This window comes from Rhamphochromis longiceps, linkage group LG15 (genome assembly GCF_057381845.1).
Source record: "Rhamphochromis longiceps isolate RC_006_pf linkage group LG15, R_longiceps_female_GT1.1, whole genome shotgun sequence".
Taxonomy (NCBI): Eukaryota; Metazoa; Chordata; class Actinopteri; order Cichliformes; family Cichlidae; genus Rhamphochromis; species Rhamphochromis longiceps.
Window position 1 is genome coordinate 1,792,635 of NC_140571.1, and position 72,089 is coordinate 1,864,723.

A 72,089-nucleotide genomic window follows, 5' to 3' on the forward strand; every position below is an offset into this window, starting at 1 on the left:
TTCTCAGGTGATTAACTCATGGTTGGTACTTGAAAGCTAATATTAGCTACTTTAGTGAGTAAGGGTAAAATCCACTCTGGCTCTGTTGTACATCAGGCAGCCAAAAGATTAAAACCACTGCTATTAATCATTTTGTTACCTTGAAAAGCACTTTGGCTCCTGGCATGTGAAAGCTACACAGATACCTAAACACTGATGCAGACCTAATACAGCCACAATAGGATAAGACCCCTCGGACGCTAAGTCTCACCCCCAACCAGCCACTGCAGATGGCAGGAAGTTTCTTCCTGTTAAAAGGGAGTTTTTCCTTCCCACTGTCACCAAGTGCTTCGTGCCCTTTTCTCTGTATTATTGTAGGGTCTGACTGCTGCTGTGAGTTGGTGCTATATAATTTAAATCGGTTTGAATCTTTCCTGGCATCGATGTAATATTTGACAGGTGGTCTTAATGTTGTGGCTGATTGCTGTCTACTACTGTGACTAGTTTTTGTCACAGCTGCTTTTACATGGAGGAAAAAAGCCACTAAGTCAGAGTAAATAGTGGCTGTTGGCTTCTAGAAAATACATACCTGTTTCAGTTCCTGCCATAATGTATCCTGTATGAACCCTTTAAATTGCTCCTGAAAGCGGTGACTAAAAACATAAATGTGAAAGGTATTTTTCACAATATGCGTCAAACAGATTTCCCTCCATCCTGCTATCACATTCAAAGTCCAATTTTATGATGATTCACCGTGATTAGCCTGCATTTCCACAGGGTTAGATGAACACTGCTGCCATATCCTTATTTGACCCACTATACACCTCCTCCGGTACACCCGAGGTGTGCCAATGAATATTTCAGCAAGTCAAAATGGATATTACTCCTGAGTCAGACCTGCTGGCACAGACTGCAGCGCTACAGGTGGGGCATTATGGTGCCAGGCACGCTCAGAGTGCAGGGCTAATGTATCAAGACATTATGGGCCTGGGTCACTGCAGTTTCTCTTTTATTCACCACACTTGGAGACTTGAGAAAGATTAGGAATTGCTGTCAGAAGCATATTCAGTTCTAATGGATGCAGCAACATACGTTTGGACTTCCATCACTTGGAACGCAAACATCCTGCTAATCTTCGCCTAACATAAGCACATGCTGCTCTGCATTTCCAAGCATGTGCGTGTCCCTCTCGATGACTTTACAAATCGTAGTTGCTTTGCTCAATGTTTATTTAATTGTGTTGTTTTACTCGTTCGACAAAACACTGAAAAGCACATCCATGCATCCACCTGCTTATGTGTGATTAAAATGCGATACAACGGGCATGTTAATGCTAGATTTCAGGTTACTCGGATTCTGGCTTTCAGCTTCATTTATGTGTCATCCAGATGGTTTTGGGCAATAGAGTTCTCACATGGCTCATCAAAAGATAAGCTCCTCTTACAATTGTTGCATTTCAGCTGAGAGCGCGCTTCCCACTGCACAGGAATTGCCTTAAACCAGTCACTGTACAAATACTTTGACGTAAACCATCCATGAAAGAGCCTCATTCGCCCAGCAGCGTTTAAAGAAAGAGAATGCACGAGGAGGAAACATGACACTTTGCTTTTATATAAAACCATATGAAATGTATGCAGGTTTAACAGGCGATAACATTGGACTTGGTGAAACGTGTAGTCAGATTCTTATAAGGAAAGCAAAGCACGGCAGCCATTATTTGGACACGAGAAGCACATTATCATCGGCTCTGAATTTGCAAGAGGCACTTTGACTGCAGCTACAAAGGGGCTACGAGCCCTATTCAGGGTTTTGCTCTCATTCATGACAATACATCTTATCGTCGAGTATCCATCTCCTTTCATGTCTCTCCTCGGGGACCAAACCGGCACCATAAGCGCTGTGCCATGATTCAAGTGTGCTTCTGCCAATTTATTTTTCCATAAGACTATGTCAGTCAGGCTCAAAAGTAATAAACCAGCGCCTCTGGTAAAGACATTTGCAAAGTAAATAGGGCCTCCTTTCTGACAGCAAATGTGTGCCTATAACTGCCGTCGCCATGGTACCGACTGTCAGCATCACTGTCGTCATGGCGCTATGGGCTGATGTTAATCTTTTCTGCGGGTGTGACACTTTGCGTGGTCAGAGAGGGAGCTCCAGAAGCAGGGATGTGGTAAATGTGTCAGCTACTGTCCAGGCAAAGGACCAAGACAAAGCTGAGGGGGAAGCATGTTTACAAAAAACACTTTTAATGATGCTAAAATGTCAACAACACTGTACTCATGCTCCACAGAGGGTAAATCTTCCTTTAGCACCAGCCAGAGCTGATCCACACGTTCAGAAAGCCGTTCATGGTTGCCTGAGGATACGTCCAGACTCTTCCTGTATTGATTATGTCAACGCACAGAGTGTGCGCTCAACCCACCAATCAGCCAAAGCGTCAAAAGGTAACAAAAGCGGAGACGAACAGGTTCCCCTCACAGCCCAGCTGGCTGAGGCTGGTTCAGATTTCTTCCTGTTAAAAGGGAGTTTTTCCTTCCCACTATCACCAAGTGCTTGCTCATAAGGGCCATCTGATTGGTTGGATTTTTGCTCTATAGTTGTAGGGTCTTTACAAAATAAAGAGGCTGTGCTGTTGTTGTGATTTATTTAAAAATATATGTAATATATATATATAAAACCTGAACTAAACTCATTGTTACAGTCACACTGCTGTCACCGCAGCTTTTGTGCTTTATGGTCTTTCAGTTTTGTGGTAATACACTGTGTGTACAAAGGTACTGGGCCATCTACACCTTACACCTATGGGAGCTGCTGCCATGGAAACTCACGCCAAAAAGCATGAGACTGCAAACACCTGCATTCAAAGTTTAAGTTTGGCCCTGAGGTTTTGTCCATACGATGTACTTTAGCAGGCTATAAATAAACGCTCTTGTAAGTGTGCTTTTTAGAAAAGGGTGCAGACACAACGAGTTTATTGCTCTATTTTTACCCGGCAATCACACAGGCCATGATGGCATGTAACACAAAAGTAAAGAGTAGTGTATTACTTTGTTCAGGGAGTAGATAAAACTAACAACTCTAAAAATGGTGCCGAGCAGCCAAAGTTAGCATGCTCCAATGTTCACAGTAAGAGTATGTCAGACAGCTTGTAGCTGCAAACCACAGCAAACGCCCAAAGCCCCGAGCACGGTGTGGTTGTGGACTGCAGATAAAAGCATGGCTTGTGTAACGATGAAAGAGCCTTGAAATAATTCTGTTCATCTAAAGAGGTGACAAGGTTTATAAGACAAGAGTCCCTTGTAAAGCACCGAGTGTGGTCTGTTCTGGTCTGGAGGAGCGGCGGTGGAATATGAAAGACATTTTTCTTTTCTCCACCTCTCTGTTTGTTCAGTTTCGCTCTCGTGGGGGAAACAGATCAGAGCATGAAACACATCTGGGACTGGCCTGGTGCAGACTGTGTGTGTGTTGGATGGAGGTACCTACTGTAGACTGGGTGCTGGAGAGAATCACCACTGTTTTCTTTCTCAGTAGCGTGCCCCACGCAGATTTACACTGTAGCCCTGCCATACGCTCTACCCAGGAAATGGACTTTATTAATACATTTAAAAGCACGTCAGGCTTTGGTGACTTATGGTCTATATAAGCCAATGTGAAGGTGCATTGTCGGCACCTTTTCACCAATAACGACAGCGTGAGAGACGGAAAGAAAAACATTCTCTGGGGGCCCGACCGGTTTGGGCCTTGCATGGGGGGAGGAGGCTGTTTTAGCTGAGTGTTCCAGGTGTTGCTTTTTAATTGGCAATTCCACAAGCAATAAAGCATTTCACTTACTTTCGCTTGTAAAGTGCTTTCATTCCATCTCCAAATGATGTAATTACCCAGCCGTCCCAGGCGAGAGGGAGGAAGGAGAGGAGAGGAAGGTCTGCTGGCCTCTGTGCCGCTCGCTCTCTCAGCGAGAACCCTGGCGAAGAGTTTCTGGGAGAATGTTTTCATTTAGGAATCCAAATACCGTAGAGCGAGGTAGTCATTTGCACAATAAACATACGGCGCTTTAATTTCATTTCAAGCTCAGTGTGGGTCTTCTATTAAAGAAAACACATCAAAACAAAAGCAAAAAAAGCCTGAGTATAGGTTTGCAGTTGTGTTTGATGTATGAAGGTCAGCGGGGGATGCTTGTTCTTTGTTCCTGGACACAGATGGCGAGTGATTTTTCTGTGTAGCCAACACTGATTTCTTTTTATTGCTGTTCATAAACCTACAGAAGCGTTTTTTCCCATCACAGTTACAGTTTGACTTCTTAAGTCGGTACGTGGGCACCGCCACGCTCGCCAAATTCAGTGCTGAGATGCAAATGAGTTTTAAACCTGTCCACTTCTTCACCCTTTTTCTTCTGCTTCTTCCTGAAAAGGCTTCAGATTACAAATATGCTAATGAAGTCAGCTAACCCATGCGGCGATGTTATCGTTTGAAATTTTATGTGATTTTTAAAAAAAACCCAAAACACATTTTCCTGTTCAGCTTGTGTGGAATTCCCTCCGAGACACAGAAAGGTCAGAAGCGAAGCCAAGTGTCTGTCGGCCAAGCGTGCAGAGACGTGTAACACTAACCTGAAGTCATTTGACTAAAACCGATCTCGCATCCACCTTGAGGGGGGGATTGTGAACCCTCAACAACAAGTTCAGTCTGTCAGCTTGTGGCGTGGAGCGAGCTCTGAAACACAAGCGCCGTTTGATCAACGATAGGTGGAAGGAAAAAAAACAAGGAAAAAAGTGGAATTCCACCGAAGCCGTGTGACCGAATAGCTCAGCGTGGCTTTAGAAACACAGAGGAGAAAGTCAAAGAGAAAACATTCTTTTCACATAAAGCCTACCTGGCAGAGATTTTGCATATCAGACCTCCCCAGCGCCTGTCAGTATTCCAGCAGTGGCAACACTGCCAAAAACCACAAAAACAAGCTGTTCGCTATCACTGCTGTTCCCATGGGAACAGGCCCGCAGAGGGTGTGCCCGCTCCGACACTCATCTGCACAAACAGTATATGAGCTCAGTCCTCAGCATGTTACACAGACCGGGAGGGGTGTGTGTGTGTCCCGTCAGCCTGTTTCTCTGAGACGCGGGGCCTCACACGCAAACTTGCTATCAGTATAAGCGATTAGCTGGACCCCGCTTGTGAAAAGTGCCACAAGGGGGAAAAGGATCAAGACTCCTGAGATTTTGGGCCCGCGGTGCTCATTCGCACACTTCCTCTCCTTAATAAAGACCACACATTCCCGGCGACTGGAGCGGCTTCCAGGGCTGCAGTTCAAAGTTAGCTGGGCCGGCAGAAGAGGGGGGAAAGAGTAAACAGCAGGAAAAACACGCCAGGCTGCATCTGTGATTCACCGTCATTATGATTGTTTTTGTTTTACACAGGAATATAGTTTGATCCTCTCTGAGAGAATTACTTTGCTCTCTCTCTCTCTTTTTTTTTCTGGTGTGTTGTCCATTTAGCTATCAGTGCAACCCCTGCTCACACCTCTGCAGCATCACCGCAGGTGCAGCAAACTGCATGTAATTAGCACAAAGTGTAACGTGCCACCAAACAGGTGCCGGTGATCGTCAGCAGCTCTGCATTTGCATATGAAACTGCACCAATATGGCCAAAGCTTTCACCCTCAAGTTGGCCACAAGCTAAAAGTGGCCTTTTTGTTTTTTATGGCAGCCGAAGAATATGAAATCCTGACAACAGAAAAATCTATTCATTGGCATATTATTGGCATTTACTTACAATATGAGAGAGTTTAAACAGAACATTTCAATTCAGTTCTATTTATATAGCAGCAAATCACAACAACAGTTACCTCAAAGTGCTTTACAATATGATATCAGGGGGTCCTTTATTTGTTAAGAAAGAATAAAAAAAGGTTAAAAATAGAGTTTTTATGATCATTATGCGAGAGGTGAAAATCAATTCAGGCTCTGTAATTACAAGACAGATTTCATCCACTTGCTAAATATTTCTCACTTTGATTACAGCTTTAATAATTTATTCCCCATTAATTTATTAATGTACCCGGGCACAATATCAGGGACCTCACAGGATGTCAGCTCAGAGGCTTTCACAGAGACGTACACGACTGCATGGCAGCAGCACAGCCAAGAAATCAGGATTATACGTGTGCTTCCTGTAGGAATGGGCAGGGCAGTGGTCCACCTCAGCTGCCTTGTGGATCACCTTAATGTGGCGAGATTCATACCTGCAGCCACGACAGTTCTATCAAAGCTGCAGGTGGATCGATACTCTGGACACATGTGGGTAAGATTTCTCAAACACACGACCGAGTGCACTCTGAACGTGTCAAGGGGGAATTTCAGCCTCCAGGGGTTTGTAAATTAGTTCCATTATGGAGTTTGAAAATAGGGTTTGACCTGATTTCTTACCACGCTCTTAAGTACTCATCAAGACCCAGTGGTTGCATATTTTCAGAAACAAAGTGAATTATTGAGTCTGTAACAATCCCACACCTGACTGTTGTAAAGCCATGTGTGAAAAACAGCATTAACGGGGTTTAGTTCACATCTGGTTAAGAAAATCCAGGGCAGGGACAGAACTGCTTTCTATTTAACCGCACAACATCATTGTGAATTATGGTGGAGTCTTTACAAGCACTGATATGCATTTTGGGCTTATTGGCTAAGCCACGGTGATATTTTACCTGTTCTTCTTAATCTTCGGTGTAGCTGCCTGATCTAGGGGGCACTAGGCGCCATTAAACAAATCCCTGCTCCTCATAATCCTTGCTAAAGTTGCACTATGCAAATGACCGTATTATTCTCCTGATTGTGGTCACACTCGTGCCTCTGACCCAAATCAAAATATGAAAACAGCAGAAGAAACAAAGTGTTTGTCCCGGAGGAAAACACCCGACCCCCTAAGTGAGCAATAAATCTGGCACTTAGACACGAATATGTGTGTATGTGAGTGTGTAAATGTACTCGGTGTTCCTGAAGTCTGTAGCCTCCAGAGATGTCAAATGTTTCAACATCCGTAACCCGTGACCCCTGAGACTCCTGTTTTGTTCTCGGCTCTCCGGGGCCCCCCTCTCGAGATATCCATCCGCTGGAACTCCCCTGTCATCCCCATTCCTCCGCACTGCAGCCCGGTAGCCTTTGACCTCCCCGCCACCTCTCGCCTCTTCCAGACTGCCCTCGCATTCCAGCAAAAGGCGCTGAAACCTGAGCCCGCGGTGAGCTCATCGAAAATCAAGAGTTAAATGATACCAAAAAACCCTGAGAAATGTGAGAGGGAGAAAAGGGGAGAGGCACGCAGCCGGAGCAGGACAGGTCTGGAACTGGTTGTGTGTGTCTGCTCGCCGGAGCTCCTCGGGGGGGTTAAGTTACAGCAGAGAAAGCGAGGAAGAAGAAACTGCTGGCGTCTTTGAATTCTCTCCGCTTTGTGTCTGCCTCGTTTGCCTGCTCCTCGCCGGCCTGACTGACTTGTGCCTGCAGTTTCCTCTTGACACACTTCAGCGAGCTCTCAAGTTAACGAGCCCGTCGGTGTCTGTGAGCCGGGCTGACATGAGAGCGTAACGCCGTGAGGGCTCCTCGCCTCTGTTCTCCTTTGACCCCGCTACGACCACCGAGTGCTTAGAGACGGTAAGTGTGTGTGTGTGTGTGTGTGTGTGTGTGTGTGTGTGTGTGTGTGTGTGTGTGTGTGTGTGTGTGTGTGTGTGTGTGTGTGTGTGTGTGTGTTTTAAATTGCCCGCTGTGTTCGGATGTGTTTTAGTGTCTGTAAACAAAAAAGAAAAGAAGAAAAATAGCAGATTTCTTCGCAAAGCTTTATCGCAAATGTCACAGCTCTAAATCATTGTAAGTCATGTCTCATATTGGGATGAGTACCATTAAGATGCCTAATCACGGCACACATAATTAAACTAATCAGTGTCTATCTCAAGCTGAGCTCGGAGTACGACTGCATAGAAGTTGGCAAAAAGGCGCTTTTTTCCTTTCATGTGAGAGCATCTTCAGCTGAAAGCAAAATGAACTTTCAGAAGTTGTTGTTGTTTTTTCCACTCATGCATTATTCACGGCTGCCTGTTTCTCACTGGCCGTTGTTCACTGTGCTTCTTCCTGACCTGCTGCACTTGTCTTGTCAACCTTTGGGATGACGAATGGTTTCTGAAGCAAAGTTTTAAACAGGGCTGATGAATGTAATGGGTGGCCTACAGGAGACGCTAAATAAAAGGTTGAGTACACGTTATTGTTATTACTGTCTTTAAAGAGCGTGATGAAAAGAGTGCACCCACAGCCTCTGCAGGGGTGGCTGAAAAAGAAGAAAGCATTCAGAACAGGGTAAGGGCCGGTTTACGTTGTGTAACCTCACCAGCTCTTCTTCCTTTTCCAGCAGAAAGCGATTGAAAATAATTGTGAGCATACCAGCAATAACTTTTAAAATGTCTGAGGTGAAATAGAAACAATTATCTCTAACATCTTTCGCGATGGTCTCATTATTTAAATGGGTGTGAAGTCCTCCTCTGCCTCCACGCCTAAACACTCCACGCTTCTTTGGAAATAATGACATCTCTATGATCAAAAGCTTTTCTCCTCTTCTTTACTGGGGAAAGCTGCCCTGATTACACTCCATTTACAAAGCTGTTTTATTCACCGGCTTTTACTTAACAAACCTCCAGAACGCCAAGTCCCAGACCACACCTGCCAATGAACGTGATTAATGAGGAAACATAAGGCTACAGCATACAGAGAGTAGTGACACACACCTCTCCAGCATCCACATATGACCTCTAATATTTCATTTTCCTAACATGTTCACAGTTGTTCCATATTGTGTAGCAGTAGCCTGGATATGTCTGCTGTTTTTGTCCCTGTAGATTTTATTTTCAGAATCATATTGTTCATACAGAGTCATCAAACAGCTCGCAGGAAACACTCCACATATATGCATTTTAACTCACTGCAAAGTAATGCTTTAAAGACAGTCACTGGGTCAAGTTTGCTGCTGAGAGGCTGCGTCTGATTTGGAGCTTTTATTCATCACGCTACTTTTTGCTGTTTTAACTTTTTATCTGTTGGGTTTAAGTGACTATTTTAGAAAGTGTCTGTTTAAAATGCAAATCCTCTCTTAACTGTTTGAACTTGGAGTCTTTACCGGCTCTGATCTGTTATTTTGGGTTAACCATTTAAAACGTCATGTATTACACCAAGTGTTTGAAACGTGAATGCTTTCTTAGCTTACCATTTCAATTATTGTATTTAGCCTATTTTTAGCTAATTATTTGAACTAAATATGAGCTTTAGTGCTCTGTTTATTTTTACAGTTCTATTTAAATTTTTAACTACTTTTACATAAACAATTAAAATTCTTTGCTAATTATTTCAGCAGTTTTTATATATTACCTCTTGTTGTTACATTTAGCTAACGTTTTGTTTCTGGTTTACTAACAATCTTTGAGCCAAACAAAGACGGCACATCTGAAAATACATTTCAGAGAAATCTTATTTCTTTATGATTTAAGACGTTTTAACAGTACATGGAGAAAAAAAATCCCTCGAAAAACAAAAATCAAGTAAATAGAATCAAACTTCAAGAAGACAGTTGAGTGTTGAGTATTTTATACAGAGAATCAGCTATAACAGAATTGTCTGTCCTTCTGTAGTTTATACAGATTATTATTGAGTTATTACAGATGGCTTCACATGTAACCATGAGTTTCATATTTTAGTGGTCAAGGTGGTGTTAGTTCAACATTTTTTCCTTTTTTTTTTTTTTTTTTTACAAAACATCATTTTTGAGGCTCCATCATTTTTCCATATCATCTTTACACTGTAAAATAACTTGTACGTGATGTCTTTGTTAAATGCAATGAAGCGCAAGTGTAAAGTGTCCGTCTAAAGCAGGGGTGTCAAACTCAAATACACAGTGGGCCAAAATTCAAAACTGGAACAAAGTCGCGGGCTAACATTAATATTTATTGAAATATATTTATTCCTCCAGATATGAGAATGAATCTTTTCTTATGGACTCAAACACGTTTTGCTGAAAAACTGGATATGGAACAAGCAAAGCTTAATACTAAACAATATATATATTAGCTGTATAATACCAGTAGGCCAGCTCTAATAATAATTTGGGAAGGCTTCGCGGGCCAAATGTAATTAGGCTGCGGGCCAAATTTGGCCCACGGGCCAGAGTTTGACACCTATGGTCTAAAGGCTCATTTCTGCATCAGTTCTTTAAAGTATGCATTGTGTAATGTGTCAGTTGACAGCTCAGCAGGCACCTTTCTGGAGCTCAGGTTAAAGTGAGAGCTTTCACCTCCACCTATCATTGCTTTGGGGCACAGGCAGAAGGGTTTTACACACCAGTATAGAAATGAACACATTCGACAGCTGCAGTGTGTTTTCTACAACATGGGGGATAAAAGACGCATAGATTCAACCTTTTTTATTTTATTTCTTTAAACATTTTGATACAATTAGTTGCAAAAAAAATAATTTCACATGACTTTGGCATTAGGAATGTCTCACCGTGTCTGAGACTGTTAGAAATGACAGTGAAGAAAAACAGTTTGATCTTTTTTTTGTCTTGAATTACTTTATTTAGACTCTCGTTTATTAACATCCTGACAGAAGACTGAATCCTATACAAGCCCAAACCTGTAGCACTGAAGAGTCAGCTGACGGCAGCGGCCGACTGCTGGACGCAGCCTGAGGGCAGAGCTCAGATATGCAGTGATGGAAGAGCAGGAAAGGACGAAGACGAGAGCGAGAAAGAGAGGGAGGGAGAAGGAAGACCGTAGGCTGCTTCTATGGCCGACTGGGAGATCGGACACAAGGAGAAGCTTGTTCTCGCTCCGTCTCACTGTTCTGGGCATGTAGCAGGAGGACATGGCCTCTCCTGAACGAAAGGAAAATAGAGTCAAATACCAGAGGATAATGTGATTATAGGCAAATAGGAGAACGAAGGTTAATTAGAGTTAAGTGTCTATAAAAAACGTCTCTGTGTATACATCTGCATTTCAGCCTCCGTCCCATCGACGGGCTCGAATTCTTTCTGCCTCCATTAAAACAAACATAACTCGGTAGTTCAGAAAGAATGTTGTGAATGTATATTTTTGGAAGATAATACCTGCGCGCAGTCATTAGGTTATAGTCGACGGCTTAGACATTAACATACCATAAAGACCGATGTACCTGAAAAAAGCCCCAAAAACACAAAGCTGCAACAGTGACCTCACGCGCACGTCTGGAGGTCGAACTGAGTCAACATCAGCCATGATGAATCCCACCAATAGCTGTTTTCATCAAACACTCATAATCTCCCACTTGTGACCGCTGGCGCCCCATTAATGTGGGACCTGTCGTTCAGAGAGAGACGCGCTGCAGCCGTGACCTCTGAAAGATTCGACCAGAACTGAACCAATCAGGGAACAGCAGCTGATTTTCTTTTCTTTCTTTGGTGGTGGGGGGCGCTAACATTCGCCATGTTGCATCAAATGTATCTGACGATTAGAGGTGACCAACGTGGGTTGTTTTCTTCACAAAGTGAGCGACTCAACATTTAGCTGCACCTTTGATTGTTCTTTACGGAGCAGTTTAAAGGGAAAATCACAGCTTTGCTTGCTGCAGTAACAATGTCCTGAAAAACAACTCAAACCACTTACGGACAAAGAAACCCCGTAAACACCCAGAAGAGTCAGTTCAGTCTGGCCCTTCTTCCTTCTCTCTCTGTGGCTGAGACCCAGGAGCCGCCACGCTGTAAAAGGCATTTTGAATATTAGTTGTGGAAAATGTGACCATGGATTCTGGATTAAAGCTGATTGGTCACACGCTGTAGTTAGCAAGGAAAAGAAAGACTTGTTTTTGTAAGTCCTTCGTTCTATAACCGGCTTTGTTAGTTTTCTTCAAGAGCTGCGATTTTTGGTTGTTGGCTCGTTACCGCCCCTGATGTCTTAATGTGTCTGAGGATACATGTGCCATGCTTAGCGTAGCCCTGAGGGACTGTGGGCTTCCTCGTGCCTTCTTCTTGGACCTAAATCCATCCACCAGCTGACTGTTATTACTGCATAAATCTAATTCTGATGAGTCAGTTTTGGTGGTTTGAACTGAAAAATGTAATTACCATTATACATCCTCACAATGACTTTTTGCGTACATCGTGTAATGCATAACTAGAGTTCAGCCAGAATATGAAAACCTCCCGAGGACTCAGCAAATGCTGCTTTGTCTAAAGCTGGAACCTTCGAGCGTATAGACCAAAGCAGCTTGGACACATCAGGACATCAGGACGGGCCCTTTGGGGGTATCGTGTGGTGGCAATGATACACTGGCAGCAGATCCTGTGGGGCTACAGACCTCTGAGGTGAGACCTCCATTTATTCTGTGTTTTGTGCATCGTGCTGCCAATAGAAACCCAGCAATCTTTAAATGAACGGAGTAACAGAGTGAATGACAAGGCACGCATGTTGCAGCTGACGGCTGTAAGAAAAGCACAACATCTAACTGCAGTCATGGCGACCTTAAGCAAGATAAGCTAATGCTCCGTCTTTCTGAGTACAAACTAGTCTCATAGTTGTTGGAGCGACTCGTATATTTTGAGAGTGAAGTTGTTCACCACAAAATAAGTTTTGATCGGAAAAATTGGACGTTACATCAGTTTTTTCTTGTTCCTTTGCTTCCTTTGTAAAACACTTAACGATGGTTCTAAACTGCAGTATGAGTACAGAGAGTTGGCAGGAAGTCTTCAGACACTTGAAGCTATTATTTCAGCAAGTGATGGGACAACATGTGTGCCAGTGCATTCGGTACTTTTGTGGTGCTTACTGCTATATTGGCTTCTGAACAGGCAGTATAGCTATTATGGTATTATGCCACAGACATAAACAGCACAGATCGTATCCCCTGTCTTAACAACAATCTAGTATATTTGGTGCTACCATACCTGATGAATTTATTTTTAAATCACAGATAATGTATAATAATAATAATAATGATAATAATAATATATACAGCATTCGGAGTATTGCCTAAACCAGCATCATGATACCTCGTTATGGGCCAAAACAGATACTCCACATTTAAATGTAACTGATAGATTTTCAGCGTATTTGGAAGTTACTGAAGTACTTTGAACATTTTCTTACCCTGTGAGTACAGCGCTGCCTATAATTGAGGACAGGTTTTATGGCGCGTAAGCAGAGCCGTTCCTATTTGCTTTGGAAACCTCTGAAAGTGGCCAAAAAAGCGCCGGCGAATGCCAGCCAGAAGGGCTGCCAGCAGGCGTACATAACACAACTCGGAGCTGCACTCCTTGATTTTCTGTTCCAGTCACACTGAACTTTTAACAGGCTTCGTGCTGCTGGCGCATTCAGGACTCAGCCGCCCCCCCTCCACCCTCATGTCCCCCCCTTATCTTAGATTTTATGTTCACACCTCATAAAAACTCAATTTATTCCTCAAAGTTGAGCTTTAGTTGTGAAATCCTTGTTGTCATTTACAAGCGATGTTGCATTTGGTGTTCAGGCATCGCAGAGCTATCAGCATTATTTTTGTGGCAGCAGTGCTGCTACACACACACACACACACACACACACACACACACACACACACACACACACACACACTGAACAAGTGTGAGAGTAGGGTATTTCTCTCAAATGTAACCAAAACAGAAGGCTGCAGATTAGATGAATACGGGCGATGAATCGTCTCACACCACAGTAGTCGTGGTGATGCGGGTCGTATCAGACACCAGGAATGTTTGTCTCCGTTTCTGCTTCTTTCAACGCCGAGTTCATTTGATTCCATGAAATCTTTTTGTTCAGCTTCATGCAATGGCGTTGGTTCTTTTTCACATTTACTGGGTTGTTTCAGCAGACCTCTTCCCAGAAGGCTTTAAAAATAACTGTTTACATTAGACTCCAAAAATGGACTCACATTTATGCGGCAAAACTTCCTTTTTTGATGACAAAAAATAAAAAATGTTTATATTTCCAAAGAATGTGGTTAAAATCGTCATTCTCCTTCATTCAAACCTCTCTCCTCTGATCTAACAGCAGTGATCCTGCTACAGCTCAAGGCTTTATATTTAAAGTTGTAATAACAAGTTTCAACTGAAACTCGCAAAATGTAGGTTCGTGCTTTGTGGAGAAACTGTTGTTGGCAAGTACAGCAGCAAGATGTTTCTTGTACCTGGTCGACAGTTTTGCACACATATTATGAAGGTTTGGTTCACTAATCTTTACAAACTCTCTAAAGTCTCCAGCTTAAACTCTCTACACAGGTTTTCTACAGCAGCGGTCTCCAACCTTTTTTGCACCTCGGACCGGTTTATGCCCGACAATATTTTCACGGACCGGCCTTTAAGGTATCATGGATAAATACAACAAAATAAAACTAGTACCGGTACTGAAAAAAAGAAGATTTATTCATAACACACGTGAAAAGACCCAGGAAAACAGAGTAAACGATAAAAACGATAACAAAATAACGCTGAAAACCGATAAAAACCCTGAAAACCACACATTTCACACCTGAGCCTCAACTCTCGCGGCCCGGTACCAAACGACTCACGGACCGGTACCGGTCCGAGGCCCGGGGGTTGGGGACCGCTGTTCTATAGGATTAAGGTCTGGAGACTTGTTGGGCCGCTCTATGAGCTCAATGTTCTTCTTCTTTAGCCACTTCATTTTTGCCTGGGCCTCATGATTCGGGTCTTGATGGAAGATCCATCCATGACCCATCTTCATTGCTCTGTCCAAGATTTTACGGTTCATGGCCTCCTTGTTGTGTTTAAGTTGTCCTGTGCCCTCAGTCCCGAAGCATAATAGTTCCACCTTCATGCTTGATTGTGTGGACGTTTGGGCGGGGCCAGTCTCTAACTGGTACTAATGCCATACCAGTTAGAGGCTGTTCATTTCTTTGTAAGTCAGCAAACTTACAAATTCACTCCCAAAATCTCATCGACATCCCATCAGCTCTGGTCGCCACATCGCCGTTTGGCGTTGACGCCTCTTTATCAAAGATAAAGTTGCCCCAAAGTCGATGCCATTGTAACTTTGAGGCTGTTTAGCATCGGCTGAAACCAATTGCATTTCTGGCAGCGTTTTCCAGGGTGTATCCTGTTGATAACCTAAAGACTATTTGCCACTTCACTGCATCATTTGTTTAAAGCTGTTCAAATTGGCTCCATTTCCACCAGTAACATGCTAACGGTAACACTGAGGCACCACTAATAACAATAACACAGGCCCCACTCTGCTTTTTCCTCGATCAAGGAGGCGATTTTACAGGGCAGGGATATCTCAGTAGGTAGAGTGGTTGCCCCATGATCGGAAGGTCGGGGGTTCGATTCCCCTTAACAGCTACCCTGAGGTACCCCTGAGCAAGGTACCGTCCCTACACACTGCTCCCCGGGCGCCCAATGGCTGCCCACTGCTTCACTGAGTGAATGGGTTAAATGCAGAGAGCAATTTCCCCACGGGGCTCAATAAAGTACAATAATGTACACACTTTATTCTTCTTCTTACCTGAAGCTGCATGAGCGGGCGAGAACTATAGTGCGCCGTATATCTTAACATCTGGCCAAAACATCACCGCGTCCAAAAAGCTCAACATCTCAGCACAGCAGGGGTCTATTTTGTTGTGTGTATGGACACAGTACACCAAAGGCAGTAGGTGGTTTCCAAGACTTATAGAGATGTATTTTTACTTAAATAAAAGACTCACAGACCTCCTTGGTCTCCAGCAGTTGCAGCCAGGTGTGATGTTACCGTCATGTGTTCTGTGTTAGGCGCTGGCAGTGACGTAAAGGACAGTTGGAAATGTGATTTGAGTGGCTCTGGGCACGATGTCGTTTAAAATTTGATTTGAATCAGATTCCTAACCACCGACAGCGTGACTTTTACAATCTGCAATCTGATTCCAATTTGGATATGCCAAAAAACAAACATAACCAAATCCACGTCTTCACCCGTTTTCTTCACCTCCCACATTTTTATCACCTCTGCCCCCCCTCCCCCTCATTCTTCCTCCTTACCAGTCAACATGACATCATGTTGTTGTTGCAGCACCCAAACCCTCGACTGGGCGATGCGGGTGAGAACAAAGGTCCAGTTGACACAATACGCCGTCTATCTTTCCAAACTCAACAGCTCACAGGCGTCGCGTCACCACCTTTCTGTTATTACTCACCTTAAAGTTTTGTCTTTATTAAACTTTGTGACCTATGACGACGCTGCAACTTAACACGGCAAACTGAAGCAACCCTGTCGTGTGGGAAAAACACTGAATCATTTTCTTTATATGCAGGAATCACTCTCAATGAAACCAAACCTAGTCTGAGACGCCCCCACCTCCAGCCCTGCTTTCAGTCATGTTCACTTCTCTTTAGATGTGTCTCGATGTTTGCACGTGCGTCTACATAAATTGCTTTTTCCTGTTCGTGTGCAGCCTTCATGTCTGCCGTGTGTCTCTGCGTTGGACCGACGCTCTTCACTTCTGGCACTCTACGCCATTATTTTCCTATTTTGCATGTCGCTTGCTGAGTTAGCGCACGCTGTCAGCTGCCTGCTGAGCGATGCATTCCTCTCTATCTCAAAAGCTTCGCAGTAATTGCTAGGTAATTGTTTGTCCAGTTATGCAGCGTGCAAAAGCCCAGCCTCACATTATGTCAGTTAAACTCTGTCGAAACAATGCACTGCCAAATAAAAAAACCAAACAAAGCATAAAACACTGAGATCTTTGCCCCGTGGCGATGTAGCCTCGCATGCTTCAGAAACTCAATTATTCAAATAAACCTGGACAACAGTGAGGAATAATCTCTCCCAGGTGGCATACAGTTTTCACTTTGTTTTAAAAAAATAAGCTTTTCTGACTGAACGCAGCCTCTGGCGAGCAACCGACCCCGCCGCATTCCACTTTCACATGACCTTCTCGACAGACCTGGCCCGGAGCGAGAGCCGCGCAGCCCACCCCTCGCCACGCCTCCCGTTCGACTGGCCTAGATAGGACGAGGGCCTGCTCGTCTTTTCTCCTCCTTCTCTGTGTTTATTAGCTTGACTCAAGTCCAAGGAGGCAATTGGCTTGTAAATTTCATCTATGTATATTTACAGTTGTGTTTTACAAGGACAGATTCATATCCCTCTCAGAGGATGGGAGAGTGTAAAATTGGGCCTGGTGCAGGCGGTTTTCAGCCCGTTTGTGTACATGCATGTTTGGAGAGTATGAGTGCTGCAAAGTGGCCGAGCAGTTTAATTGATTAGATAATATTTAGGGAATGCAGTCGTGTCAGGGGTGATTTGTGACAGAAGGGTAACAGCGAGCGTGAAAGGGAAGGTTTACAAGAGGCTAGTGAGACCTGCTGTGATTTATGGTTTGGCTAAGATGGCAAGTCAGAGCTGAAGATGCTGACTGGGAGGGGACCAGAATGGACATGACTGGGAATGAATACATCAGAGGGACGGCTCAGGTCGAGTGGTTTGGAGACAAAGTTGGAGAGACAAGGCTAAGATGATTCGGACGTGGGAGAAAGGATATATTGGACAAAGGATGTTGAAGATGGAGCTGGCAGGCAGGAGGGAAAGAGGAAGACTACAGAGAAGAAGGACATGCAGATGTGACAGAGGAGGGTGCTGGGATAGGATGAGATGGATGCAGACGATTCGCTGTGGTGACCCCTAAAGGCAGCAGCTGAAAGATCAAGATCGTTTTGTTTGCTTTCGTTCTTTAAGCTCGAAAAATACACGAAAACACTCGGCTAATGAAAAAAGGTAGAAAACCTAAAAGATGGAATAAAAATTCACCAAAGACTTTAAACTGATTTATTAAATCTCTAATTAATCAGTGCAGTTGTGCATGGCAGCGGGATTGTCTCTTTAGATGATTTAACATATCAGTGATAAACAGTGTTGGTCAAGTTACTTGAAAAAAGTAATCAGTAACTAATTACTGATTACTTACCCCAAAAAGTAATCCCGTTACTTTACTGATTACTTATTTTCAAAAGTAATTAATTACTTAGTTACTTAGTTACTTTTAAAAAACACGATTTACAACCTGAAGAGGTGATAAAGTGATAGATCTTTCAGCCCAATTCTACTTTTTCTGCATAATCCATCATACAAAATGTAATCAAATGGAAAAGTCTCTTTTTAAAACTTGTTTTATTAGTTTTAATCTTTTAACTTTATGCATCAGGCAAAGATTTAATTATCTGCAACATTCTCTGACTGGAAGAAATTTTTTTAATATTTAAACCTATTTTCTGCACATTCCAGCACATGAAATTAAATATTTTTTGTGTTTACACTCAGTCTTTCAAATAGATGCAAGTAAAACACAGCAGAAAATAAATAAAGTCAAAGACTCAGCGGTCCTGTTGCTCTATTTTCACCTGTAAAGCAGGAGCAGGGTAGGCGGAGGTTTACCCTGGTGCAGGTGTGCCGCGGTCAGTGGAAGAATCCGCGAGTTTCTCTGTGAGTTTCCCATTAAAGTTTAGGGTTTTTTCGCTGTAAAAAGAAGTTTTCTTCCCACGCACAGCGGACACTAATGTTTTTGTCACTTTTTATGGAATCAAACTCAAAGTAAGGTCAGTACTTCCACGCTTTAAACGCTGCACGCTCACACTCTCTCCCACAATCTTATGTGATCTATTGTTGATCTGCACACAGCTGCTGTCAGGAACGTCGCACTCGCTTACGTCACTGTCATGAGACACTCTCGCAAAAAAAATCACAGTTTTAGTAACGCAGTAACGCAGCGTTCCTACGGGAAAGTAACGGTAATCTAATTACCGTTTTTGCAACAGTAATCCCTTACTTTACTCGTTACTTGAAAAAAGTAATCGGATTACCCCATCCCTGGTGATAACCAGCGATTTTATCACCGTGAGGAATCAGTTTAAAGTCTTAACACTAAGTTAGCTTTCATTTTAGTAAAAACCAGCTAGTTAACTCATCATGTGACATACAAACATCAGTTAAATTATTAGGGCCATGTTAATATCTAATCAGCCAATAAAGTGGCAGGAACACAGCGTCCGAACCGAGCGTCAGAATGTGGAAAAAGTGGGATTTAAGTGACTTTGAACGCCGCATGGTTGTTGGTGCCAGACAACTGAGTATTTCAGAAACTGCTGACCTGCTGGGATTTTCCCACACAACCATCAGTGAGCATTGTTTGAACACCATAGCCTTCCCGAGTGTTGCTGCTGACTCAGATGACCTACACAGTCACCTGATCTCAGTCCTGTACAGCACCTTCGGGATGTGGTGGACTGGGAGATTTGCATCATGGATGTGCAGCTGCTATCGTGTCAACATCGTCCACAGTCTTTGCTGCACTGAGAAGGTGTTCCTGCCTTTGGTTCTCTGGTTCCATATGTGATACCAAGGGATGGGCTAGATATGTTTTGGCACTTTTGAACCCTATTTTGAGGACACGTGTTAAGTATATAATTGTTATTTACTACTATACATGCAGCAGATGCAGCTCCTTGCATGATTGGCAGTTTGCTTGGCTGTGTTGGTGGGGAGGCCACAGGGTTACAGCCCAGTGCAGAGCTGTTTCCTCACTTGTTACTGGATTGTCATCATTAGGCTGAAGTTATTTTTCACTTTGACTTTGTTCACCGCTGTTTCTTGGCTCGACTTTGTCTTCAGTAGAGGCCAAACTGGCCCACACTGTAAACATCCTGCATTGAGCCGCTGCTGTAAAGAAGGAAGAGCTTTCTCTCAGCTGACCCTCACATTTACTAACATGATATAACTTCAGAGGCACCAGTGAGCACCGCTCGCTGTTTCTGTCATTCAGTCAAATTTGTAAAACTAGCCCATGAAGCTGTTGGAGTATAATTAGCGAAGCTTTGGAGGTTCTCGGAGGCTGAAGTTGCTCGCTCTTTCTAATCTTCATGCTGTGGCCTTTCATCCAACTCGCTCCAAAGTCTGAAACTTTTCTCCTCAGGCATTCATTAAGAAAAAATAAATAAAAGTAAAACTTGCTAATTCAGCTTCTTAAATGAGAGGATGTTCAGCTTTCTGTAAATGTTACACCTCACGATCTTGGTTAGAAAACAAGAAGCCGTTCCTTTATTCCCTGAAAAAGCGACATGTTATTATTAGCAATAAAATCATCATTATCTGCAGGCCCGCAAACTGCGCTGCGAGTCTCTCACATAATCGAGAAGTTCCTGTCAAAAATCCCAGTTTATATTTGTTCCCCCCCCAAAAAAAACCAGGAGAAAGCTCCAAAGCCGGTTTCTAAAACAGGAAATGGAATTGGCTTTTTTTTTTTTTTTTTTGCAAACGACGGCTCGAGTGTTTGTGTTAAGGAGACAGAGAGACAAAGAGAGAGAGGCAGCACTTTAATATCCTCAATAATGACGCACGGGGGTGGGGGGGGGGGGGGGGCATCTGTTTGCGAATCCCACATCAAAGCAGGCGCCGTGTCAGCGGAGGGTTATGCATATATTTCCCTCGTTCTTCCCGTGCAGCAGGAGCGAGCGCAGAAGCTGATGACTGGAAGGAGACGCTGTTGTGATCGGGGCTGGAGCGCGAGGACAGGAGAAACCAAACAGAGCGGACGCCGCGAGTAAACACGCGGACGCAGAGTCAAAACAGCTACAAGAGAAAACTTGCAAATCCATTACATTATCAAGGTCTGGCTCTTGTTTTTGCTGCGTTGCGGGGCGGGGGGGCTGTTTCCCCCCCGCGAGGGCATCTGGAGGAGATTACGCTCCAAACTGAAACTGCAGGCCCCGTGAAACATGACTCAGGGATGAATGGAGGCTTTTAGACCGGTGTCTGCCTTCCCACACGCCGCTCTGCTATTCTTTATTTGTCCGTCACCCAATAAAACACGCACGGCATTATCTGATACCCGCACGCTGCATGAGCAAGCAAGGGTCTTTTATTAAGCAAGCCTTTATTGATGCAAGTTGTTTTTGTGAGAGAGACGCAAAAAATATGATATAGCTTCCCCTCTGAAGAACAAGATGTTACTGACGGTGTTATTAATCTCGAATCAGCTCTCAGCTCAGACCGTGCCTTATTGTGACAGATTGTGATTTGTAAGGTCGCAAACGCCTGTTTTTGTCTCGTAAAAGCGGCGAACCAGAGCGTAAAAGAGAACGCGTGGACGGGGAGCGTGAGGGAACGCGACAACAACACGAGTTTGGGCCCATCGGAGGCCAAAGTATCTGCGAGAACAGACGGAGCTCCTGGTCAGGGCGCTACGTGGCAGCGGATTGGACGCTTATTATATTCGATCCACGTTTTTACTTGTAGCTCAGAACAAGCCTGAGGGGGGGGAGGGGGGGGGGAGGGGGTTGCGCTCACATTTGCTCCTCCATTCTGGGGGCAGGGGGGAACTAATGCATGTCACCGATGCCACCTGCAGTTAGAGTAAACAGAGCTGACCACCACTCAGCCGGGCACTAATGCGCCACACAAAGAAGGCGAGGTTGGAACAGGAGCAAGTCCAATATTAGCTCCACATTACTACGTCAACTGACCCGGGCCACGTCGATGAAAGGGTACATGTATAGAAATGCGAGGCACGTGTGCACATTCATGCATGTTTCAAGTATCGCACGGATTTTATCCAGCAGCCTCCACCTGAAGCCGTTTTGTTGCCTCTATAATTGCCAGACTTGCTGCTGCCGCTGTCAGCTGTATTATTGATTTATTTTTTTATTTTTTTGCAAGAAAATATGCAAGCCGAGGTAGCGACTTGACACGTTAATCAGTCGGCGATTGTGCTCAGCCTAACAAACATTTTTTTTCGTGGCCCGGAGAATACGCACATTCTCAAGAGGGAGAGATGCAGGGATTCAGGAATTGTTTCCATTTCTTCAACTAGTCAAAGCCAAGACTACATGGCTCTGCTCTCTTTGAGAGTGTGCTGCTGTCCCTGCATAGGTTTCAATTTCAACCCTCTCAGCACATCGGCGATGTGATTGCTTCCTACTGCAATTTATTGCAGGCAAATTGAAAGATTCCAAGGCGCGAGTGGGCTTGCGTTGCTCCGGGCGCGCTGGGCCGGTTGCTTACACCTTTACTCCGTCTCCTCACACACAGACAGAGCTCCCTCCCATCTGGGTTCGTCAGAGTTGGAGTTATTGTAACCAAGTCTTCAGGAAAGAAGGCGGGTTGGGGGAGGAGGGGGGAGGTTTTCCACAGCCTAGAGGCAGGATGGCAGTGGTCCCATTAGCTGACCCCCAGGCAGGCCCTCTGGAGGCAGATAGACTTACCAGCGTCAGAGCGTAATACGCGCTGGGTGGCATCAAAGTGCTGCACCGCGGCAGCTGATAGCTTGTGGTGACATCGTGCCGTGGGACAGAACACTCTCCGCCATCATTACCGTGGATCCCTCACATCAGCTATTTATAATCAATTTTCCATCCCGAGCATATGGTGTTGAGAAAAAAAAAAGGGGGGGGGGGGCAACGAACAATAAAGGAGAGGGAACAACTGGAAAAATTACACAACAGGGACCGTTCGTATAAATGGACCCAGACATGTAAAAGTAACGAGCGGTTTAGGGAAGCTGTTTCTTTAAAAGCAGCTCTGACAGGAATAAAACCACTCGTTCCTAGTGGGTCGTGCTTCACAATAGTCTTTTTCAAATTAGCCTGTAAACTGTGGAAAGCCGCATCGTTATTCGCAACAAAACGGCCTCATTTTCAGGCACACACATCAGCAGCCACGAGAGAAGCATTGTTCTGCTGCTCCCATCCTGCCTGTATTTATTATCAGGGGACTTTTTACACTCACATTACTCAGGGTATCACTTTACACTTTTTTTTCCATGTGTACTGAAAACGCACTCATGAGTGGAATTTGTTTTGCTTTGGTTAAATGTCAGTGGAGCCAAACTGTCAAGGGATGAATGCTGTAGAGACATGTACATCTTAGTATGCCCAGATGACAAACTGAGATGTGTGTGTGTGTTCACTCCCTCCCTGAAAGGATGAGCTGCAGCATTCTTGATCGAGGTGATGAACCCACATCACAGTGACATTCTGTCTAAGTGTGTGTGTGTTTGTGCGTGCCTGCGGTGTGATGTTTTGACTCTGACATGTTGATGTAGTAAAGGAAGGAGTTCAGCTCGGGCTGTGACTGTGACGGGGAAATATGACTAAACCCAGAGACGACGGAGGGTCAAGTGCTGCTCTTCTTTCCCCTACCACTCGACACTTATTCATGCACACAAGCTGAGGTCTGTGGCCCCGTGTGTCACAATAATAAGCCTGGAAGTGTAACTAGGTTCACAACTGATGCAGGTTAGGAGAAACAAATGGTGGTGCTGACCTTTGTGTTAATCTCTCTCATTTTTCAGCTCCGTCAGGCCCATCAGCACCATCAGATACGTGGTCTACAGCCACATTGTTGGGCCTCCTCGTAGATTCCTCGTTGCTCACTGTCATTCATGGGAGCACTGTGCCCGCCCCATCTCATGCTGAGTTTTTCTGCCCCACGTGTCATTGATCCAAGGGGTTTGGTTACGTAAAGTGCAGATTTTCACACAAATTTTGTTTTGTTTTTTTTGGTGAGGCTGCACATAGAGGGGTTCGACCTCCAGCTACTCCCGTCTATCTGTTGAGGTGTGCTTGTGAAAGGAGTGCTTAATAAAAGTATAAAAACACTGTGTAAGCACCATTTAATTCATACAGAGTGCCATGTATGAATTATAATGTATATATAATAAACGCCTTCTTTTTTTTAATTGAATTGTAAAAACTTTTCATTCGTTGCCTACATGTTAGAAACGTCACTGCACTGTAACATTATGGTATCAAATTGTATCCATGTGATGGCTTCTTCTTCTTTGTAAAGCAGTGCAAGGCTGAAGTTTCACTCAGTTACACGTGTTTGATACTGCGCTCTTTTTTTCAAAGTTACTAAGTATCAAATATGTGAAAACTGACTAAAAGTATTTCTGGGGAAAAGAACTGAGTTTCCCTTTGCTACATTCTACACACACACACACACACACACACACACACACACACACACACACACACACACACCCACATATATATTAGGGGTGCAACGATATTCGTATCGATATTGAACCGTTCGATACAGTGCTTTCGGTTCGGTACGCATATGTATCGAACAATACAACATTTGTAATTTATTTTATCAACTTTCCTTCTGACGATGCTGTCTGTGTGGAGCGCTCAGTGGATCTGCGCTCAACTACTCCGCCTAGGCTGCACTGTCGAGCGCAGATCTGCTGAGCGCTCAACACAGACAGCATAGTCAGAAGGAAGAGCGCAGGGCAAGCTAGCGAGACAGAAGTTAAGCTCTCCTTACAACATGGACCTCCCCCACCCTCATTCAGATCTGGCGTTTGGAACTATTTTGGTTTTCATGTGACGTATGACCCTGAAGGTAAGCGAGTCATGGACTAAAGTAAAACAGTATGTTGGATGTGCCATGCAATGCTCAATTACATGGTAGGAGCTAGTGTGTTAGCGCAGTTAGCTCGTTAACGTGTTGGCCGTTCAGCCCCACGCACGGGCGATCCGCGGTAGCTCGTTAACGGAGATTTGCCGTGTTGTGGCGTTAACGTCATTTCAGATTAACGCTGACAGCACTAGTGGGAACACAACGAATATGACTGCACATTTACTCCGACATCATCCTAGTGCAAAGACAAGTGGAAGCAGACAAAACAACAAGTACGCATGCTACAAACTTTAGCCGAGTCATTTACAGCCGTTAGCACAGGATTCTCCTTATGGGGACCTGATATGTTTAATATGCTGCTGAGAATATAGCCCAGAAGAAGCGTATAGTAGAGCTTTTATTTTGAAAGAGACATTTCTCTGTAATAAACTCTCTTTTCCAAAGATGAGTGATTCCTCCATCAGATAGATTTATTTTTTTATTACTTTGTTGTTTCAGCAACATTCAATTTAAAAACTGTACTTTTGAGTTAAAATATATATTTATAATTTTAATAAATACCAAACTAAAAAGGCATGAACATTTTTTTTTGTATCGAAAAAATATCGAACCGTGACACCAAAGTATCGAACCGAACCGTGAATTTTGTGTATCGCTGCACCCCTAATATATTCTGATTAATTTGTGATGAATTCATTTCACCTTATTTATATGGAATTAAACTATAATTATAAAATTTACATTTTATAAAAAAAAGCTTGTTTGAAAAACTAAGTTTGTGGTTTCCTGTGATCAGAGCAGCTGGTCGGTATGACAGGATGAGCTAACTGCATTATTATATGAAAACAATTTGAAGAGCAATTACTGAAAAATGATCAGCGACTTTGTAAATGACTATTTTCACATTTATGAGTGTTAATCAGACGTAAGAGACACATTATTTTTTCCCACCTTCTATAATTCAGTAGCTGGGACGATCTGATTAACAGCAAAACTGACAGTAAATTTTCTGCATGGGAAAAATAAAAATAACCATTAATTTGATACAAAGGCAAAATCTGAACCTTTGACTCTGCTTCACGTTGTATCAGTGAAAGTTCAGGTTTTTGCTTAAACAGTGGAAAAATAGCTGTTTATGCACAAGTGCTAAAAACGAGTCTGTTGAACATTACGTCAGCGTGTGAGTGTGAATGAAGCTGGAAGTGTCGGGTGTTTGAATCCTAAATGAAATGATGTCAGTTTGAGGGCACAAACTGAAAGATGTCCGCTGATTTATAAACACAGCTGTAAAATGAGTGTGATCAGTGAAAAGCAGCTGAAGATGGTGAAAATGTTGGAAATGTAACTGACAGTGCAACAAAAATGATCCTTTAAAACGACAAATTGTTGGACAGTGGTGCAAATAATGATCATTACAATGCAAAAGAAAATAAAGTCGTAGAAACAAAGTCATCAGTGACAGGTGCAGCACAACAGCAGCTGACCTTCAACGACACGGCACCAAACACGCAAATGAGGAAATTAATAAAAAACCAAGAAAAACAAACTAATAAAAAATCTTTTAAGCTTCTTGCAGAAAGACAGAGATGTGAGTGGAACCGCAGCTAATCAATTAAAATCCTGATACTTCAGGTTTTTAGACCAAAACAAACTAAAATGAAATAAAAGTTTAAAAAGTGAACTTCACCAGGAATGCAGTGAAAGAAATCACACAAAAACAGCTCTGCTGACCTCTTTTGTATTTTAAAGAATCAAAACAACAGAGAAAAGATGAGAATCGTGAAATTAAACACCAACAAGGATTCCAGTTTACGGTGAATCTTTCCACGTCACGCAGGATTGTTTCAGGTGTTTTTACAAATACTGATTTTTTTTTTTTGCAAAACTCTGCAAAACTGAAATCTTGCAAAGTTTATAACTGAATCTGACAACCTTAAGCAAACAGAGAAAAAGCATCCACCCTCCTCTACCACTGTGGACAGCCATTGCAACCTCAGTGTTACTTAAAACGACAGGACAGTGTCAAAGTTAATATTTGGGACACAGTCCTCAGTATTCATGGATTACATTTGCAATAAGAAGTTAAGTCCCCGCTAAATTAAAAGAAAAGGTTTTTTGTCTTTTGAATAGGACATTATGGAATAAAAAGTTCCAAAAATATTCAGACATTTAAACAAAGAGGTTTTTTTTTTTAAAAAAAAGCCATTGAGAGAAGCAGCCTGGGATCATTATACGACCCCAACTCTCATCGAGGCTGAGCTTCCAGGACTCAGAGCCCTCCCTGTGCTCTGCCTACACTCTGGAGTTATGCGACCAGTTGATGAGTAGCTGTGTCAAGTTGGAAGGTCCTTGGCAAGAGGCCTTGGGCACCACTGGAAGACTATCAGAGTGCAGAGTCATTAGAAATCCCTCATTCTCGCCCCTGTGTGTAAACGGCCCCGCGGCCTCCATCTGAACGAGCCCCGAGGAAGGATCTCCTCCGTCGGGCTGAAATTGGATCGTGCAGAGAGGAGGGAGCTCTGGGAGCCGAGAGTTAGCGAGAGAGAGAAAGTAATATGCTCCTATTTATTGACTCGGCTGCAGAGATCACTGCACTAAACTGTTTCAAAGGAGGTGTAGTTTGGGGAGTTTGTCCCATAAGCACTGCAGGCATTAGAGGCATGACAAGTTGCCTTCATAAAAGCCTTAAGTGGCTTTTCAGAAGGAAAACTCAATTGGAAATGTACTTAAACAAATACCAGGTCAGCTATATGTTTTTGGTTTGTTTTTCCCGGAAATCGTATAACACGAGCAAAATGTGTCCCCAGGCAGAAACTGTGTGCACGCTGGGCTCTTGGAATAATGATTAAATATATATGTTTAATAAATATCACCTAAATGTCTAATACGAAACCGAAAGAATGAAATCCCAACAACTTCCTCATCGTATTTTATAGAGGTGGGAATCACCATACATCCCACGATACGATATTATCACAATACTTAACTCACGATACGATATTATTGCAATTTTTAAAAATATTTTGCGATATTCAGATTCTGTACATAAAGGTAAACTTTATCAATATTAATTTTATCAAATATCAAAGTCCACACTCAGTCTTTCTCTCATTTCAGTTTTATTGTTGACAAGCTGAACGGTTTGTATTAGTCGAGCTATTCTGAACTATGCAATTTATGAAAACTATGGAGCCCCTTCAGCAACTGAAGAATTTGAAAGTAAATTAAAACAAAATATAATTTTACATTAAATAAAAAAGTTTTAAACTTAATTAAAATAAAACATGTCTTAAATTAAAATAAGTAAACTGTCATGTTTATTGCTGCCAAAAAAAAAGTTAAACACATTTGGACAGTGAAGGGATGTCAGGGTTCTTGCTCAGAAAAAGGATCAACATGCTCTGAAGTCAGAGCACAAAAACCTTTTTGTAACAAAATATCGATTTCTGCTGTCCCTGCATCGATACATTATTAGCAAACAAAATATCACGATACTACACAGTATCGATTTTTTCCCCCACCCCTAGTATTTTATCTTGTAAAGGGGATACAACTTCAGAGAGAGAGAACCCCAGCCATCAGATGATCCCTGTGAGCAGGACTTGGTGACAATGGGAAGGGAATAGACCTCTCCCAGAACCAAGCTCAGGGAGGGGAAGCCATCAACCACAGCGGGGGACCAAAAGAAAAAAAAGAAACCACATCAAAGCCGGTGTTCTTATTTCCTCTGAAATATATAAAAATAACACTTTGTGGGTGAAAATGGATCTGAACATGTACTGTTTAAAATCATGCAGAACCAAGACCAATGCTGTCAAACGACTCTTATCGACATCGTGACATCAGACTGAGGGGTTATTTGTCCCCTGCAGATGCAGATATAAGCTAGCTTTGCAGTGGCTGCAGATGGCAGGATGTTCCCTGCAGCAACGCCACTGCTGCTAACATCACACTGACACTCGGAGACGTCCCCACGTTTTGTGCTTATGTTGCCAGTTGGCTGTAAGAACTCCGGCTTCAGGCATTACTGGGGCTGTGGGCATGGTTTGAATGAATGCAGAACCACGCTGGTCCTCCACCACACCAGTGCAGCTTCAGGAAATTCTGGAGGGCAAAAGCCATCAAGAGAGGCCTTTGGCAGAAGTGCCACTCTCTGTCCCTCTCCATTGTTCTCTGACCAGGGGAGGCACAAAGTAACCACCTCACAGATACATTTGAGGTAAATTAGTTTTAGCATTTTTCACTTTTTTCCAGTGAGTTGAGTTGAGTTGGCGCACGGTGCTGCCTTTACATGTTTCCATTAAATCTCAGCTGATTGAAACCAAAGGCCGTCCATCTCGTATAGTGTAAAACATGGACCTGTCTGCTGCAGCATCAGCCACTGATTTGTGTTATGAAACTGGATGTGAGGTGAGTCCGACTATGAAACAAGATACTGATTGGCTAAAGATGTTTAATAAGCAGCTAACAAAAAGTTAGCTTACATGTTTGGAAGCATATACTGAACAACAGATGCTCCTTTAGTTTAAAAAATGTGAAGGTACCCAAACCCTCCACTCTTTCTAATCGACATAATCCCTGAAGGACTCTTAATTAGTAGCTAAAGTTAGCATGTCACTTAAAAGCGTCCGGCGTTTTGTTGTTAGCAAGTCAGCTGAAATGCTCCAGTTGCCGACGCTGACTAAAAGGGAACATTGAAAATTTTGGTAAGGGAACTAACAGTCCAGACTTTAACAAAGGTGATTCATAAATTAAGTCTTCTTGGGGCTAATCAAAGTCCACAAGCATGTGCTCAATGCTGGCACGTGTTTCATTTAGAATTTTGTGGATTGGGCGAGCCTCATCATAGTCACTTCACTCTGACACAAAGCTAACCTGACCCAGACTCTCACTGAACTTTTCATTTTATATCACCTCTTAAAATCAGGATAATCTTGAAATTAAGGTGAAGTGAAGGAACATATTTGGACTAACGAGCGTAATGTCACCACTGGTCCTTAACACTTAAAAATGTTGTTAAGGACAGCAAGTATACCACACCATAATGAGGCGACCTATCTTTGTTGCCATGGCAGTAGTTATAATGTAGCTTACGCTTGACTGTCAAAAGAAATAACGATTTTTGCACAGAGACACGAAAGTGAAAATCTGATTCCCACTTGTGTTTTTATGTATTCTTTCATGAGTGAAGAAAGAGCGGCAGCCGTGTGTGTGTGTGTGTGTGTGTGTGTGTGTGTGTGTGTGTGTGTGTGTGTGTGTGTGTAATCAGTTCATTTAATTAATTGTTGCACAGGGATACATGTGGACATTGGCAGAATATCATCTAGACGGTCAAGGACCTGAACATTATGTCTAAGTGCTCAAACAGAAGCACATCAGTTAGAAAGTCTCGTGTGGGTCGTCGTACCTCCCAGAAAACAGGCTCCTGTTCAAAAACTGTTCTGGCCATAAATGTCTGATTTAATCCGTCATTTACAGCATCACATGTACTGTGTGCTGGTGTGGCTTCACAGCACCACAACTGCTGCGCTGAGTTTGCATATCAAACCCACGTCTGTGCTGCAACAATAGAAGTGGAACGAGACGATGCAGAGATTGTGTGCAATCGCCAAACGCTTTATGTTCACCAGACGAACTGAAAGTATGTGCGTCGTAAAAGTGCTCCGCAACGGAACGAGTGAAAACAGTCCGCATTAAATACGATAATGAGCCGTGCGATTAAGTCACATAAAGAAAGGAAAATAGGATACACGTGTTGTTTAAAGAAACGATGGCGTGCGTGAGTGATGGCGGGCGGTTTCTAAACGCTTTCTGAAAACAAAAAGAAACGTGACATCCGGGGTGGAAGGCGCCGAGCGGAACAGATAAAAGACCAAAAGGTTTCTTACAGCAGAGCAGCACCTTTACACGTTTTCCAGCAAAAATAGAGCAGGAAAAGGTATTAGCACCTTTCCTCCACACACACCTGTACTCTTCATTAAGTGCCAGAGTGTGAGTAATGCAGCGTTTGGCCTTGGTGCTTGAGAGTGGTAGCTTTATTTTACACCAGTGTACTTGTGTTTGTGCTGCACGTGGGCAGCAGTCCGAGCTGTGGAAAAAGAAAAACATTTTTTATTGGCATGAATAAAGAAGGCTGATTGCAGAGGAAGAGGAAGTATGAGAGGTCGGCCGCCAAACAAGCGAGAGAGGAAGAAAAAACAGAGGTTTATAATTAAATTCTGAGAGGAAGCCTTGTCATTGAGGTAGGCCATGTCGAGACATTAGCAGGGCAGCGGATGGCTGCGCACTTTTTCACCTTAAAGGCAGCGGCAGCCAAGGAGGTGACAGAGATGTGCACTCTCCCTGCTTTTACTCCTATTACTCCCGGCAACGGCAGACAAATGTGCAAATGCCATTTGCTTTCCAAGGGTATTATCAATGTGCAAGGACCTTAATGCCTCTGGACACAGCTGGATAGACCAGCTCCGACCAGCCAAGAGCAACAAAGCACTGCGGCTACCTCCACACGCACACGGCTTTTTTTTTCTAAACCAGAATTTTATTTTTTCCGGTTGTTTTTGAAAACACAAAATGACGTCAAGAGCACCAAAATCAGTTTTTCCTTGTCAACATATAAATGCAAAATTTTATGAAAGTTTTCACTTTGGAAGGATTTTCTGAAAAGCTCCGTTTTCACTGGTGTAAAATGGCGTTGACGTTTACACAACAGAGCCAGAACACGTAAAAACATAGTGGGGTGCATGTGGACAGCATCACGTCCATCACGTGTATGGTTAATATATAAGCGTGACCTGATCTGTTTCCTTTCTTTCACTTTCACATTAAATATCAACAGTCTCATGGAAAAATGTGAAATAGTCACAAAAAGCAATTATTTGTTTGTGTTGTCGAGAGTCAGCAAGACTTTGAACCTAATTTATTTCAACAGGAAGAATGATTCATGTCATGGCAATGATCATATTTCTTTATTTAACTGAGTCTCTTTCAGTCACAACTAATAACACACTTGAATTATAAAAATTTTATGGAACGGCTGTGTGCAGGCAGGAAAAGGACCCAAAGTGCAGACTCCGGAGACAGACGTGAACTCAAAAAACAGCTTTAATGTTGAACTCAAAGTAACAAACTTCCAAAGTACAAACATTAACGCAGGCAGGGAACCCCAAAACACACAGCATAAGGGAGGGTAGATAAGAGTAGATCACAACACTGACAAACTGAAACACAGGGCTTAAATACACAGAGGGAGCAATCAGGGAATGGGCAACAGGAGGGAGACACAGCTGGGGCAAATCAGGCCTGACGAGACAAAGGAAGCAAAACCAGACACATTAACGTGAGACATGGACTTTCAAAGTAAAACAGGAAACATAACACAGACTCACAGGCAAGCACTATAACAAAGGGACCAGAGACGTGGGACCAGGGCAGACACAGACACTGACTGGACGTGGGGATACAGCAGACAGGGGAGACAGCAACTATGGAACACAGACAGAAAAGCAGAACACTAAAACTCTAACCAAACCCCACCCAGAGAACCTAAACTAAGAATAATCCTAAAACCCGTAAAGCAAAGCTAGATTATAATGAAATAACAAAATCAAAGAACCAAAAACACAAAACACTGGGTCGACGACCCAGGGACCCTAACAAAAAATCTGTCTGTGGGATTCAAACTGAGGTAAACGGCCAACTTAATTCATACAAATCACAAAGCTCGCTCTCTTGTCTCAAACTGTGGATGTTTTTGCCATTTAAAAGTGAAAACCTTTATTTTGTGTGCATTGACACAATTGATTTCTACCAGACTGACAGATACAAACACAGAGGTCGAAGTCAGACGTAGCTCTGTCACAAAGAATCATCCGACTTCAAAAGGTTACATTTTTTTAAGTAAAAAATACTGCAAGCTTCTATGCAGTATTATATAAAGTTGAATATAAAGTTTTACATACAAAACAATATTCACATCTGGGTGCACAGTAAACATCCATGGCTGGAATCACTGAGGCCGTCGATGTTGTGATGCTAGCTCGTCTTTCTAACAGTACATGTTTTAATCTTTGCCGAATTACAACATATGAAAGACATCAATAACTTTTCAACCTTTTTCCCCTAAAAAGTCCTTTTTTTGCCCAAAGCATGAGGTTGTGTTTAGGGTTGGGCACTTTGGTCTCATGGGGTTAATTGTTTGTTCCATCAAGCCCGTCAAGGGTTGTTTTCCCAGGAGAGGAACAGCCAGCTTGTTCTTTGTTCCTCGTGTTATAGTCTTTGAAAAACAGCGGAGGATGGATCAACATTGAAAGTTTCAAGATGACTAAAGTCTCGTTTTAGTATTGACACCATCATTAGGGTAAATAGCAGAAAATGGATCAATCTAAGGCTGTGTCCACCAACAGTACAGCGCATTAGCTACAAACAAAATAACATTATCGGTGGAATTATTTGGCGTTCTGGCTCTGCTATTGCACACTGACCCAAACACTACGACTCCGCTGGTGTAAACTGATGCAAATCTGCACTTTTTGTTACCATTTTATCTTTTTTGCATATTTTTTTCTAGTTGAAAGATTCAGTTTCACCTCACTGGGAACAACAACAAGCAGGCGGTGTGTGTGTGTGTGTGTGTGTGTGTGTGTGTGTGTGTGAGAGGTGCTGTGATAAAGGGCATTCCTGATGTCCCCACTGTTTCTGTACTGGCAGACTGTGTGTTTGTGTGTCCGTCTGTCCGTGTGTGTGTTTATCAGTCTGAGACCAGTTTATGTGCTCTACTGTCTGTTTGTCTGCGAGTGTATCAGTCAGCTGGGTGTATTTGTTGTGTGTGTGTGTCTTTATTGGAATGTTTGATGTTTGCATTTCTGTGTGTGTTGATCAGGGAGGACGCACATGTGTGTGTGTGTGTGTACAGCAGGAATAAAGCGCCCCATTGATAAGAACAAGTTCTTCTTGTTAATGTATCAGTAGAGCTGGACCCACGCCAGAGCTGAAGTCCCAGGGGAGTATTTCTGCACAGCCCCCGCTGTGACACGGCAGTTACTGTTCACACACACACACACACACACACACACACACACACACACACACACGGCTAGATAGCCCAGGAACCAAACATGTGTTAACACTCTTTCCAAGAGATACATTGAAGAGGACATTGAGCAATGTTTCGTCTTACATCTCTCCGGTGGACGCCTGCTCTGCAGCCGTCTAAAATGCTTCCATGTGCAGTCCCTGCATTCCGCCTACCTTTCTGGATCATTCCGAGACTATGCCTGAAGATACCCGATACCCGGGGGAAAGCAGATAGTCATGAGAAATACCTGCTAGCTCTTAACAGTTTTAAATAACACGGGGGGAATTTTTGCCTTCCTTGTTTTTTTGGTCAGGCACATGTGCCAGCTATTGTTTTTCCTCCCTTATACACCAGGGAGATGGAGCCAAGGCTGTTTTATGACAGTCATAATCACCACCCCTGGCAGCTGCATAGGGACATCAGCTCCAATCGGCTGTTGCGGGGCACACCTTGTTGTCAAATAAAAGTGTCTGGATGAAGGTCGGCGGGAGAACAAAGAAGTTCAGTGTGCAGAATAAGCACCTACAAACTCCCACCGGTGCACAGCGAGCATGCTCTGCCTCGCGGCCATTTGTTTAACCGTTCCAGGCCACTGTGGATGTTGTAGAGACGTCCGTGCACGCGGTCTGTGACAGCAGGGGCTATCAGTGTAAATCTGTGCAGAGACACACAATTAATCACATCAGCGTGTTGAACAAGTGGCTCGCCCTGACAAATGCATGCGGGCAGCGGCCGCTGGGAGCGAAACATAGTATTTAGTGTACAAATGACATTCCATCAAGGTGGCGTTTAATAAAAAACAGGCACGCTCTCATACAGGACACAGGGGAGCGTATTCAAAAGAGGCCTGTTGTTTGGTGCGCACACAAGGGTTTAGTGTACTGCAGCCCAAATTTAGCTCGTTAGCATCATCCTTGTATCGTTTGAAATTGTAAATACATTTACACTTTTGTTAACTTGCCCGTTTATCACAAGATAAGTATTTACTGAGCACAAAACGCACTTTTAAAGGCAAGCGGGCAAGTTTTATTTTCCAGATGGCTTTGATATAGATCATAGCGGTGTCACCGCCGAAGCATGCTTTCCATTATTGGGAGCATTTAAAAGCTTTACCTCTTAAGGCTAATGCAAAGTGACAAATCCAAAGGGGTTCAAACAAAGAAAGGCAGCAGATCTTACAAATGGAATTGTCCCCATGGGCAAACCACATAATATTCATATCAAACCCGATACATCCACCATTTGAATTTCTAACCATGCAATCAGGGGCTTTGCCAAGTTAGTGAATACGCCGTGATGAGTGTGACGATAAGAGGGGACCAACGGGGCACTGTGGCTTTTGTGAAAGACTGCGCTCTCATTAGCCATCAAACATCTCGAGTCGGTATAAAATATTAGCTCACAGGCAGTAAACACTTCCTGTGCTGCAGAGCCTGGAAATCTAATTTGATAAGTGGGAATGGTGGTTTTTTTAAACTGTTCGCAAGAGCAGCTTTTCACTGGTGACAGGATGTACATCGCAGTCACACTGAGACCTTACAATTATAAAATATTATCTATCTCAAATAAATGCACTTTACAGTCGAGGCATTTGATGCATTCTGGAATTTTCTTTGGGCGTTCCCATATGGAAAAGATAAATAGAAATCTTATAAAGTTTGTGTCTGTTTTGTGTGAAACTTGTATGAAAAGCATACAAGAGTGAAAACAGATATAAGATCCATTGAAAAATTATATAATGAAACTTGTATGTTTTGGATACTTAGTAAAACAATGTATGAAAGTAATGAGAAAGTGGCCACTTTCATGAGTAAATCATATACGTTTTTACTAGTTCTCTTCCATATGGGTTGACTGCCCGTTTTTGCTCTACATGTTGAGGCCTGGGCTCTGGGGAGGCCGATCCATGACTGAGTTGTTTTTACTCATGTTTTCTGATTATTATTTTTTTAGTTTTAAAGTCCTAAGATTCAGTTTTCAGTAAACATTTTATAAAAATGTGTTTTTCTGTTTTATGTAATTATCTTATTAAAACCACAGCCAATACAGCCTTCGTTCTCACAATATCATATAATTGATTGTCCCAAGAATCAGAACAGAATTGGGGGAAAAGGCTTTTTTCTGCCCCTTTAATGTTGCTCCTAATTTGATCTGTTATTGTTTACAACTCTCAGGATGTTTGTTACATATGAACAGATAGATAATAATACACGTTACAGTATTACTGCCGACAGCAACTTAAAAAACAAACTTACTCGTGTCTGCAGACAAATGAATCCTGTCACCTCGCCTCGATGACGCCTGACGTTTACGTGATCCACCGTGTCGACACGAGTCCGATGCAGCCAGCTGGCAGGACGCTGTGGCCGATGTCACTGTGGTCAACGCTTTCGTATTACTTAAAAAAGGCCGTTGGCGCCTGTTCGCTCCGTCCCTTTCCTTTAGCGCTGTTATTCTGGGCAGTGGGTCTTATAAATAACTAATAAAGACAAATCCGTGATGTATTCATCTTAATGCACAGTGGCAACAGGGGCAGGTGTGCTGGCTTATTTCTACCTTTTGTAGGACAGCGCAATTAATCTGCTTTGTGCCAGGTTAAGAGCAGCGAGAGGGATGTGGAAAGAGACAAATGAAAAACCAAAAGGGAAAGTCATGAATTTTACAGTGAACTCAACCCAACGAGCACCTGACCTCGGTTACCTTTACACTCACACCTCCATCGAGAATCACTTCCTTAGAAAATAAGAGGCACCGGTGAAGTCGCCTGTTCCCGAAATAGAAAAACAATGAAGATAGGTGACGCTAGGCGTGTGTGTGTCGGAGAGAGGGTAAAGTGGGGAGATATTAGCCATGTGTGATTCATTTACAACAGCATGCTTCAATTAATCTGGGCAGGGTGGCAGCACCGGGGTTGGGCCCCGTGCCACCTGAGCGAGAAAGGAGGAGTGATCTGTTGCTCAGCGAGGGATGAGCGATGAAAACAGATCCCTTCGAATCGATCGCTCTGCTCTTCCTCTCTCGCTGAGCCTCTTTGTTCTCCCTCTTCACAGGACGCGAGGCCAGAAGAGGCTCGATGAGACGCTCTGAATCACCGGGCGTCCCTGAAGCACCCTGAGAGGAGTGCTAATTCTCGTGTAGGCGTTCACCTCTAGAGACGCCCTCGGGATGTTTCATGAGAGTGAGGTGGGCACGCTGCGGCAGTTAGTGGAAGCAGAGCAGGGAGGCAGGGAGAGGAGGCAACCAGACCAAGGGGCAAAAACCACAGCGACCAGATGGAAGTGCAGATTGTTTTAAGGGGCTACTGCCTCAGCAAAACCACGTTTACTGAAATCTCATGTTTGTGTTTTAGGACATAGTGAGCAGCACTTTGGGATCCTGCAAAGAAGAAGATTTAAAAAAGCGGTCATGTGCACATCTCATGTTGTTTAATTTCAACTCCAAAATAAGAGCAAAAGAACACTCGCCAGGCTTTTTAATACCATAACGCATGAGGTTACACTGAAGCTCGCCAAGTCCAATAGTGTGATTGTTGCAAGAATAAATAAAGTGGAACAAAAAAAATGTGATGATGATGAATTAACCAGAGGAAAGAAACGTATATTAAGACACAGGATAAGGATATTAAATTACGGCACTTGATGGGAAAAGACAAGCAAACGGCATCGGCGTGGCAGAGGATTACCGGCTGTAGCTTAGTGGTGTCTGACAGCGTAATTATATTTTTAGCTGACTGTTTTGTGAGCCGTTTCACCTGCCTTCTGATGTAATCTGGATTTATCCAAAGTCCTGCCTCACGCATCGGGGGATTTTTCACACCCAAAGGGCGAGAGGAGGGCTAAAACGGATAATAGGAGCCTTTCGCACATCCACCGCAATGCCTACTTTTTGGACGTACCGCAGGCTGAAGTGTCTCCTCGCTTCCCAGGCAATTAAACATTTCCACGAGGAATAGAGATTGGCAGAGTGTTTAATCTGAAAGTGAAGACGTGGGAGCACATAAGCAAAGAGGAAGTGAAGAACAGCCTTCGCGTGTGCGTCTGTGCCTGGCGTGCGCGACTGTTTGGATAATTTAAGCTGCTGAATTAAAAAAAAAAGGAAGCAATGATCGTAATAAGGACGACAACAACAATTATCTCTTCATTTTACTCAGGGTTATTTAAATAAAGAAGGTTTACAATGAAACCCCCATTATATGCTTAGGTAGTGTAATTATCTTTAATTAAAATATAGCAATTAATAAGTGTCTCAGGTCGTGCGAGCATAAATTGTCTCGAGACGTCCTCCACTTGGCTCTAATTTGAAATGGTGCATTAATAAATCAGCTGTCAGAAGAGGAAAAGGTTCAGGGGACTGTGGTGTTTTGGTGTTCCGGGGATTTAGTTAATTAGTTGGAGGGGAAAGCCAAGATAAACACAGATTGTCATTCGAGCACAGGCAGAGCCTTTAAGCAGCTGCTGAGACCTGATCAAATCAAGTTGGTGGTCAGAGCAGTGCAGCGCTGCAGCGCATACTCATCTTCTTAGGTTGCTACCGATCCAGTTTGGCAAAACAGTGTTTTATTGCCGAGTTCCTCGTTTTCAGACACTGAAAGTTTCATTTTATTCACGTGCAACATGAAAAAGAGAAATATGTGCGGGGCTCATTGGATGCGTAGCAGTCCTTGTGTTTCACGACATAAAGTATTTGTCATCTTTACTGTAAACCAAGCTTGTAATTGTGTTTTGGCAGCTCGATGAACTTGTTCATTGGCTTTGCACTCATTTACCGTTGCTGATATCAAAGTCTAGATTCTCTAACTTTTATGAGTCAACCAAAAAAATTCCTACATTTCCCATAATGCAACCCAATAATATCATTGGTATGTCCACTTCTTTAAAAAACAAAGAGTATGTTTTGGGCGAAGGCCGAGGCGACCCTGAAAGACACCACCCAAGTGTTTTCTCTTATAAAATCAGTGGAGTGGCCTTAACTGTTTTTAATTTTATTGCACTTCTACAAAGTTATTTCTCCGCTCACGTGGGCATGTGTCTGGCTGAAACTGAATCACTAGCAGGCTTTCAGTCCTTAGTATGAAATGAACCTACATTTCCCATAATGCAGTTAAATATTACCTCACAGAGAAGCAGCTCAAACTGTTTCATCAGTGTTGCAACCCTTTGTGTACAGAATAATGTGCACGTGACTTCCTCCTCGCAGGCAGTAAGGCCGTCATGACCCGTGTGATGAAATAAGTCACGAGTTGTACCTTGTCTCTGGTGTGGTAACTGTTGTGATCTTTTGAACCTGTTGAACTGATTGCATCTGTCTTCAGTCAAAACAGGCGTTTGCTAACGTGTCACATGAGTGACCAGCCTGCATCAGTCATCATGGAGTGATGAGCACTGATTCAGGGTCTGGCTATGGGATTGTGCAGTGCCTGGTTCAGTGACTCATAGATGTACGGTACTTAGAAGTGTTTAGCCTGGGAGGCAGGAGCGGCCCTGAGACCCTTTTCCACCCACCCAGAAGACTTCCTCTATGCTCCGTGCAGAAGGGGAAATTTAGCCCAGATGTGACTTCAAACAAAAGAAAAGCTGCAGGGATTGGAGGTGGGATCAGGCCCATCTTTCGCGTGACCCCGAGACCTGCTCCTTCCTGGCATCTGTCTATTTTTCTCCTCTACTGTTCTTTCTCTGCTGATCTCTTGTAAGTTTCTCTCTCGCGGGTCTTTTTACTTTTACTCCTAAACATCCTGGCTGTTTTTAACAAGCCTGCGCTGTGTCAAGGAAATCCTGCGAGGAAGCACATTTTTCACCAAATAAAGTGAAATTCCAGGATTTGTAAAGTTGAACACACTTCAAGCCTTTTAGCTAAAAACAGCTACATGAAGTTGGCCTGCTTTACGCTTTTCAGCCGGGTATTTTATTTCTTCTCAGAAATATCAAACGAGCTGTGGGGGTGTTTAAGAAAAGGTTCAAACGTGAAGATAAAACATATGTAGTCATGAAATATCAGAATAAAAATTCTGCAGTCGTTCTTCTTTATTTCCCTTGTGAAGAAAAAAAGAAACTTTTTTTTTTTACATTAAAATGACAGTTTTTGGCTTTAAATGTGTTTTGAACGCTCTGGTATGACAGTGCACTGTTCTCCTGCCAGTTTCAATTCTTAGTAACTTCCTTACTCCATGAGAGCCTGACGTCATCTTTAAAAATGCAAATACTAGCAGCTCCGTGAGGCTCCGCCTAAACACGAAATGCTAATAAGGCAAAGTTCACATGCGTCACAGTGACAAAGCTAACGTACTCGTGATTACTGTTCTGTTGTTCACACCGTGGATCTGTAGTTTCACAGGGATCGTTCAGAATACATGGAAATGTGACGCATTTTTTTATAAACAGGGTTGAGATGATAAAGTTTAATTTTAATTTTTTTTTATTTCATATTTTTAACAGGTTGTGAAAAAAAAACTAATGATCGGAGCATCAGAATTTCAGGCAGCAGCAACCTGACAGCAATCACCTTTGACCACTGCAATCATCTTCTTATACAAAGTTTCTCTGGCTGAACTTCCAACAACTAGTTCTGATTTACAAACGAGTGCCATTAAGGGAGCCGTGTCATAAATCCTTAACTGACCTGTTAGCATAGATTAGCAGAACACTCGCCTTTCAGGCACGTTTTGCCCTGCAAAAAAAATGATTGAATATAATTTAGTATTGTTTCAGTTTTTAAGGAATTACTGGAATAGCTCTCCTAGTTTGGCTTTTAATATGTTCATGGCAATTACAAATGTTTACCTGGAAGTTGAGTGTCCGACACACTCCACCCCTGGCAACTCTGGCTGATTGGGACCCACACCCAGTTTCACACCTTGGCTCAGGCGATTAGAGGATCATCAGGGGGTCCTTTTGTCCCTCTGCGGGGGGGGGACACTCCCACTGGGTTTAAATCTGGGACTCTCCACCATTTGACCTTAGAACTGAAGAAGCTTCTCAGATGAGAGGTGAAACGTCTTCAAGTAACTTAAAGGAGTCCAGACGCTTTTCTTTGCAAGCTCCTTTGACTCCACCCCTAGGGCGACTTTTGATCTCGAGCTGATTGAAAAGGTCAACCGGTCTCCAAACAATCACGGTCTGACTTGGATTCAATGCTGACACTCTTAGACAGTTTCGTAATAGTTTGCAAATAACTGCAGACATATTGCCAGCCCGTTGCAGTCAATTGGAGTGAGTCTGTGCCGATGAGCCCGAGTCAGCTATATGAATATGATTAATCTTCTAAGGACCATTAAAGTTTGATTGTTTGCTCCAGACAAAAATATGTCAGCAGCTATCAAAGTGCTGGAGCAACAAGGCCATAGCAAGGCCAAAAAAGCAGCAATGATTGGAAAACTACTTATGTCTTTATTGCTCAACAGAATATTTTTAATCGGGATGGTCTTGAAGGCTTTGGAGGATTGAAGAAATAAAGAAAAGTATTTTCACTCTGTGAGCAGATTGCACTGCTGTAGTGCTTTGAGACGCACTGACTGCAACATACTGGCAGAGATAAATATCACAGACCTGTTGTGTAAACTAAAGTAAAGATTTCCCAGGGTGGACGGCACCTTTTAAGATATTTTTCACAGCAGCGAGCAGCACACGTCAGCAAAAAGGCCGCCACTCATCTTCACAATTAGACACTGCACGGCACTCGTCAGCGGTATTAAATCGTAGAAGGGCAGCGATGACATGGCAGCCACATATCAAGAACCAGTCCTCTTTTGACCTCCTTTGATTTCAAACCACTCTGCCCCTTTTCTCCCCCTACACCCCCTCCGCTCCCCCTTCCTCTGCTGCTCTCTCCCCCATCCCTCCCTCAGCAGAACTACAGGGGCTTGCTTGTTGTCAAGTCAGTGTTTTTACAGCCTGGCATTAGCACAGGGCAGCATTCAGTCAGGACCCTGCATTCACTCTGGCTCCCCTATAATTCACATGCTCACGTTGGAGCGCGCTGCCTTCGGTGCTACTCGTGAAACGACCCTGATTGAGCCGCGACAGTTCCGCTGACCATTTTGCTCATTTTATTAAAGCAACTTTTATTCCTCGCCGATAAATCTTTTTACATTTTAAATGCCAACACGAAACAGCCCCCATGACATTATAGAGGCAGATGGAGTGGAGCTGGATTCGTACAGGACGCTGTGCGCTTGACTTTTTCCTCCGCTTTTAAAGAGGGCCTGTTATTATGCTCGTTTCCAGCTCCATAGTTTCATTCTTGGACTGCACCAGAGTAGCTTTGCATGATTCATAGTTAAAAATAATCCTCTTTTTTTCACCTTTTGTTTTTATGATGGGTGCCTGTGGCTAATCGGAAGGTTGGCGGTTCAATTGCTGATCCGGTCTGCATGCCAAAGTATCCTTAGCCAAGATGCTGAGCCCTGATGAGTTCATCCTAGTATGAATGAGTGCGAATGTCATTGATACAAAAAAATACTTGTATGAGTGTGTGTGTGAATTATTGACTGAATAAAGTAGAAACGCTTTATATGAGAAGAAGTCCCATTACCTTATACGAGACCTTGGTGCGCCCCAACATCTGCTATTTAAAAAACAAGCTTTTTTGGTTTCCTAATCTTTCCTTTAATCTTCCAACCTTTGTTCTGATTGGCTGCTCCTGGCAAAGAGAAACCCATGTTTCAGATGTCAGGATGCTCTAAATGACATAATCCAAGGCACAAATTTAACAAAAAAATGTTGGAAATGGAGTATTTAGAGTAGAAGATACACGAGCTTGTGGTTATAGTTATGTGTGTGTGTGTGTGTGTGCTTATTTTTGTGTTTGTGCCTGTTAAAAAATCGAAAGATCAAAAAGTTAAAAGTGGTAAAAAAAAGCACTAAATCTGGAGGGGTTAAAGAGTTTGTTCACAGCCCCCTGCCTCCTCTCAGCTCACTCCTTGGCGATATAATATACATCGTGTTGTCGGCCAAGTTATTTCCCTTGGCTGTGAAAAAGCGGCCCTTCTAGGAGTCGCGCCGTGCTGTTAGATGCATGTGGATTGATAATCGACGAGGGCAAACATAATTACATTGCCTGAGAAATTAATGAACGCATTGATCTCCCACTCTAAACCTAATCAGCATATTTTTCTTTAAGCCACTGGAATCTGGAGCGGCGGGCCCCCGATTGCATCACAGCTCGCAATATTACTGTGGTTTCCCACAGTTAGTGCTTTTCAGAGATCCTGTCAATACGTGCACGGAGGTTTTTAAACACTGATGTTGTTGCCACCTTTGAAGTGCCTTTCGGTGTCCAGATGTAAATTCATGCAGGGAGAAACGTGATAAGCTAATGATGTCTCTCGGGGACTGCAGCTAACATAACCGTGGGATAAACATATCTGCATATCTAAGTGGACTTTCCCCCCACGCTTCTCCTTCCTCTGCCCTCCTTTAACACTGTTTGGGGCCCTGAACAGGAGCAGATGGACAGAGCAGGCTTTGATGTGCGCTCGGGTCATGTGTGTATCTGCAGTTTTATCAAGGTACACAAGCGTGCAGAGTAAATACACCACACCAAAAAAACTAAAATCCCTGGGAAGGTCTCTGGGCAAGTGAAGGGGAATTTCCACTTCCAGTATGTTCCTGCATTTGTCCGATATAGTTTCAAACACATGCAGAAGGAATCCTGATGAATTTGATCTGCTGCGACTCTTATTTATTTATTTTGCAGGTAATTTTACATCTGACCTCTGCTCTGTTATTTTGCTTGACAACAATGAGCAAAACCAAATTAACAAGCCAGATAATGGCTTCAGCGTATTTGCCCATAGCCCCCCCCCCCCACCTTCCTTTGCTCATCTAAATGTCTGTCATTTCATCCCCATTTGTGTGCTCGAGAGAGAACGAGACATACCGCCGCGCTGCAGCGACCGTGAACGTAGCACACTGCTGCAAAACACGTCCATCAAGGAGAAAATAAAAATAGGCTGTTTCCTCTAAATTCACTTTATCAATAATTCATGGCGTGCGGAGACGCTTGATTTATGAAGGAATTAAATGTTGTGGACTGGGCCTCGCAACGGCCGCCCATCTGTCTCGGGGACGCGGCGGACAAAATTAAACGTGAAAGGCAAACGCGAGAACAACCGAATCATCTCGTGGAAGGACTGTAGCTTTTAGAAGACTTGAGCGACACGTGCTCACCGGACAGGCCTGACTGGACGATATGACGGGGGTGATTAAGCGGGAGCTGCCCAATTTGTTGGAAAGGTTGTTCATGACTTATGTGCGTTGTTGAAATGGGTCACCGCAAGTCCATCATTAATGCTCTCTGGCAAATGGAGGCAAAGATCAAAGGCAGGCGCACCTGCTGACCTGAACGGCTTCCTGACCCCGGCTCCGCCTCACGCAGCACACAGATCATGACAGCTTTTAGTATTTCTAAGGCAAAAGCTGACATTTAAATGCCTCCTCTTTTGTTAGTAATTTATATTTCTTTCCTGTGAAAGCTAATATAAATTAGAATGACATCCTAGCAGGATCAGACCGGTTTTGCCTCTGACATGTTTGCTAGCCCTCCGAGGCGACGCACTGCAAACCTCTGCCGTTCATGAAAGACACACATCATAGCCTACAAATGCTGTTTGCATGTTTCCCTACCATCTCAGGCACAAATCAGCTGTCAAACCTTTTACGACTTTCAGCGCTCTGCTGTTTAGACTGCAGTTCACTGAGGACGGGGAAACTAGCAAACTACTGCTAGTCAGCCTGCCTTTGCACGGTTGGAGAACACAGAGTTGACACTACAGGATAAATTCCAGTAGATAAATAATTGGAATGTAACATATTATGGTTTTGTATATGTGGCTCAATACTTACATGGGCAAAAGGAGAGTTATAAGCAGTGTTCCCATCTTACCATCACATGGTAACATAGTAACAATTGTAACAATGTCAGACTGCTGGTTTACTTAGAATATTTCATTCAGAACGGGAGGCCGAGCCCTTGGCTTTCAGGTCCTTCTTCTTTTAATAATAGACTTCAAACTTTCCTTTTTGATAAAGCGCATAGTTATGGCTGGATCAGGTGACCCTGAGTCCTCCCGTAGTTACGATGCAATAGCTGTAGGCTGCTGGGAGCTTCCCATGAAGTACTGACTGCTTCTTCTTCACTCACCTCGTTTCACTCTCTCTGTGTTTAGACACCACTCTGCAGGTAATCATTAGTTATTATAAATCTCTGGCTCCCTTCCTCGGTGTGTCTTTTGTCCTGTCTCGTTGCCCTCATCCCCAACCGTCGATGGCTGCGCCTCATTTTCTTCTTTTTAAAAAGGTGTTTTTCCTTCCTACAGTCTAGAAAGTGTTACCTCACAGGGGGTCGTCTGATTGTTAGAGTCTTTATCTTACCTTGGGATGACTGTTGTTGGGATTTATGTATAAAACTGAATGGAATTCAACTAAAAATTATACCACATATATGCATGTAGTTATATTTTTGTTTAGCTGCAGCCATGTTGGCAGTTGTGAATGCCTAGCATTGTGGCGTTTGCTAACAGTAGCGCAGAGTCATAAAGTCAGCAAATTATTTGGGAGGTTATACAAAGAGGATTGGAGTTGTCTGCGCTTCCTAAGATCAAAACCATTATTGGAGCCTGTCTACGATTATGTTGTCTATGTTTTACGACGCCGTGGAACTCGAGTACATCACAGTTGCCTGTATGCTGCTGCTGAGTGACCGTCTTTGTAAAGTTTCCCATTGGTTGGTTTTTATCTGTACATCTTTGCTGGGGCTGGTTCGTCCTTATCTCTGCATATATGTGTACAAAAACATAAACGGTATAGCCTGCACTCTCCCAGTATTACACAAACATTTGTCCCCAGAGTCAGAATTAGGGAAGAAAAAAAGCTTTTAAATGTGCTGCTGCTGTTTCCTGGAAGGATTTACAGAATGAGCTGAAAGGTCGGATTCCATGACAAAATTCGTATCTTGTACTTACATAAACTACTGTTTAAATATTATTGTTGCTGCTTTTCTTGTCTTCTGTTGACTTAAAGTTACTCCCAACACGTCTGTGAGTTGCCTAACCCGTCCTGTCAAAGCTGACTTGAAGCGAGAGTTGACATGATTCATTTAGTGGCTTCTCCTCGTTTCTGCCGTCCATTATCGTCTTCTGACTTTATCTTTTGGCATCTAACCACAAACCCGAACCATTTAAAGAGCGTTTTGCAGCTTTGCATGTTTTCCTAGCTTCAGGTGCACAACTGAAAAATATATTTGAAACACAGGTAAATCAGGCCTTCTTACGACAATAACACGTGGAGTGATACAAGCTGACTGACACATTTAAATCGTTGCTATTTGTGATACCTTTATTAGTTATCATTAATAATAATAATGATTGACATGGTAGTTGGCTTATTTTCATGTCAATCACTTCACACTGAGTTAGCTTTAAACATATTATGCTAAGTCACATGTCACATTTGAAGCAGAAAAACATGGAATCGTTTCATGTCTGTGGAAGGTTATTCCCTCTGGTAGCTTTGACATTTCTTTCATCCGAACATAAAAACAGTACAAAAGTTGGCCTTTCACAGGAGAATGAGTCACAACCCTGAATCAGACCTCTTCAGCAAAATGGCGTCAGAAGCTCATCTCACAACAGGACCTGAGTGTGGCAACAGCAGGCCAGCTGTTTGCTAACATTAGCCACTTTAAGCTGTTAGTCATTAACAGCTAGCCAGGCTGCAACACACTCACTGTACTTATGAGTGTGACGTATGAATTTCATATACTTTAAACGTCCTCACTCATGCACACTTTACGTGGGCATGAGTGAGAGAAGCGTCACGTGAGCAATTAGGCAAAGTTTGGCGCACTGATACACGAGGAGCGTTAGCGCACGCCGGGGACGTGCGCGGGCACGGCAGCAGTGCGCCGGTGAGCCGGTATTAACGCCAGGGTGCAATGTAGTCTGATGAAATTACCGTGGCTGTCAGCGCCTGTCTGGAAGCTTTGAGGCAGTACAAGAGAGTGGCTGCGGGCAAAGATGAAGCCGTACTTTTGGGCTTAATTATCCAGCTTTAAGCTAATTAGAGGAACACTTCACAAAAAGAACAGGGGTTAAAGAGGCCTAAGACATTACAGCGGGCCAACAGAACAGCACAGAAGCACCGTAGCTAAAGAGAAAGCCCCATTTGCCTGACACTGGAAATTAAAATCCAGGATGATATAGAAGGAAAGGCAGATTTTTTTCCTTTTGCTTTTATTTAGCGGGAATGTGACTCCAGGACTAATTTCGGAATTTTGTGATTAAAATGAAAGTGTGTGTGTGTGTGTGTGTGTGTGTGTGTGTGTGGTTGGGGAGCTCGGATCTGACATCAGTGGCGAGGGTTAAGGTAGGCCGGGCAAAATAGCGTGTGTGGGGATAGAGTGTGTTTGAGAGACAAACTATTTTCTGCAGTGTGAGGGCAGCGGGGAGGATCTGTGGCTTAAAGCCATCACGGAGCCGCTCTGGAGGAGATGCATTCTTTATTCTGAGGAGGGGAGGAGGGACAGGAGAGAGAGAGGGGGAGAGAGAGAGAGAGGTGAGCGGAGAAGGCACGTCGCACTATCAGCTGAATCCATCTAAGAAAACAACTCGCAGGGAGTCCGGGTCTGAGCTGCGCCAGGCACTGAAAGGCAAGTCTGACCTCCCCACCAAAAACAGCGCACAGGACGGACGCAGCTGGCCGTCATGGCCCGTGGCGGATCAGGCGGCGGACAGTTCGGCGAGTGCGTCCTCACCGTTCGGCCAGAGTGTGGAAGGCGAGAGAAGTGCCCCCTGCCGCTGTCTCCGGTGCTTTTGCGCCGCTCACGGTGTTGAGTCGAAGCGGAGGGAGCTCTCCTTTTAGAAGCTGGGAAAACGCAGGAGAGAAAAAAAAGTACCGACGGCAGTGCGGACGGACTCGCAGCCACATCCGAGAGACACACACGGGGAGGCAGAAGGGGACATAACCCATGCGGGCAAATATGCTCCTCCGTAGAGTCGCCGGGTTCGAGCTGCTCGTAGGAACCGACTCGCACAAACGTCGCCGAACAGAGCTTTACGCACGGGTTTGCAGCAGGACCGCATGAAGGACGGAGGCGTAAAGACGGGGGAAAAGTTGACTGCGGTTGCGGGGTTTGCGATGGATAAAGGCTCAGCAAAGGTACGATGGATGCTTTTCGGTCAATAATGAAAGTGTGTGTTAAAATGCAGCTTTACATCGGGCCCGGGCTGCGTTTAAACGAACCACTTTTCACTCGAAATTCATTATTCCAGCGCAGAAAGCGTAACCGAACCCACATCCAGCAGAACTACGTATGGTAAGGAAAGGCGTTCGGGTTCCCAGACACTTTTAGAGAGAAAAAGCAAAGGAAAAACGGTTGTTCAGTTTATATTTGTGCGGTTCATGAGACATTTCATCGAGTTTTTGGCGCTAACAAAACACGCAGCTCCACATTTTTCCCACTCGAGTGAAAACCTGAGTTTTTTTTTCTTCTTTTCCTCTTTCTTTTTGTAGAGGGGCTTTCACCCTCTGTGCACTGCACGGTTTTCGACCCCCCCCCCCCCCCGTTCCCCGCTTTGAAATAATTCATTCAAATGAACACCGCTCACTGGGCAGCCTTTGAAGTGTACCTGATCCGCCTCTTATCGCCTCTTAAATACCTTATCCATTTTTAAACTTTTAATTGCGTTTCTGGGGCTAAATCCAGTTCTAATCGGATTGTCCTGGCCACATATCACAGCGTTCATCTGGTGGTGAGAAACTGTGCTCCCTGGGCTGAAAATTAAATTAAAAAGAAAATCAAGACGGAAAAAAAGCAGAGTGTTGGTGGGGTAGTTTTTTCTCTCCTTTTTTATCAAGCCACTGCAGCTCATTGATCTGTGTTTCTTTGGTGGTGTTAAGTAAACTCGACACTGTGCTTCTTTGAATCTGGATTCTTGGTGACATTTTATTTATGCACCTATCGTAATCTTGATGCTGCTGCCTTCTGCTGTTGATTCTGTCGCTGTGGCAGCACATTTTATCACCTCATGTGGTTGCTTATCCCCACCACCACAAGCTTATTTGATTAAATTTAGCTCTTTCAATTTAGAAAAGTAGATCACAGATGTGTGTCAGAGGATTGTTTCTCCATCCCTGCCACAAAGAGCCCATGCGGGCTTCCATCTAGTCAACAAACAAATGGAGGAATTTAAGGAAGCGGAGCCATGAAGGCGTATAGATTTCTTCTTCTTTCTTTCCCCCCTCCTTCTACTAAATATAGCTGCTTGTCTGATATACCAAGTCTGGATTTAGTTGTTTAACACGGCCCCTAAACTGAACAGATTCCTCTGAGCTCGCTGAATGATGAGGGGCCCCATAACCCTGCAAGGCTCCTTAATCCACAGTCACGGCCGTTGCAGTGCTTAACATTCAACCAGTCGTTCCCACCGTCGTGTGTCATCCAATGCTGACTTCGGGTGGAGCTGCAGTTAAGCTGAAAGCTACCTATGGTAAGGAAAGGGGGGGGGGGGGGGGGGCAGGGAAATATTTGATGGCTCATAAAAGTTGGAATAATGGATTTTAGGGAGGGGTGGTCTACTGTAATCCAGTGGCCTTGTGCTTCACTGCAAACCTCTCCGAGGTGGAAAAACAGCCTGTATCGATCATTTGTTGCAGGTGGAGGGGCTAAATTATTTTTCAATCCCATTTCTTTTGACAGCTTGTGCTTGTCACTCCATCCGGGGCGCGAGGGGAGCTGATATGCAGCGCCTCTGTTCCTCGATTGCCTCGTCTTTGTTTTCCAAACATCCACAGCCTCAAAATCTCCAGTTTGGCCACGTTAGGTTCAGGCCTTGCACGTAATAACGAGCTCTTCCTCGGGCCACCGGCAAAAACAATTGGCTGTGTTTACTGTAAGCACTTGTGTGTTTACCCGTGTACCTCTGCTCGAGAATCTGCTCAGGCAGCTGGGAAGCAGAAAAGAGGCTGTTGCAGCTTGTTTTCTGTTCGGCATTGTTTTCTTTTCCCAGGAAATATCCTCCGTGTCCATGTTGGCACACAGACAGCTCATATCTTTATTAACCTCGCCTCTTTTTAGCATGTTTTCCATTAAGCAGCGGTGATGTTGCTGAGAAACCCTGTGAATCCACGAGTGTGTGTCCTTGCAGTGCTCTATTACCGCCTTTGATAGAGCGCACGGGATAAAAGCCTTCTTTATGTCTGTGAAACCGGATGTGCAGGAGCTGTTCAGAATATTTATCAGACTCTTTTTTTTTTTACATAGTCAGTGCATAATTCCACAGTGCAATGTTTTGTGCCTCTGTCTGTCTTGGGAAAGAAGGGAAGAGTGGGAGCAAAATGGAAGTCAGTTGGTATGTGTTTGTATTTTAAATAAAGAGACAGAGGGAAAAGGGAGGCCCCCTATTTTTCTTTTCTTTTTTTCCGAGAACAGGCCACCTCTGAAAATACTCATCTAGCTTCTCTTTGTTTTCCCGCAGGTCTCTGGATCCAAATGTCACCCCCCTTGGACTCTGCCCTGGTCTGGGACCAGCAGTGTGTGACGGACAGGCGAGCAGAGCCTGCGGTGGCACTCAAATTGGCCCTGGCTGAGCTCTGCATGGAGCAGCGAGAGAAGAGTCCTGCTATGGTCTGATGTCTCAGCATGGATGGAGTCAGTCGGAGGCCTGGCCACCACTAATGAGACCATCGCTCTTCGGCTGAGGACTAGCATTTACAGGATTACTCCCACAGTTTCCTGCTCTTTTCCCAGCTAACTGCATCATTACTTAACAATCTTAGTTGGACTTTTTTATATATTTTCATGGGTCTGGTTTTTGGTGGATATATACGTCATTTGCCTCTCTGATTTTCATTTTTTTATTCCCTCCTGCCAGTTTTTTTTTTTTTTTTTAATTGTTGGTTTGCCTTTTTTCCCCCCTGTTTGTTTTTCCACTATGGAGTTTCTGGCTGGACCCTGGAATAAAGATTGGGCTTCGTTCTTGCAATTTTGGTTGACTGTCATCCTAAGCCTCCAAATGCAATTCAGCCCAGGTGCCTCTTGTCCGCAAGAGTGTCGTTGTGACAAAGGGTTTGTGTACTGCAACGAACGCAGCCTGACATCAGTGCCTCTGGGGATACAGGAGGGCTACAAGGTCCTCTACCTCCACAACAACCAGATCAACAATGCTGGTTTCCCTGTGGAACTTCACAATCTGGTCTCCGTAGAAACTGTGTACCTGTACGGCAACCAGCTGGACGAATTCCCTGTGAATCTGCCCAAAAACACCAAGGTCCTGCACCTCCAGGAGAACAATATCCAAACAATCTCCAAGGCAGCTCTTGCCCAATTGACTAAACTAGAGGAGCTACACCTTGACGATAACTCCATCTCCACAGTAGGGGTGGAAGAAGGGGCCTTCAGGGAGGCGGTAAGCCTCAAACTCCTCTTCCTCACCAAGAACCACTTAAGCAGCGTTCCCATTGGTCTTCCCGAAGACCTGAAGGAGCTGCGGTTAGATGAGAACCGCATTGCTGTCATTGCAGAGGAGGCCTTCCAGAATGTGACACGTCTACAGCGCCTCCTGCTGGACGGGAACCTGCTGACAGATGAGGGCATCGCACCAGGGACCTTCCAGGACCTGGCCACCCTCCGTGAGTTGGCTCTGGCCCGCAATTCACTAACTTTCCCCCCTCCTCTCTTGCCCAGCCAGTCGCTGGTCAAACTTAGCCTACAGGAGAACCAGATCGACCAGATCCCCGTGGCGGCGTTTGCGGGTCTAAACAGGCTGGAAAGACTGGATATCTCCAGCAACCAGCTTCAAACTCTAACACAAGGTGTGTTCGATGGCCTGTCCAGCCTGAGGCACCTCATAGTGCGAAACAACCCGTGGCGCTGTGACTGCACCGTAAAATGGGTGGTGGTGTGGCTCAAATCGCTGCCTTCCTCTGTCAACGCCCGCGGGTTTACGTGCTCGAGTCCGGAGAAGGTGCGTGGCATGACAATCAGAGAGCTCACGCTGGATATTATTGAGTGCCCCATTCAACCCGACCAGCCGCCCTGGCCCACCCTCCGCTCCACACCCCCTCCCCCACCCACCACCACCCCTGTCACCACCATGATTTCCACCCTCATCACTTCATCCATCCCTTACTACTTTGACTCCCCCTCCCCCACGCTGCCCCCCTTACTTAACAACCCTGCCGGACCCCTGCCTCCTTACGAGGACCCTCTTCAGATCTCCTTCCACGTGGTCAACTCCACCAACATCGACGTGAGCTGGGCTTCCTACTTTACTGTCACCGCCTACAAGGTCACTTGGGTCAAAAGGGGCCAAAGCCAAATCAACGAAGGAATGCAGGAGAGGACGGTGAGCGGGGACCTGCGGCGCATCAGCCTCACCAACCTGGATCCCCGGTCTGTGTATCGGATCTGCGTGCACGTCCTGGACACCCTTAATTCCTATAGGCCTGGGGAGGATACTATATGCTCCGAGGCCAGGACCAAGCCGCCAGTGACCACCAAGCCTCCGGGCAGAGAGCAGGCTCCTCAGGACAGCATCAGCTCCACGCTGCTAATGGCTGGGATCATAGGAGGGGCTGTTCTTATCGTCCTGGTTACGCTGCTCAGCTTGTTCTGCTGGCACATGCACAGGAAGAACCGGTCGTCTTCGACCAAGTGGAAATACAACCGCGGCAGGAGAAAAGACGACTACTGCGAGGCTGGAACCAAGAAGGATAACTCCATTCTGGAGATGACTGAGACCAGTTTCCAGATAGTGGCGCTGAACAATGAGCAGCTGCTCAAGGGAGATTTCCGCATCCAGCCCATCTACACTCCCAACGGGGGCATTGGATTTAGAGACTGTCACCTCAGTAACAACAGCATAGCCTACTGCAAGAGCAGCAACGTGCCCAGTACAGAGTTCTGCCACACGTGATGCTGCAGACACTCAGTACAGCAGCACACACACACACACACACACACACACACACACACAAAGCAAAAAGACTTGCATAAACACACACACACTGTTTGTCTAGACATTGAAAAATATAAAAAATTATAGTGAAATATAACTGTATTATATATATTTCCAAGTTCTGTCTACGATGTAATTTATACTGTGGATAATAATGTGGGATTCTCTGCTATCTTTTTTATTCCTAGAAAAACAGATACAAGTGTTTCTTTTTTTTTATAACCAGCAGGGTTTTGGAAGTTGTTTTAACGGTCAGTACTGTACATGAACATGGATTTGTACAATCACGGCACCCTGGGTGTAGCTTCTGACAAAAAAAAAATTTGCTGTCAGCCTTGGAAATGTTTTTTGGGGGAGGGGGCGCTTTAGCAGGGCTGGGATCCTTTGCTAACCACAGAAGCAAAAATAGGACCTTTTCACACTTTGAAACCCTGCAAAAAAATCAAAAGAATAATAAAAACACCCTCCCCAGAACAACACAGCAGACGGGGAAATCCAAACACTGCTGATTAGAGGAAATATGGCGCTGGTTCAGTGACGGTGTGTTTAAAAAGGAAAAAAAGAAAACGTGAGAATTGAAGTGCACGTTCTTATTAATGGCAGCAAGGCAGGAAATGAGCAGAGGTAGGCGGTGGTGGCGTGTGACGGGGGTTGTGCACGGCCATGCAGGTTGGGAATATCATCGGTGTTGTTGAAAAGCCTGGGCTGAAAGTTCCTTGACACTAAAAGCATCTTTGTTCTGTTTGTTTCCAGGTAGAATTGGTGGGTTTTGGACAGCTCTGGAAAAATTATTGTTTCTAAAATCATGCTTGAATGTGCTGATTCTTGCTGATCCTTTCCTTTCGAAGAAACATTCGTTCGCTCAGCTTCTTTCCCCCCCAAATGTTTTGGCCAGTGAGGCCACAAGGGGGCAGTTTTCCTCAGCGTTTTTTGTGTGTGTGTGTGTGTGTGTGTGTGTGTGTGTGTGTGTGTGTGTGTGTGTGTGGTACATAGACAGGCCAGAGAGATCACTTTACCTCCACCATTTCCCCCGAGCCCATTACCCAGACAACATTACTCATGCTTGAACAGCATTGTGTCGAGTATTTTTGCTCATTGGGCTACTTAATGATGTGGAATAATTTAAAACTAACAGTGTTTCTGTGTTTGCTGGCTAAATGATATGGATTTTCACCACTCCGGTCCATTATGAGATGATTTGTGTGTGTGTGTGTGTGTGTGTGTGTGTGTGTGTGTGTGTGTGTGTGTGTGTGTGTGTGTGTGGAGAGCATGATGAATTTTGATATGGCTCACACATAACACTAATTATACAGCCACTTATCTCAACCTTGTCCCATCGTCCATTAGACTTTGTGATAAATTAGGAAATTACAACAATGGACTCGCACCCCGCCCATGATCGCACACTGCGCTGCGACCGAGCGCTTCATCTACCTTCTCATTATTTATCCTTTTGTCCGCACTTATAGTGTGGCCTTTTTCATTCACGCTTTGCTCAGCCAAAACAATGCAGCTGCTCACTTCACAACAGCATCTCTGAGAGGATGATTGCCACTCTGTCTGCCTTCCCGTGTCAGCGTCCAACTCTTCGCTCCGATCTGTGCACGGCTCAGTTAAAACGCTTTCCCTGCCCTTCAGCTTGTAAGCGTTGGTGGCTTCTCTTTGCATCGAATGTGAGGGTGCCAGTGTGAGGTCTTCATTATGCACCTCTTAAGGAAGCTTTATTTGATTTGACAAGATTTTATTTTGAGGGGCCAGGCTTAAAGAGCTGCTTCCCTTTTCTTTCCCCCCTTCCCATAATCCTCAACCAAAAAAGGGAGAGAAATATGTAGGCCTTATTTTCACATGGCTGCCCGAAGCTCATGCTGAGAGGTAGTTTTTAACTCTTTGCGAGGCACACAGATGCAGCTGTTCAAATGCACTGTACCCGACAGAGTCGGCACAACCTAAGATCACTTTTTACAATTCAGAGATTTTTTTAAGGGCTCGTGCGAAGCGTTGAGATTAAAAGTAAGCGCTCTTCCTATGACTCCAGCAATAGCTCAGTTTGTGATAAATTGGCCTGTTTGCAATTCCAGTGCTTAAAATCTGTTCAACCTTTAATTGAATACTTTAATGAATTAAATCATCCATCTTAAAATGTAATTTAAGGTCACCCTAAAATTATTTTTACGTATTGAAAATTCATTTGTTTTTTAGATGGAAGTGGTAATTTCTTTTTCAAAGATAAAATCTCTGTCATTAATTTTTTTTTAATGACAGATTTTAATGACATTTTTTTTCTGAGTGTTTAGCTGAAAAAAAATCTACTAGAGTTTCATCATAAAAACTTTTTGTAACATTTCAGAATATTGTATATTATCATGTAGCCTAATTGTTCTTTGCTGTACAGTTGTTGTGTGTTTAGGTCACAGATTTACTCTTTGCAGCTCTTTGTTCATTTGCACACAAAAAAGAAACAAAAACCGAAGATATATAATTTGTTTTCTCAGAAAAGCGTTTTAGCTAGCATAGCAATATTTGAACAAGGACCAATAGCAGATATGTTATAGCTATCACAACATTATTTTTGTCAGATCTGTTTTTTTGGTCATGATAGTTGTGCAGTAAAATCTATTAAAAACATCTAATTAACACCACTTTACTGTTAGCATGCTAAAAAAAGGTGCTAGCACCAGCAGCCAGCTAGCCTAACCTAGCTTGGAAAGTAAAAACATGAAAACAGCTTGTAAACAGCTTGTTTGCACTCGCAAACAAGTCTATGAAGTCTTCTACGCTGTAAAACCACAAGGTCATTTTTAGACTTCTAATTTTTGTACAGATTGAACAAATGTGATCTAATGTAGATATTGGACATAGCGAGATTAGCCATAGCCCTGTCTGTTTCAAGCTAAGCTCATCTGCTCTTGACTACGACTTCGTGTCTATGGCATCAATCTTCTCCTTACTTTAGTAAGAAACCACCTATTATTCCCCAACTTCTCAATTAATATGCAGGTGGTTTAGATAATTTATTTAAAGCTAAGGATGATTGATACCGATGATTGATTTGTCGGGTTTTTTAATTTCTTTTTTGCCATCATATCCAAATGTATTTTTTTTTTGTGAATATTTTTAACCAAAATAATCACAATATCAATCATGTGAAAAAGGAACAATCATACTACTCTGCTCACTATAAGGGACACTGTCACTGGCTGCCTATTATCCTAGTTGAGCTTCAAGTCTGAAAACTGGAAAATAGCTAGTGTGCTCAGGCTAATGCTAAAAAACTTTACTATAAAATGTTGTTTTTAGACTTCATATTTTTGCACAGATTAAAAACAAATGTGAACTAATGTGCTCATTAGTGGTGTTGGCATTGGTGCTGGTAAATGGTGAGTTGAACATAACAGTTTTAGCTTATCACTGAATTAAGCTATACAGACATGAAAGTGATGTGAGTCTTCTCATTAATCTCAGCAAAAAACAGTGAACTTTGTAAAATGGCAAACCCCATCTTTCACTCCTCAGCTCCTATTCAAGTATGTAAATCATTTTTAAAAATTATCTCAAGTTGTTCTACATCTTCTGTGGTTATCAAAGTATCTCTACTTTTTGTTTAATTCTTTTTCTACTAATACACATATCAGCCAACCCAATACATGCTGTCCATCGAGACACACCAGGCTGCCCTGACCTGTGCTCGGCTTTCCCCTGCTGGGTACCTAACCGACAGTTCACCATGTACTGTTCGCTACATGCTTTAACAGCTGACCATAATCCCACGCAGCACTTGAACATGCTACCACTGGGATTTTTTTTTCTTTCATTTTAGATATAAAGCCCTATTTTAGTCCCACGATCAAGCAAGCCAGGTGAATCCATTGCAACATTTAGCATCTCCCCCTGTCTGTGAATGTGTAACGGAGACAGATATTTGCCTTACCTTTTATGCAGGAATGAATAATTAACGAGAGGGAGAGAGAGCGAGGGAGTTAAGTGGGAGGAAGAAAGGGGAGTAGAAAACATGAGACATAAAGAGACGGCAGCAAGAACAGAAAGCACATTTCTCCGATCGACTGCAGTAACAATAACGGCGTTAACAGGAAGCGTGACACACACACTAGCTAACGAAGAGACTGTTCATCCATAGTGCCAGAAATTAAGCGGTGCACTGCTAATGATTCAGCCAGACTGGGAAGAGGCTTTGGTGGTTGTTTTGCAGCATACATTACTCTTAATTTCGATCAAGAGACTGCAGTGCCATAGCCAATGGAATTTACACACGGCTGCGAATGTCGTCTTATTACAGTTTCAGGGTGCCGAGAAGCTCATTGATTCACGTTGGAATAATTATGTTTAATCATTGAGAGGTCACCTCAGACAGAACACGTGAAATTGAAAAGGTGGAAAGTCGCCCGTTTCTTCCTGCAGGCAGAACCTTTGCTGCAAATATCTATTAGCCAGTGATGTTCATTCAAGAATTTTTTGCATGTACTGTATTTAGCTTCATAGCCTTTCATTTGTTATCACACCGAGGTTTGGACTTTCAAATATTTCTTCTTCCCAGTCGATCGCCACACGCGGTTGAGATGCAGCACGCAGAGATTTTCTTTGGTGTAGAGGAAGTAGGCTGGAAACTTACAGTGCATGTAAAATGGCTATGTTGGGATACGTCGCCATCCTGGCTTCTGGCTTCTCATCCAAGACACAGTGTTACGTTAGCCATCCACACCGAGACGTTTTCTTAGGAACCAAAGTTAAATTTCTGTTCTCATGATGAAATATTGATGTTGTTCCATGTATGTGCCTTGAGGTTGAACTTACAATGTAAAGTCCTTGAAACCTTTAAATGTTTTTGCACAAACTGTAAATACTTAAGTGAAGCTTTTTGAAAATAAAAGAGCCATTGGATTTGAGCGATCACTCGTTTCCTTGTATCCAGCAAAGAAGTGAATGTGTTCTTTGGAGTGATCCTGCATTCTTGTTGCTCTACATGTTCCCCAAAAACACACTCGGAGCGAAATCTATTTTGGGTCAGACACTGGCAATACTGTGTCAAAGATTTGTGCTGTGCGCAACATGCCAAGTTATCCTCTTATTTCTATATGGGAAGCTTGTGCCGTCTTAGCGTAGCCACTGCAGCTTAGCATTCAGCTGGGGAGAATCCAGGAGACTCTCTTATTCTGCTTGTATGGCACAACTAAACCCCAGGATGGGCTCGATCTCGAAGTCCAACTTTTTTCCCTCCACGTGACCGCATCCCAGTGTGGCCTCTGTAACCTCCAGCCTGCTAAGAAGCCCACGTTAGCAGAGTCTTAATTCACTATGACAATTAACCACAGCTGAAACAAAAGGGTGTGCCACTCTGGTATTTTGAGCTGAAAATGGGTATATTTCTTAAAATCCCCAAATGTCAAAATGTGATTTGTTATTGCGGAATTGTCGGCTTTACGTGGAGGCCAAGTGGTTAAAAGAATCGAGGCTTTGGCGCTCGGATCATCCGCTGTCTGTTCCTCCCTCTTTCTGTGTTGTGCAACTCTTGCTTTGAAAGATTTAGTGTATAATCTCCCCCCTGTGCATTTTCCAGGACTGGCTTCTTCACTGAGGTGAAGCTAGTCATAAAGAAATTATTCACGCAGCTTGGATTAATCATTAAAATCTTTAGTGATGTGTACAAATGTTTGCAAGAAAATCAGAACTGCCATCAAGAAATGTAGCAAACTGTAGCAAATGTTTAAAAGTACAATTTCAGGAGGGAAAATTATATGTTAACAGAAACGTCCAAACCATGTAAAGTATTCAAAGTTAAGAAACAGCTTTTCAGAATAAATAAAAATGGAACCGAGAACTGTCAAATTTTGCTAAGCTAATTCATTTTGGCTAATTTTATTGTTATATATCTTAAAACGGTTTACAGTTGTTACAGTGGTCTGGTTATGACATTAAATGTCAGGTTCCAGACGCATCAACCACATGACCTTAAATTTGAACCTGGTCAAATTAGCTAACGATACTTTAGCTAGTTCGTTGTGTTAGTTACACGTTACTCGGTGCTTCATCCGTTGTCAGTGTTGGAGCTTAAAACCTACATTTAATCGAGCAGGTATATTTGAAGTATTGACTTTATTGTTTTCTTGCTGCTTTATATTTTACATTGAAGTATAAAATAGACGCTGCTAAAATTAGCAACACACATAATTAAGTGTAGAAATTAATCTGATTTTTAACCACACGATTATCACGTTAGGCTATGCAAATGAGAACAACAATATCCTGAATCTGTTAAATTCGCTAACTTAATTATATGATCTCTTATTTCCCTTAGCTGTCAGCTAATTTCAGTATTGCTCTGCATTATAGAGGGACATTTATATGCATAAACCTATAACATGTATTATTATGATAAAGTGCTGCTTAACCATTAGTTATAATAATTAGTTTATAGGGTTGTAACACTTAAATTTTTTAATATTAGTGCTGCTTAAGAAGCATTTCACTGTTATATATTTCTTTTATGCTCCTATGTATTGTAAGTAAAGGACAGACTATTCTGCGTACAGTCTGGTGAAAACTAATCTCTTGTTAAAAACTCTTATTTGTGCTACAACCCATCTTATCTATTGATTTGGTAAGCTCTGCTGAGTAGTCACCTACCCAGTGAGTACTTATCTGAAAACTCAGAGATAAGTCCTCACTAAGAACAGAGTTGGTACGCTCAGTTTTCTAGAACATGTTTTTTGTGAATGCTGTAAATCATTTCAAAGAAAGTGGTTTGTCATATTCCATATGGCTGCAACTAATCAAATGTGAATTTCCGCCTTTGAATCGTTCCGTGAACAGGTGTTAGCGCCGAGTAGCTTTATTTTTTTTGCTCCCCTAAAGGAATTTTCAATTTTGTGCCTTGTAAAAGCTCCATAACAGCCTTAGTTTGTGATCCACATTTAAGCATCTTCTAATCAGCCTCAATATGGTGGAAAAGTCATTAAAGCAATCTTATTCCAGGTATTACAAACGTCGACATCTGGCAGAATTAACATTGAACTGATTGGTTTAAAGCTGCGTTCCAGCGTTATCCCGTCTTTCATTGCCCTCAGTAGTGTTTAATTAAAGCCTGAATGCAGGTGAAGCCTTTGCCTCTTTCACAATATGTCGGGCTAATTGTGTGTCACAATGGGTCACTGGACTCCGCCTATTGGTTGCCAAGAGTGGACACAATGAACATTAAGTAAAAACCACCCAAATCAATTTAGGATCACCTTGCTGTGTGATGAAATTATATGGAAAGTAAATGAATGGAAAATTGGTCTGAACAGGCAGCACTGTGTGTGATTATTCCTGCGTGAAGGTGAAGGAGGAAAAAAGGCCCGGCGACTTTTCCCTTTCACGAAGCGACACTGTTTGCTGAAGGTGCTCGCCCTTTTTGATGCCGGCCATTAAAATGTGATGTTCTGAGCAGAGGAGGAGCCAGACATTTGAAACACCCGGGGCTTAGCCCTAAAGGGTAGTATGCATGTGGGATTTTTTTTTTTTTTTGAGGGGGGGGGGACTTAACCAAGACATAACCACAATCAGAACTAGATGATAGTAGCACTAAAAATCATCATAGACCTGCACTACACTTATTTATTTAATTCTACCAAAGTACAATATTTAGATTGAGAAAAGTTTATATAATTATTTAGCCTTGTTGTGCAAACAAGCCTGCAGAACTTAATAAATATAGAATTTGAAAAATAGCAAACCTAAAAAGAAACACTAGGTACGAGATACATGAGTACCTGTGATACAGTGATACTTTTAGTAAGCAACCATTTGACTAACATGTGTGTCTCACCTGCTCTTGTTCATCTCTGTTCTGTCCTCATTCTCCATCTCAATCTCTGCTCCTCTCTCTCTCTCTTTGTGCTGACGATCATCAAATATACAGTTGAAACCAGATATTTACAAACTCTTCAGATCAAAACAAACACTTTTTTAATTGTAACATCAAATCAGACTAAATGTTTATTTTTTTAGATTGATAAATATAAAAACATATTTGTTAACTTTAAGAGTAAAGAGAGAAACTGTCTGTGTTTTTTAATTGCAAATGGCACCAAATTGTATTCAAACTTGAGCCACACTTATGGAGCTCCACAGTTCTTTTCCTGGTGTTTTGGTTGACATCTCTTGATTTTCCCATTTCAAAGCAACAGGCTCTGTGTTTTGCCTTATATGCATCCACAGCTGTGCCACCAGTTTACTCACATGGACTCTACGAACCTATCAGAAGCTTCTTCAGCTCAGAATGGAATCGTCTGGAGTTTTCTTATTAATTAACAATAAACTTAGTGTATATGTACTCCTAAATTTGATGAAAGTGATAATAAATAGACAGTTCTGTCTCTCTTTATTCTGACATTTAACTAATTCAAAATATATTTCAATATTTATCTAAAACAAAAGTTTACTCTAAATTGATGTTGTACAGTAAAAATGTTTTATGTTTTCTCCCTAAAGTGTAAATATCTGGTTACAAATGTGAACATCCTGCTGTGTACTGAAATCCCTCTTGTTTTGCATAGAAATATACTGAACAACATACAAAGCATAATATATAAAATAACATTTACCTGAGTTTTTTCTTTGAAAGAAGCCTCTAATGTCCATTCTTATGTTTCAGTACATAACTGAAACCGAATTAGTCGGGGAGGGTAAGAACTGAAAATATGAAATAAACACACGTAAGCTAAGACTCTCTAAAGAAACAGCATTTGTTCGGCTTTTCATTTCGCCATTTGTTGATTCACTTGAAGAGCAAGTAACGTAATATTGGTCAAGTGATCAGTTTCATATCAATCTTTCGTGATGCACCGTCATATTTACATTATTTGTACAGTAGGAATGATTTGCTTTGGTACCTTGTCAAACTTAAGCTCTCCTTAGTATGGCTGGCTCCGTCTCTCCAACAGCGCACTCACGGGCAGCAGCTCCCCCCGCCCCCTCGCTCAGTCGCTTAGTGCCTGAGCTCGGATCATACCAATATCAGGGGGGGGATTCACGCACAGTCGTAAATTCCCACAGTGTGCACTATGTGCTTCGAATATTGTGTGTACTTTTTGTTTTATACAGTTGTCAGCCAGGCATCTAACTATGAAAAAATTACACTCCAAAATACCCCGGGCTTCTGACAAAACAACCCGGGCTTAAGCCCCGTAAGCCACCCCCACGCTCCGCCCCTGGTTCTGAGTTTAAAGCAAACACAGCACTGACACTGCAGGAATTCCTCTGGCAGTGTTTAAGGGTTGAACGCGGGGTGGTCTTTTCAGCGGTTGTCGATCAGTGGACCGTTTTGAAATGTAAATTCAATTTGTCCTTCTGAATTTAGATTTTTCGGCGACAGATTGCCATGTGAGCTGCGAACAGCCTTTTTTTTCTTTCTCTGTATCTCAGCACAGAAAATGTGCTCGGCACCATTAAAATAAGAAAGACATTTTCAGCACTGAAATGAGTGCATTAAATCAGGCCTGACAAGCTGTTTAGTGTCTGTGAGGAGATTTGCCTTTAAAAACTGCAGCACTCTCCATAATATGAACTGTTTTCTTCCCTTTTACAACTTATGAAAAGTTGCCCACCAGCTATACTGAGCACTGTAATTGGTGACAAGATAAGGGGTTACACTGAAAACTGCTGTGTGGCTGCCTGACCTGGGTGGTGTTTACAGGTGCAGACACACTAAAAAGCAGCCCCCGCTGTTTACAGTGTGATGCAACCCACAACCAGACAACAATTGCAACAAATGGTGCAATTGTGAAGCTTATAATGGTCAGCTTGTGTTGCGGCAGTTTCCTGGAGGCAATAATAGAGCTGACCGGCCAATGGTAGCAGATTGCAGTGAACTGTATCTAAGGTATGAATCAAGATGGTTAGTAATCATTTGAATAGGTTTTGCCATCTACTAATATTATTTGTCTTATTTTGGCCTCGTGTTAAATCTACTGTTGCCATAATCTGGACACTTTGTGCATCAATAGAAAGTATAATGTTGCACATTTTACAAACGTAGGCCCACTTTATCCAACCCCGTCTTTTAAAGTGGAAGTATTAATGATGCATATTGTGTGCTGAGAGGTTTGAATGCACTTTTAACTCACAGTCTCAACTTTCTATAGCCAACTCACTTGCACCCCCCTCAGGATGTGCGCCTCACATGAAAGAAAAACATGTATATTTATTGAGATCTATGAAGTGTAGCATGTTGGTTTTAATGTTTCATAGAAAGATAAGTAACCTGCCATGCTAGCTCAATGAGTTTACAGAGATTATTACAAACTGCAGCATCCACAGTATTTGAAACGCTGCCTAAACTGCTTTTGATTGGACGCCTGTAACAGCACAGCTCTGTGTCGTACTGCCAGGTAAAAACTCTCACGTTGACCTGCTAATTTAGCTTGTTTTTCAAGCTCACAATATATGTACATGTCCTCACTGTCTTTTTTCCATGAAGCTGTGCAGAGTGGAACTTGTGCGCATTTGTATGCTAATTGGTGATTTCTCTGTCTAGCTTACATTGCGGTGTTGGCTTCCTCGGGGAGCCTGTTATCATAAGAAAGGTGATGTCTTCTAACACAAGTATAGAGGAATAATTGGCTTGGACCTGAACAGCACTTCGTCTCTGTCTGGTTTGCTTGATTGAAAGGAATTGTGCGTCTGGCACGCTTGAAATTAAAAAAAAAAAAAATACAATATTAATGATGTTGAGCTGGATGAGTTTTTTTTAATAGAGAAGATGTTTATGCATGCGCAGCAATCACAACAAGGAGGAAGGGCGAAATGGAATAAATTGGTCGTTCTGGCTTCGAGTTGTTGTTCTTCAGAAGTCATTTGTGGCAAGACTAAATGTGAACATTTTAAATAATTAAAACGCCACCTGCCAAGGAAACTTTGAGCAAATTCCCCAGTAGCCAGCCAGATTAAAGTTTAACTTTCTCTCCTGGAGCACACGGAGCAAGATAGCACTTCCATATGCCGGGCCAGTGGGTCAGAGGAGTAGCCGTTGCAGGTGGGACGGAGCAGCTGTGACCTTGAGCGCTACTCGCCGTCTGGTAGTGCCCATAATGAATGGAGACTGTGATGAATAGTGAAAGCAAAGTTCTCCCAGCTTTCTGGAGGTGACCAGGAGGAAATGGTCTCTCTCTCTTTGTTTTCATGTTAGATCTAAGTTCAGCATGTGCAAGGTCTCAGCCCAGAGAGGTTCACCGACATCACTGAAGCTCTGCTGAGACGATTGGGTGAAGTTTTGCTTTAGAGAAAGCAAAAGAAAATGTGTTATAATTATTCTTTTGCTTACATTTAGAAACATCTAAAAAGAAGCAGAAAATCTAACCTCTGTAGGGTTGAAGCGTCTATGAGGGTGAATATCACCAATGGAAGGAAATCCTGAGACTAAACTGGCTGTTCTTTGAGTTTCACCTCAGCTGTGTTTATCTGACCAATCAAAAGACAAAGAAATAATATTAGCCAGTTTGCGCCTTTCTGGAGCTATAATAGGTTCCTCAGAACAAGATTTAAAATATGATAATTATCCATCGTCCCCAGCCGAGTGTGACGTGGGTCAAACCTCACCACTGCTTTGAAATGGTCCAATAGTGATATATAAAACGTCAGCAACCAAACTGATTTAACTGGCAATTAAGCTTGGTGAATGACTAGCAACCTGTGCTGGTTGTGTTTCATTTCATCTTGTCAGCTTTCTACTTTTCTACGTACTTTATCGAATAAGCAAATGTAGGTTTGCATACAAAGCTGCCTCCAAGTTTCACCACAGCGACATGAGAAAGTGCTCAACTGCGATGCGAGACCGCAGCGAGGATCGTTGCGAGTCACGTAATCTCCCCGAGTCATGAACTCCTTGTTCACAGCTGCATTCTTCAGGCCGAAGTCATAAATACCCTCCTTGGAGAAAGTAAAACCCGTGGTGCTGCAGTACTGCTGGCCCAGAAACACGGCTTTGATGAGCAAAACATTCCCCCATTTGTGATGGAAAGAGTGCTGAGTGGTTGTCGCCAGGCAAACATCTGCAGTCGATGTAACGCAGGAAAGTTGCTTTTGATGTGCGCTCATTTACAGTCTGTTAGAAATCACGAGTTGCTGTGCACGTCCTTAATCGACTTCACTGAATTGATCCAAAACTGCATCCAAAGAAGGGATTCTTAAATAAATACAGTTCACTTGATTTACCTTTGAGAAGTTCTATTTATGTTTAGCTGCGAGAGTGCCGTCATCGCTGACGCTCTCTGTGGGATGGCAGCTTGGTTCTGACTGGCAGGGTTTGTTTTCAGTATATAAAAAAATGATGAATCATTAAGGAGAACATGTGGAATATGTTGTGCAGGAGTCTATAGGTCTTGACCTCTCTATGCACTGTCTTGTGGAGGTTATGGGCTCAGTCTCTCATTTTGGGTTCTACTGAATAAAAAAAGTAAATCTCTTTTGTAAATCTTGATCATGCCGTGTTTCAGATTGGAGGATTATCTGTGGTATAAAGACGAACATTATTGGCTAACAGTTTGTAACACCTGTCTGCATCACGTCCACTCTCGACGCTCTACTCCTATCGGCAGCAGTAGCAGTTAATGATGCAAGCTCGCGCTCTCTGACTCCTTCATGACACCCTTGCTGTTTGTGAATCAAATTGTGGATATGAACAAAAGGTCATGGTTACACTTCTTAGCCTTTCCTGTCAGCTTGGACAATGCAGTCACTGAGCTTACAGTAAACATTACATCACACCCAGGATATTTATGCTAACACCTTGCAAATGGGCGCTAGGTAGCCAAAAGCGCACAAGCTTATAAATACATTCATCTTGTTGAAATACACCTGTAGGTTACGTACAGGAAAACGCACTACAGCTAGCTTTCTTAATGTAGACAGTAAAAACTATGGACGGCGCCACCATGATCTCACGCACTGGTTACTGACGACCCAGTTTGAAGCGTGTTCTCCATTCCCATTGGGCGCTGATCTGATCTAAAATCAAAGTGTACACTGGATAGCCCTCCTTTCTGATTCTAAAATGACGCTAATTTAAAAAAATGACACTCAGGTTTTATTCAGGATTACCTGGAAACTAGGTGTTGAGCCCATAAAGCTGTAAAGGAAGTCACAGAGCAGGGGGCGGAGTTCCGTTTGTCCATATACTTCTAAACAATCAGAAGTCTTTTTTAATGCCCCCTGCTGACCATTTCAAAGAATGCAGGCTTAGACACCTATACTTTTATGTCTCTTAACATTCATAGCATGAACAATACAAATATATGAGTCTCTCCAATATTCAACATTATCATGTAAATCTCTATAAGACACATCTCCAACTTTAGGCAGTTTTTTGGGGGAGGGTCTTAGGGTAATCCAGCAATCCTGGCAGGTAACACTGTTGCCACAAATACTCTGTATCCCTAATTTGACCTCATACTCTTTTGAATACCAGAGTTTATATTTTCTTCCCAAAGCAGAGGGAAAAAGGGAAAAATCCAGACACTTGTTTCCAAATATTTATCTCTTCGTGATCATGTTGATTCTAAATCATGTGGAAAATTTTGGTTTCCACATAATTGAAGAATATTATTTTTGTTCATTTCCTGTCATGCAATAGTTGTTTTCTTTTTCCCCGGAGCTTGCAGTAGCTAATGAGCTCTAAGCTCTTCACATGATTTTTAACAAAGTATGTGTGTCGCTGTGTGCGTGTTAGCTACAGTGCATGTTTTTATTGATGATTCCTGTAGCATTCGCTTTACTTTGAGGAATACAGTAAATGTCCTGCTGAGGTTTCCACCACTCTTTAACTACCTGCACACACAAAATATCTAAACCTGTTGGGAATTAAAGTGCCTGTTTTATTCTCTTAAACGCCTTTTTATTTATTTTTTGGTCTTTTCCCTGAACCTGCCTACTTCCTCTCAAATTTTTCCAGCCCCAAACAAACATTTCAGTCTAAATTGGGAGCTCATTAGGGTCTCACACATCCACTCAAAGCACAGAACAGCGAGATATTATGAATTGATTTTCTCTATATCTGGACTATAAAAGCTGAGTGCATTAGCATTAGAGAAGACAAACGCTGCATTTGAGGCCGGCCGAGGGGTGAGAGTGGTGTTGAATTAAACAGACATGTTTAACAAGCTGTTAACAACTCTGGCTGTTCCCCATCCTCTCTCTTTCCTCTCCCTTTTTTGCTGTAAATAGCAGAGACAAAAAACAGCCGTGGCCCGAACGGGAGCGCGATCCCACGAGAAAACGCAGTGAAAGGAGGCTTTTGCTGGGGGAGAGGTGGTGACAGTTCACACGGCGATACTGGCGAGGAGACTGCACAACAAAAAGCAGAAGCTCTTTGTCTCACAGCTGGGGGAAGTGCGCCTCAAAACTGTTTAAATGTTATGGCGACTAGGAATGGTTCTTACGAGCCCCGGGTCCGGAGTGCACATTACATGTTAATGACTTGGAACACACAGCAGAGCAGAGGCTCAAACTGCCAATTAAGCATATGCTACAGACGCCACTGGTGTTCACACACAAGCATCTGATAGCGTTCAAGCTTGGCCTGCAGATCTGAATCTCTCCATGGGACGTGGAGGCACTCCAATGGTGAGTCATTAGCCACAGACAACCCCTGAAAACCACAGAGGAATAAAAGCAGCTGCTGATTGGATACCGCTCAATCAGCGCCGTCCTTTTATGACGGGCTCACTGTTCGTCACTCATCTGCTTAGTCAAACACTTGGTGGTGATGATGATGGTGTTTGCCTGTAAACATGTAAGCAAACAACACTCCAGCGCCTTACCCCTTCAATTGCTCTGCAAAGTGCTGAGTGGCTTGTGATTAAAGAGGTGTTAATACTGATGTGGAGGGAAAATACTGCACTCTAATATGGATTACCTTTAGAAACATTGATACTCTTTCAGAGTTTTCTTGTGTGTTTTTGCAGCTCATGTATACAATCAGAGTAGATTTAGAAACTTTTGAATTGAGGTTTCAGCCTGAGGCACCGTTTTAACAAAGAGCTGTCGATTTATAAACTGCATACGAGATAAGCTGCGGTTATAGCTAAATGCTGTATTATTAATAAATACATTGCATATAAAATGAAATATACAGCTTCAGTTATTCTACTGTCACAGTTTAGGCAATACAGAAAAACATAAACCTGTTTTGGTCCTCAGCTCTGGTATGACAATTATTAGATTAAATGATATGCTATTAATACAAATATCTCACAGCCACGAACAGATTATCCAATTAGGTGCTCCAGGCCACAGGCTTCCAAAGGGTCCTCGCCCGTCTTAGGATCAATGTGAGGCTGTATACCCCCTCCAAGCACCAAACTTCCACTAGCACAATGCATGAATTGAGTGCCTGGATCCAGACAGATATCTAAATTTGGAGCAGTTTTTGGTATTTTTCTTAAGAAGATGAAAACAGTGGGGCTCATTCACTAATACCGTGTTTGCCCCCGCTTCATTTCCTATTTGTTTGGTATGTTTTTCACACTTAAATGTTTTAGATCATCAAAAAAATCACATCTTCACACAGGACATTGTAGGTTTGGATCTTTGTCACATCAGTGTATATGTATAGATATGCTCATATCTTGTGCAGAAAATAAGGACATAAAACAGCTTAGTTCTTATCTTTGTGTAGCTGTTAGTGAATCACAATCATTCTAAATGGATTGTGGACAGCAAGTATCAATCAAAAGCCGGAACATTTTATGAGTGAAGAAACTGAAACGACAGCGTCTGAGGTGAAATCCTAAAAAGGCAAATAGAGCAAATACTCCATTTGATCAGTTAAAACAAGGAAGTGTTGACGTCTAATAATGTTAAAACGTAATACCAGTCAAGTCACGTGGCTTTGTTGTCATTCAAACCATGTGCAGTGGCACAGTACACAGTAAAATGAGACCATGGTGCTACATATGAAATATAACAGACAATCAACACAGGACTACTGAAGTGCAAGTGTGCAAAAAGTGCAAAACAAAGACAGTGCAACAGCAGACAGAACAGAACGATACAGACACAACAGTGCAATAGAAATGTGCAAAACACTGAGCGTTGTGCACCATTTTGGTCCAGAGCACCGCCGCCGTGCCGCCTGAGACATACGCCTACTAGTAATAATAATAATAATAATAACGAAGTTTCATTATTTCTGGTCACATTTTCTACGACAGGACTTCATCATCTGTAGGGACACATAGTAGTATTTGTTGGTATTTGATCAGGGAGCCATTGTGGTTGCTTAGATCTACTTTTGATGTTATTTAGAGCATCTTTGTGGCTTTTTAGTTTTCTTTGTAGTTATTTAGTGCCTCTTTGTGGTCATTTAGAGTTTTCTTATTGCTATTTAGTGCATTTTCTGTGTTTGTTTAGCAAGTCGTACCAAGGCACGTGGTTGTTTTGATCTCTTCTGGTATTTATTGTATCTTTTAGTTGTTTAATGCATTTTCTGGTGTTTAGTTTGTCTCTGTGTCTGTTTTGAGCTCTTTGTAGCTATTTAGTGTGTCTTTTGGGGTTGTTTAGAGTATCCTCGTTGCTGTTTACTGGATCTTTGTGTCTATTTACAAAGTCTGGAGTTTTGATCCCTTTGTAGTTCCTTTGTAGTTTAGTATCTTTGTTGTTTAGTGTCTCTTTGTGGTTGTTTTGATTTGTTTGTGGTTGTTTAGTGTCTCTTTGTTTTTGTTTAGTGCATCTTTGTGGTTGTTTAGTGTCTCTTTTTTTTGTTTAGTACATCTTTGTGTATGTGTGTGCGCATGTGCGCATCCAAGAAATTGTTACACTGTCTTGCATGGCAGGAGAGATAGGACCGGTGGTGTGCCACTGAGCAGTGTTTACTACATTGACTCAGAGTATGTTTAATTAAGCTTTATTCTAAAAAATTGAAAAAATCTCAAAGTGAAAAGAAATCTCTACAAATTGATCTAAATTAAGCCCAAGGAAAAAACACAAAACAATTGATTGCATAATTCACCCACTTTATATCAATACTCAGTCGAGGCGTCTTTGGCAGCAGTTGTAGGCCTGCCTCTGTGCGTATCAGTCTGTCTCAGGTAGGGCTGCCACAAACGATTATTTTGATAGTCGACTAGTCACCGATTATTTTTGCGATTAGTCGACTAATCAGATCATCATCCACTGGACGTAAAACTACAGCTTATTGCACCAGCAGCATCTGCTCTTATATAACTATCATTAGCTTACAGCTTTAAGCTTTTAAGGTGCTAACTAAAAATAAAGACAAGATGATAGTTTATTCAATTTTAATAACATTTGCAGATTGTTTCGGTGAAGTTTAATAAACTCCTTGCTATCTAAAATATAACAGGACACCGGAGTAAATTCTCGAGCATCTCACACTTCTGATAATCAGCTGTCTGCTTGACGTTTATTCAGCTGTGTAAAAACTATAACTTTAATCTCAGCCAAACCGATTTACTCAGGAACAAATAAAATACTAAAAAAGCCAAACAATAACATTTTTAATTTATCTAAGTGATTCATATATATTTAACCTGAGTCGCGAAAGACAGCAGTGGGTTTGAAGACGATTTGCCGGGAGTCCGGTGTTCTCACGGCGCTAGTGACCTAGCCCCCGGCTAGCTATCGAGCTAGTGGGTAACAGACGTCTCCGAAAACGTCGGAGCGCTTTTGAAAATATGTGGTGTCCTGATAAACTGAGCCGATATTTGAGGTTTACACAGCTACATTCTCGCATGAAAATATGTTAAACGTTTATTTTGTGACCCAGAAAGAATAATAAGAGTAATATTAAAACTAACTAGCTGCCGCCATTGTTGGAAACTAAGCTGGGCCGCGCTATGAATTCTGGGACACAGCTGCTTCTTCTTCTTCGGGGTTTAACGGCAGCTGGCATCCTTGTACATGCAGTGCTGCCATCTTCTGTTTCAGTCCGTTATTACACTCTTAAATCCTGCTATTATTCCTGCGTCTTTTGCGATCTTACAAAGCTTCAAACGACACGTCGACTATTAAATCAGTCGTCGACGATTTTGATAGTCGACGTAATCGTGACTAGTCGACAAATCGTGGCAGCCCTAGTCTCAGGTTTTAGCCAAGACGCTGCAGAATTTCCACATTTTTCTTTGCCAAACTGTTCCAGCTCTGTGAAGCTGCGTGAGGCAGTCCATCTGCATTCTTGTGTGCCTGTGTCATGACAGTCGGTGTGATAATGTTTTGCTGTTACTTGACCTTAATTTTTTTTATCTTTTTAGAGACCGATTTGCACACTTTATTATTATTTGTTTTTTAGATGACCTTTTCTTTCACAAGTTGTTCAGAACAAGCTGCAGAGACGCTTCCCCTGCAGCATAATGACTGCCACCAGACTTTGGGGATAGTGTTTTTGCTTATGTAGCAGTCAGTGTGCTATTATCACACAATTCTATTGCTACAATATCTCAACATGGCCTCTTTTAATCGTGCCTTTCTCATATAGACTTTTAACCATGAAAACTTAATCTTAAAATGTGATGACTACTGAAATGTACAGAAAAGAAAAAAACAGACTTTAATTAACTTAAATAAATATAATATATTTAAATACATTAATAAATTTGTTTTTGGTTAGACATTTAGAATTGTGTTCTGTGATCTTGTTACACAGTTTTTTAACAGGGACCGAATGAAGCAACAGTCTCTCAAATGATGTTCGCTCATGTGGTGTTTTGATGTTGAAGAGCGTATTCCTCTGAATTCTTATGTAGGAGTTTAATTGGATTCTGGGAGATTGGGTGACTTTGAAGGCTATAGCATACAGCATGTTTCAGATCTTTTAGCACTCATTAAACCACTCAGTGACACTGTGTACCCTGCATGGAAGCATCTGTGTTCACCACACAAGATAAATAATGCAATATGCTGTACACTAAATTGGTGTATAGGTATAAGAACATATGGGCTATAGAATGAGTTCATTTCTGAACCTTCAGGTGGAATCGTCACTAGAGTGAGGAAGGTGAGACAGTCTGTGGTGCCCCCCTCGCTGAAAAGGAAGAAATCCATATGAATGTCAATTTTACATTTAGATATTCTTCATCTAAATTAAATGAAAAGCAGTGAATACTTTGAGACTTGTTTTCTTCTGTATATGTTTACATGTCATCAGCGTGATGATGAAGAGGTTCATCATCAGACTAAAACAAAGTGGTATACAAATACAAATCTAAAGCTAGCTACTTAATAGCTAATTAAATAAATAAAAAAAATAAATACTGTACTCAAACTTTTTTTTTTACTGTTACATTAAGGCACAAATTTGTTATTACAGGTAGTAATTATTGGACTTATTTAGTATTGTTGCAATTGTAATAGCCAGCTCGATCACAGTAAGAAACACAGAAAAGGGTTTGCATTTATGAGGCCACAGAGAGGACAGACAAACAATAACTGTGCCGCCACTTCTTGTGTCAACACCACAAGAAGCCGAGCCACAGGAGAGGTCCTCAAACAAGGCAGTTATTCCTGGTAAACAAGCAAATATGAACGAGGTGGACGAGTAATCAAATGCATTAAGGGAGCTTGCTTCAGCGATAGCATTTCCCCCCCCTGTTTTATCTTTCCACCAGACAGAAAACCTTTTGTATCGATTTTGCTTTTTTCTGAAGGCTCCGTTCGCCGCCACACTCGAATCAGCAACA

The 72,089-nt window shown here is 42.9% G+C and overlaps 1 protein-coding gene across 2 annotated transcripts; it reads left to right on the forward strand.

Annotated features, from left to right (window-relative positions):
- The first annotated feature begins 7,333 nt into the window (after window positions 1-7,333).
- flrt2 (fibronectin leucine rich transmembrane protein 2) lies at window positions 7,334-53,746 on the forward strand. 2 transcript variants are annotated; one of them, XM_085381758.1, is made up of 2 exons: window positions 7,334-7,613; window positions 49,927-53,746. In XM_085381758.1, the coding sequence occupies exon 2, from the start codon at window positions 50,383-50,385 to the stop codon at window positions 52,363-52,365; it is 1,983 nt and encodes a 660-aa protein (XP_085237884.1). In that variant the 5' UTR covers window positions 7,334-7,613; window positions 49,927-50,382; the 3' UTR covers window positions 52,366-53,746. The 2 variants fall into 2 exon arrangements, with proteins under 2 accessions (XP_085237884.1, XP_085237883.1); XM_085381757.1 differs by lacking the exon at window positions 7,334-7,613 and adding an exon at window positions 46,873-47,608.
- The last annotated feature ends 18,343 nt before the right edge of the window (window positions 53,747-72,089 follow it).

What these genes read in the sequence shown, in the direction of transcription:
- flrt2 (XM_085381758.1), top strand. Translation starts at nt 50,383, where the DNA reads ATGGAGTTTCTGGCTGGACCCTGGAATAAAGATTGGGCTTCGTTCTTG.